Source organism: Lycium ferocissimum, chromosome 3 (assembly GCF_029784015.1).
Source record: "Lycium ferocissimum isolate CSIRO_LF1 chromosome 3, AGI_CSIRO_Lferr_CH_V1, whole genome shotgun sequence".
Lineage (NCBI taxonomy): Eukaryota > Viridiplantae > Streptophyta > Magnoliopsida > Solanales > Solanaceae > Lycium > Lycium ferocissimum.
Window position 1 is genome coordinate 69222271 of NC_081344.1, and position 66901 is coordinate 69289171.

Sequence of the window (66901 nt, forward strand, 5' to 3'; positions counted from 1 at the left end):
GCTGATTATGAAAGGAGATTTAAAAGGGGACTGAGATTTTTATAGTGGACACATATTCCATCTCTTTTGTTAACTTTCTTAAAGGATTCTACACATACATCTATTCGATTCAACCAAAAAGGTATCGGGATTATGATCCCTTACCGTTCGATGGGTGTACGCTCGTTGATTCCATGAATACTTTTAAGGTCAGTATGAATTTAATATTTTTTCGTCTCATGATATGTCGTATAACAAGCAAGATGATTTCAAGGTGATACGAAAATTAAGAGAGGAGAATGCAACGACCTATTTCGGGAATACACTTTAGTAATGATGAAAAATGCCTCATAAAATCCTTAGGCCGTAGAAGAGAAAGGTTGGTCTTTTCCTTCTTTGCTTTGTAATATTTTCAACGGCCTATTTCGGGAATACACTTTAGTAATGATGAAAAATGCATCATAAAATCCTTAGCCAAAGAGAAAGGTTGGTCTTTTCCTTCTTTGCTTTGTAATATTTTTCATAATCAATTCTTGTGTTATCGCCTTCTCGAGTTGACAAGTTACTCATTGGGGTTGTGGAATTTTATAGTCATTGTACAACCCTTTACGAGGCTTCAAGATTGAAATCTATACATTTCTATCAAAAAAATGAAATGAACTTTTGTTTCATTTGTCTGTAGAGGTAAGAATCAGCTAGATATATTGGAAATGAAGAATATTTTTAGGACAGAAAGTCGGCATGGTCTACAATTTAAGACTGAAACCGAGAAAAAGATGAAATGGACATGATAACAATAGAATATTAAGGGGATCTTTCAGCCATATTGATTTTACCTTTTAGTGGCGTCTTAAAAGCACATGTGTTGTTAACCATGGTATAAGTAGCTAATATAGTAGTTTTGAAAGTTACATTCAAGCTTCCCACCTGTTTGATTCTAGGTATACTTTTGTACTTAATTTTCTTCTTTCATGTTACCATATGCTTTAGAGTTGAGCGGTTGAGCAAAAGTCAATGCTTATCATTCTAAAGAGAGACTCTTTATCCTAATCTTGGATAAAATTCAACACTTCTATAGCCTGTTGATCACCTATCACATGTTTATTGATGATCAATTCATAAGATCTGACAAATCATTTGATTATTTGTCAGGAGAATCAATCCAAGATTTTGTTGTGAATGCACCAATATAGTTATAGTAAATCATGATGGTAGAATTTAGTAAAAGATTTTAGTAGATGTTTATCGTTCTTCGTTTTGGGAAATCATGGTGTTTCATCATCGAGTGATGTGTTTTTAGTAGTTTAATGTAATTATACTATTTAGAACATGGTTTTAACTTTTTAAATCCCATAAAGACTATACGAAGACGTACGGTGAGCGATCTCAAGCCTACTCGCTCTAAAGAGCCGCAAAGAGCCTATGCGTAAAGTCCCAAACTTGCAATGTATGTTGCTTATGCGAGCTAATTCGATTTTGTTGTTAATACCGTTTTAACTAAATTTTGTTAATTTCGGAATTTGGAGTATAATTTAGTTTCATCGTTTTGTTTTTCATTCATCTTTCTTCTCTTTAATGGTTTCTTCTTATGCATGTCCCCCCCTCCCCCTTCCTTTTTTTGCAATGGATTAATATTTGCTGATATGTAAGTTCCCCTTCTCTTTTTTCTAATCCTTTGTAGTGAATTTTCCAAAGCATGATTTGGTTCAAGGATTAGATTAGAGTCAAGTGGTTGTTCTTGATAGTCCATATGGGTAAAGGATGCTATGCATATAGATAGGCATTCCTCCAGTCATTACATGGAGCTTTCTAAAGGAATTAAAATTTGAATTTTTACTGCATACACCAGCAGGAAGAGGATCATGAGATAAAAACAATAGGTACGAGCATATGTTTGCCATTTCTGTTGTCCTTGTATATATGATTTAACCATGTGCTTTTGAATTTACTTGTTCATTGCATGTTGATACCACCTCTAGGTTAGTTTGACCTTTTTCCTCTCGATTTTCATAGTCGGATTAAAATTCCGTGCCGTTAAAGGGAAATCATCAATAATGCAAGTCCAAATTAAGAGAAGTAAAACAAAGGTCAGTGTATCTATTTATTACATAAATTTACATGTATGATTTCAATGAGTAAAATGTATTTATTCCCATTTATGTGGGCATGCTTTGATCCTTTATTACTACTCTGTATTACACTAATAATAACACACGGCCTGCTTAACCTATTAGTTAACCAGTTGAACTTTCGCAAGTTAAGAGGCATATTTGTTTAAATCATAATATAATGCCTTATCCTAGGTTTATTCTTATTTTCTACTCTTGCATTAGCTTCTTTAGTTTTGTAACAATGAGGTTCGACACTTTTATTGAATATTACGTAAAGGCTTGCGAATAATAGTATTTCAAAAGGGCCGCACTTTATATATATATATATATATATATCAAGTCGGCAAGTTAGCTATAGTTGTTCAGTTTCCTAGAGTGTTCTATGGTGCAAGTACATTCTTATAATTTGTGTTGCTTTATATTTACTTTGACTAGAGAGAAAAGAGAGTAGGAAAATAGAAAGGAGCAACATGCTACTACTTCATTGCTCAAGATCAGTTCTATCTAAGCTGACATTGAATAAAGCACAACAACAGAAACATCTATAATTGATTACAATGAAGTTGTTTGCAATCCTTTCTTCAACCCCACTCGAATTGCTTAGGATCATTTTTTTTCTCCCCTCTAATTTTGCTACTTCTTTGTCACAGGTGGATGAAGGTTTTAAGATTTTGATTTCGTAAAAATGAGACGCTTCTTCAACTTGGACTGAGGTCCTCCTCAACGTGCTGGACCCCTGAATTGGCTTTTGTATTAGTTGGAACGCCAGAACATGAACAATCTAACTACTCTTCTGTCTTTATGGTACTACTGGAAGCATGTTCAAGACTAAATTGTACAACTTTGTTATGCAAATGAGTGTATATGCTATGAACCAAAATATTTAGTCAGTTTGATGATGCTTCCTTCTTTGGGATAATCTTATTTACAATTAAAACAACTTTGAACCTTTTGGTACACCGATGTCGTGGGTTTCGAGGGTTATAACAGGCGAGACACGAAACAAGGTAATATTAGATTGTGTTTTCTTTTGGGTTTCGAAGGGTCGGCACAATTTGATTTTTCAGAGAAAGTCTTATGAATTCAAGAAGTTCTTTCCTCAAAAGGTTCATTCTGCAATTTGTGGGTGTAATTGTTTAAATTTAATGTCTTTTATTTCATTTAGTCGGAATATAATGGCCGCTCAATTTTGATTGATGATTTTGAAGAAAGTCCACCACTTTAACTGAAGAGGTAATTTATGTATTCTGTTCACGCTGTTGAACCATGAATAGCTCATGCTGTGTGTTTCTCCGAATAGTCATATGCCCTACTGATAGTTTTGTACCTTTGAAAGTATCACCATTTTGTTCCTATCATTGTTGAACTTTTTTTTGTGCTGATGTTATATGCTCCGCTATGATGCTAAATAGTTGTAATTGATATTTCATGCTATATCGTAGGAATAAAAGTTTAAACTTACGATTAAACTTTAATAAATTTTGTGAAACACTTGAAACGATGTCTAACAATAAAAGAAAGGTGGATATCAACACTAGAATTGGAATGCAGAGAAGCTTGTGGGGGACTTATAATACAGATTCTATTGAAATCAGCTATTTCCAGAGAGTCTATACGACTGTAAAAAGCAGATTCTGAGTACCAAAACAGACCATTTAATATCTTCGGAACAATGAACATCATTTATCTGACTGTTTATTTAGTTATTATTTATGATATCCAGGCCTCTTCACTGGACAAGTGATACCATTTTGTCCCGGTAAGCACAATGTAGTGTGTCTTTGTTCCTGGTATCATATACCTCTATAATTTTGATCTATTTGTCTATTGTTATGTAGTATGAGGATGGTGTATAGCTTGATTGCTTGCAAAATTGCCGAGGATTCTGTTTGGGGGGGCAAGAATGGTTCATGTCAAAGGAAACTCTCCTGTTAACAAGGAGTCAATCCACAAGAAATTTTAGACAAACCAAACTCACAGCTTTGGCAACTCAATTTATTTTGTTATTCCATCTTTTACGAGGGATCCAATGCTCACTCATTGCATGCTTACTTCGAAAATGAGAGGAAACAAGGTACCAATTTTTTTGCGTTTCAATGGTCTTTGCGCAAGCAACATTACTTCATTTGTAAAATAGTACCTCAGATGTTCTGTAGAGAATTGTGTAAAAGTGAAGACTGAGTAATTTTACGCACCTCCTAATAAGAAAAATAATAAGCTTGACATTTTATATTCCTTCTACCACATTTTCAAGTCCTTAAACTTTTCGCATGATTGTTCTTCTTTTGTTCCCTAAACTTTAGTTTCTGAACATGTGATGGTGCTGCTTTTAGTTCCCAATGAAGTGCCTTCATGTATAATAGACACTAGGGCTGAACACGAAAAACCGAAAAACTGAACCAAACCGATAACCAAATCGAACCAGAAAAAAAAACCGACATTTATTTGGTTTGATTTGGTTTGGTTTTTAAATTTAAAAACCGACTATATTTGGTTTGGTTTTGGTTTCAAGTCTAAAAAAACCGAAAAAAACCGAACCAAAAAGACTTTATATATTATTTTAAAAATTAAATTTGTATATACCTGTGTATGTATTTTAATTTTTTTATGAAAACATTACAATTTATATTATGTTTTTATACTCTTGGGCCATGCTTTTAAATTAAACTAATTGCTCTACTGTTCTTGGCAATACTACCAATTTGTTTTGTGCTTGCTCTCGTTCTTGGCAATAATACCCATTGCTAAGAATAAGTATGCTCCTGAGTTTAGTTTCAGGAGTGAGTGTTCTTGGCAATACTATTTCACATGAGTTTAAATTTAGATAGTGACTACAATGTATTTTAAAAAACCGACAAAAACCGATATAGTTTGGTTTGGTTTGGTTTGACAATTTGAATAACCGACTCAATTGGTTTGGTTATTTTTAAATAAAAACCGATCCAAACCGAACCGTGAGCACCCCTAATAGACACAATATAGGGAAGAAGATTTATTTTTCTCTCTTTAAAGGTCTAAGCCAGCGATACTAACATTTGCAATACAATTAAATGAAACTTGGATGGCATAATGATAAGCCTGCAAGATACTCTCTATATCCTTCTATATTTTTCTTTTCTATTCCTTTGTAAATGTTATATTGGTTTCAGTTATTTTGAAAAGCCAACAAAGTCGTCAGATGCATGTGGGTTTCTATTTTGCGATCTATATAAAGTGGTAAAACATATTGATTTCTTGATGGAAAATGGGTAATTTCCATTTCTTGGATACAAATAATTAGATCAGACGAACTGGATCTGTTGTGGAGTTATTCTGTAATGAATTTCACTTGATCTACCGTCTGATTCCTTTTCAAAAGGCTTTGAATGGGGTACAATAGTTTCGTGATTTATCAGTATTTTAAAAATATATTAAAAAGAAAAAGAAGAAAGCTTTCTTTTCTGTTGGAAATTGGAAACGGATGTGTCCTTCATAAAACTTCTTGGATTTCTGGGTACTTATATGAGTGAAATATAGCGCAGTTGAAAATGACTATGTAACATGAGCAAATCTTGATTAATTTGACTTGATTGAGGAGTTCCAATCCCCCCGCCCCAATGTGGGATATGAGACATTAGAATTATATGGTGAGAACGTATATAGTGTTCGGTCATTTAGTTTTGGAAGCTTTCTTATTTTTATACATGTACTTATCTCGCTAACTGCATTATTACCGAAGAAGTAATATTGCTTATCTCTGCTCTATTTGTATTGACAGTTAAATAGAAATAGATGATGATGAATGTTGTTTGTGATGATGGAACTGGAATGATGAAGGCACTGTCGGAGCTAGGATGAACGCTAAAGGGATTGAAAATATGATGAAGTAAACCCAAGAAGAAGTCGAATCAACATCTACTATTTCTAACCTTATATATAGTATGATTTTTTGGCGAAGGGCGTTCGGATGAACCCCTTGCTTCCACCTAGCTATGTCCCTGGATGAAGCTCGCCTTCTCATTTGCTTACTTTAACATCCGTGAAAAAATGGATCTATGTTAGTTAACCACTCTTGTTTAATTTTTTTCCCTTGGTAAATAATTTGGCTTCCGCAGTTGTGGGTGAGACCAAATTAAATAATAAAAGCTAACTTTGTCATCTCTTGTGGTGATTGACGAATTTGTTATCATTTGGTATGTCAGTTGGATTTTATTTTAAATGTTAGATTTTTGTGTTAGATTTTTTTTCGTGTTATATTGACTATAATGTGTTGATAACAGCATGACAACTTTAGCCTTTAGTTCACTAGCGTCTTCATCATCTCGATCGTCAGGCTGTTTTTACGTCATACCATTTGTTTAGAGCCAAACATGTTAACAGAAAAAATAATTACTAGATTCACTGGTTTATACTGAATATTGTACTTTATGTCTTTTTATATTATCTTGTTGTCGTAAGAAGGATAAAATATATTTTTGGCTCTCTTCTATCTAGGTTTCAATATCTTTTAATTGATTGGTGTTTACTCTCTATCCAGTCTGCAACTATCGTGCTCTAACAAAACAAACAAACCAGATACGCATGTATATATTTGTTATCAGTGGTTGACAGCTGCAGATGGTGTTGCCGGAACTGAAAAGATGTGCAAACTAGCGCTTGAAGAAGAAGATTTTTCTGAAGACTTTGACAGGCACTCACTTGAGATCAAAGTGAGACTCGATGACAGTACCAGAATTTAAGCTCAGAAACTAATGTAGAATTTTGTTCCTAAATCCAAGAAAAACTATGAAGTGTTAATATGTTATACGCATTTCACCGAAGTTTCCTTTTTTAGTGTTTTAATATTGAATTTCTTTTTATCAATCTTGTGAAGTGCTAATAATACAAACTTACCAAGGATGGTGTCGGGCATAGGCCCGTGCCTTGCACGGGTACCAATCATCTAGTTATATAGTTAAGAAAAAGTTGGTTGTTTGGCATTGTCGGCGAAATAGGTTTCTTCCTATTAACTGACAAATTCATTCTCTATTTGCTATTGGTAGAACTATTAATATTAATCAGTGTTGCAGTTAGATAGTTGCTTTCATCTTTGCTACATTTACTCATTTGAGCTCCCAAACAAAGGACTATGGCCCCATGGATATTATATTTATCTAGTCCTATGCTACTTGGGCACCATCTGGTCCTATAGTTTTATGTGCTAATTAATTGTATAAAAATTTATATGATTAAATTATTTAATAGATAACTTTATTTAATAATATTAGTATGTAGAAAAGTTGTGTTCGCATATGCGCTATGCTTAGCAAATTTATCATTGACAGGGTTCAAGGGCGAATGTAAAATACGAGCAACGAGTTCATCCGAATATAATAATTTTAATTTATACTGTACATGTGTAAAAATATGCACTAAATACAAAAAATAAGTTTTGAATCCGGATATATCAAATTTGTTGTAATCAAATTTTTAGCTCGAACTCAAAGTTTAAAATATGGATTTGCCTCTTCTAATAGGATTTATGTATGATAAATGATACGGTTGGACATTTTCAAATGTGCATGCTTGTGTATATCTTATGGTGTTATGTAAAACTATGATTTTATGTGTGATTGTTACTTTTATCTTTTGGTGTTTAACTGAATGAGTATAAAGTAAGTGCCTTATATTGCTGACATGGTATATAAAATCAAATAGATGAAGACTAGAGCGGACTAGATATTAAAATCTAGGTGAATTATAGGGTGGTTAAGAACGCTATATTTGCGATTTAAATCTTTATACAATCAATACAAATTGCTTCATGAAAAAGTATTTTTGACTTCCTAAGGACTTGGCCAAGAACTATATGTGCGGATATAATTTTTCACGTAATATATTTCATATGGAATGAGAGAAAACTTTAAGGGCTCGTTTAGCCATGAATAGTTTTCAGTCTTTTTTTTTTTCCGAAATTGTATTTGGAATCAAGTTTGGACAGAATTGTTACAATGTTCCAAAAAAATTCGTAATTCGAAAAACTCCAACTACCCGTTTTCACATTTTCACTCTAATCACTCACAAAATTCAAAACAACTTTAATTTGTATTCGTGTTCAAACACAACTCTAATTTTCAAATATCATTTTCAACTTAAAAACTATTTATTTTTAAATTTCATAGTGGTTGTGTTCAGACGCGCACTAAATTTCTTATGGAATGAGAAAAAACTTTAAAAAAAAAAAAAAAACTTTTAAAATTTGTATATGTGAAAATTACATAAAAAAATCATATAAAATTACAATAATTAACAGTTTAAAATATTTTATCATAAAAGAATTTGGTTAGAGAAAAATTTAGTTGACTCTCAAAATTTTAACTGTGCCTAATAAATTCTTGAGACGAGAGAGCAAATATATTACTCTTTTTAAGGGCCCGTTTCGGTATGAAATTTTTTCACTTTTTTCCGGAAAACGTTTTCACTTTATTTGAAAATCAATGTTTGGGCATGGAAATTCCAAATAAAACTTGAAGTTGTAATTGGAATTTGAAAAACACCAAAAAACATATTTTCGCTTTCAATACATTCAAACAAACAAATATTCTTGACAAAAATATAACCAAAAATACCAAATAAAGTGAAAAATGTTTGGTTTTCATGGCCAAACACCTACTAAATTTTAACTCTTTCCTTTTTCTCTCTCTTTCACCTTCTCCACAATTCAAACTTCATTTTCTATTCTCAATCCACCATTTCCCTCAGTTCAACTTTTCTCTCACACAGATCTGACCTGTTTCATCATATCGAATCCCCGATAACCCTACTGCCCCGCTCCAATGAAAGGGGCGCTTGAGTTAGCGTGTACAAAAGACACAAATCTCAAATGGCGAGTGTAGAATATTTATGCATCAAGTTCTAGAAGCTTCTAGAAAAACCCTAACATCTATCGAAGCTACTTCGCTAGTTGATGTTTGCTTACATCTTCTTATAGACAACAATTTTAAGGTGCCAAGTATGCGAATAAGCGCCGCTTTTAGTTTGAAGCTTTTAAAATTCCTATGGAACGAGACGAAACTTAAAAACAAAGGAAAAAGAAAAAACTTCACTGAGCCACAAATATAATATTCCAATTTATATATTTTCTTCCCTCAATATAGCAAACAGCCAATTTTTAATCTGCTCTCATTATAAAAATTGCTTATTAAGGGTCGTTTGGTTAGCGGGATAAAGATAATAATTCAGGATAAAATGTGAGATCATTTGGTTTTAGGTGTTAATTAATCCATTCCACCATTTGTATTAAGGGCTTGATTGGCACGAGGAATAAGAGATAATTAATATCGAGATTAAATTAGCTATGAGTTTATTCCATGTTTGATTGGGATAAAATTGCGGTATAACTAATTTCGGGATTGCTGTGTTATTTTTAAACCCATAGGAAGGTCGGATAACAATTCCGAAATAACTAATTTTAAAATGATTAATCCTGAGTTAACTTATTCCGCAACCAACCGACTCCTAAAAAGGTGAAATTACAATCCTATAGTGGAATAAAATAATCCCATAAAATATTCCAGATATCCTTATTTATCCCATTCGAGTACCAAACAACCCCTAATTATTTTACTTTGTTTAAGTTTTAAACTCTTTCATTTCTTCTCCATAGTTCAAACTTTCACTTTATCTTCTCAATCAACCAACACTTTTTCTCTCAACAGATCTAACCCGTTTCACCAGATCGGAGCCCCCGCTGACCCGCTCCAATGGAGGTGGCGCTTGAACTAGCCCGTGCAAAATGCTATTAAGCCCCACAAATATTATATTCCAATTTATATATTTTCTTCCGTAAATCTAGCGACACCCAATTAATTAATCCCCAACTCTGATTATGCTATTAGTTTTTCTTACTAATGATTTGACTCTATTCAAGTTTTAACTCTCACTTTCTTCTCCACAGTTCAAACTTCACTTTCCTCTCAATCCACCATTTCCAACTTTTCTCTCACACAGATCTAACCAGTTTAACCAAATCGGACCCCCCGATAACTCGATTGACCCGCTCCAATGGAAGCGGTGCTTGAATTAGCTCATGTAGAAGACACGAAATCTCGAATGTCTAGTATAGAACATCTACAACAAGTTTTAAAAGCTTATAGAAAAATCCTAACATCTATCAAAGTTACTTTGCTAGTTGATATTTGTTTAGATCTTTACAGTCGCTTCCACTGATGTTCTCTCCAGTGAGCATTTGGAGTTGCACTATATTTGAGGATTTAATATTCCACTTTCTAAAGTTTCCTATGGAATGAGAAAAAAAATTAATAAAAAAGAAAAAATAACACTCCACGTAGCCACAAGTATTTTACTCCAGTTTATATATTTTCTTTCCTAAATCTAGCGACACTCAATTAATTAATTCGCCAACTCTCATTATAATATTATTAAACTTTCTTATTACTCTCAATTTATGTGACAGAGATAAAATTTTGACATTCAAATTTCTATATTCTGACCTTGAATTTTAAACATATATTTGAAAACTAATAAAAATTACTATAAATCATAATAGTTAATAATTTAAAAGACATAAAAAAAAAATTCTAGTTAGAGGAAAAATTTAGTTGACTCTAGAAATTTTAACGGTGCGACATAAACATTTACTAGTTATTAATTTTTTTTTTCCACCTGGTGTCCGGTACTTGCAATGAAATTTGATTATATCCGAATTTGCACCGCGTAGAACTTTCATTCGGGAAGGACTCCCATCCGAGATCTCTGATTAAGGGAGGAGTAGCGGATCTGCTGCACCTAATTATTGGGTAACAATTATTAAATAATTTAATCTTATTAATAGTAACTTGTGTTTCTTTTTCTCTCTCTCACTTTCACTTTCTTTCTTCCACAGTTCAAATTTCACTTTCTCTTCTCAAAAAATCGACAATTTCCAATTCAACTTTTCTCTCTCAATAGATCTAACCCGTTTCACCAGATTGGACCCTCGGATAACCCAACTTGCCGCTCCGCTCCAATGGAGGCGGCGCTTGAGTTAGCGCGTGCAAAAGACGCAAAATCTCAAATGGCTGGCGTAGAACATCTACATCAAGTTCTAGAAGCTTCTAGAAAAGTCCTAACATCTATCAAAGTTACTTAGCTAGTTGATGTTTGTTTACATCTTTTAAAAGATAATAATTTTAGGGTTTCACAAAGCGCTTTACAGTCACTTTGCTTCCACTGATGTTCTCTCCGGTGAGCATTTGGAGTTGCACTATATTTGAGGATTTAATATTCCACTTTCTAAAATTTCCTATGGAATGAGAAAAAAAAAAAATTAATAAAAAAGAAAAAATAACACTCCACGTAGCCACAAGTATTATACTCCAGTTTATATATTTTCTTTCCTAAATCTAGCAACACCCAATTAATTAATTCGCCAACTCTCATTATTATATTAAAACTTTCTTATTACTCTCAATTTATATGACACAGATAAAATTTCAATATTCAAATTTCTAAATTTTGATCTTAAATTTTAAACTTATATTTGAAAACTAATAAAAATTACTATAAATCACAATAATTAACAATTTAAAAGACATATATATAAAAATAAAATTCTAGTTAAAAGAAAATTTAGTTGACTCTCGAAATCTTAACTGTACGACATAAACACATACTCCCTCCGTCCCAAAAAAATTAACACTTTTCGCTTTTCAAGAGTCAAACTTTTTAATTTTGACTGTGTGTTTAAACATAAAATCTTTAATTTTTTTGAAATAACATTTATATATTTGGAAACTACGTAAAAAGTACTATAAGTCACCATAATTAACAATTTAAAGTATTTAAAAGACATATAAAAAAATTACGATCAAAGAACGATTCGTTTGACTCTCGAAAAGCGAAAAGTGTCAATTTTTTTGAGGTTGAGTACTAGTTATTAATTAATTTTTTTGTTATTTCCCATATGATTTCCGGTACTTGCAATGGAATCTAACTAAATTCGAATTTGTATCGTGTAGAGCTTTCATTCGAAGGACTCCTACCCGAAACGTTTGATCAAGAGAGGATTAGGCGATCCGCCGCACCTAATCCATTGTAACAGTTATTAATTAATTTAATCTTATTAAGAGTAACTAGTGTTTCTTTTTCTCTCTCTCACTTTCACTTTCTTTAGTCCACAGTTCAAACTTCACTTTCTCTTCTCCAAAAAAAGAAAATCCACCATTTCCAATTCAACTTTTCTCTCTCACACAGATCTGACCCGTTTCACCAGATCGGAGCCCCGATAACCCGCTCCAAATGGAGGCGGCGCTTGAGTTAGCGCGTGCAAAAGACACGAAATCTCGAATGGCAGGTGTAGAACATCTCCATCAAGTTCTAGAAGCTTCTAGAAAAACCCTAACATCTATTGAAGTTACTTCGCTAGTTGATGTTTGTTTAGATCTCTTAAAAGATAACAATTTTAGGGTTTCACAAGGTGCTTTACAGTCACTTGCTTCGGCTGCTGTGTTATCTGGTGAGCATTTGAAGTTGCATTTTAATGCGGTTTTGCCAGCTGTCGTTGAACGATTGGGTGACGGGAAACAACCTGTTAGAGATGCTGCTAGGCATTTGTTGCTTACTTTAATGGAGGTAATGCAGTTGTTGTATATTAACTGGAATTGTTGTTAATTGTGTGTGGTTTTGAAAGTGTATATGTAATTGTGTTATATGACAGGGTAATTTTTTTTTTTTTAATGTTTAAAGTAATTTATTAGTAGTAATTGATGCAGGGCGATTTGTGCGTGATTTGTTAGTAGTAATTGATGCAGCTAGGCGATTTGTGCGTAATTTGTTAGTGGTAATTGATGCAGCTAGGCGATTTGTGCGTAATTTGTTAGTGGTAATTGATGCAGCTAGGCGATTTGTGCGTAATTTGTTAGTGGTAATTGATGCAGCTAGGCGATTTGTGCGTAATTTGTTAGTGGTAATTGATGCAGCTAGGAGATTTGTGCGTAATTTGTTAGTGGTAATTGATGCAGCTAGGCGATTTGTGCGTGATTTATTAGTAGTAATTGATGCGGCTAGGCGATTTGTGCGTGATTTATTAGTAGTAATTGATGCGGCTAGGCGATTTGTGCGTGATTTATTAGTAGTAATTGATGCGGCTAGGCGATTTGTGCGTAATTTATTAGTAGTAATTGATGCGGCTAGGCGATTTGTGCGTAATTTATTGGTAGTAATTGATGCGGCTAGGCGATTTGTGCGTAATTTATTGGTAGTAATTGATGCGGCTAGGCGATTTGTGCGTAATTTGTTAGTAGTAATTGATGCAGCTAGGCTATTTGTGCGTAATTTATTAGTAGTAATTGATGGTGCTAGGCGATTTGTGCTTCACTTTGATGGAGGTAATGCATTTGTATGGTTGCGTTTAATGATCGGAATGTAGTCTGTGTGTTAACTTGAATTTGATGTTTTATTGTTCTTATTGAGGTGAAATTTGTTTTTTGGCTGAAAGAAAGGAGTGTATATGCAACTGTGTTATGTTACAGGTTGTTTAAAGTAATTTACTGCTCCTTACGTCCTATTTTATACGAGGGTGTTTGACTGGACATGAAATTTAAGAAATAAAGAAAGCTTCTGAAACTTATGGTCTAAGATAAATCATAGAAATTTGTGTGGCTACAAATCATTCCATTATTAAGGTAAAAAGGTAAATTTAAAGTTGAATTTTTTACTAAATATAGAAAGGCGTGACTGACTAAAAAGGAAAGAGTGTCACAAAATAAGTGTCACCTTAGCAAAAATCACTCCCATTAAGAAATCAATAAATAAAATGTGGAGTTTAATAAACTTACCCCTATTTATCAGATGTTCTTTGAGAATTGAACAATATTAAAGAAGACTACTTTTTAAATGTTAAGGGCATAGTTGGAAACACTTGCCTTGTCTTGAGTTCCTAAGGTGACGCTTATTTTGGGACGGAGGGAGTATATTACAGCGTAGTTTAAATTAATTAATTAATACGCGTAGGATCAAATGCTGAATTTGTACAGGCTTATAAGTATTATATATGGGGATTATGTGCATGCTATATTCGAAATCCGAACTATATCACATAAATTGGGATAGATGGAGTAGTAATTAATAAGGGTGGGATCAAGTGCTGGATGGTTTTGTGTACAGGCTGGTAAGTATTATATAAGAGGGATTAAGTGTATGCTAGGTGATTGTTGCATTTCATGATCAGAAGATAGTCTCTATATTTTTTTTTTTTGATAAAGTAAGTAATTTCATTGCTGGCATCAAGTGGATGCATAGTAGTTACAGAAGTAGAGTAGCAAAAGGAACTTATCATCTCCAGTACATGTCTAGTTAAGAGCTAAGGAGTTGATAAAGTTCATAAAGGTAACAGGGAAATCTATTGGGGACAAGTAAACCCAACTATACAAAAACATAAGACATTTAGCTTTTAAAGATTGGAATGAAGTTGATATTCCATCAAAGCATCTCCTATTCCTTTCATTCCAGATGCTCCAAAAAATAGCAGCAGGTATCATCTTCCAGATTCTCTTGATGGTGCTATCAACTTTCCAGCAACTCCAGCTTTCAAAAACATCCCTGATACTCTGTGGCATGATCCAATTGAGTCCAAAAAGTGTAATAAACATATTCCATAACTCTGTTGCCACTGGACAATGTATGAAAAGGTGGTTGTGTGATTCTGCTACCTTCAAACACATATAGCACCTATTTGCCAGATGAAAATTCCTTCTGGCTAGGTTATCTTGGGTCAAGCATGCTTCATGTAGTGCTGTCCAGCTGAAACAACTAATTTTAGGAGGTAATTTGACTTTCCAAATAAGCTTCCAAGGCCAATGAGCTGTGATTGCATTCTGAGGGCCAAGAAGTTTATATGCAACCTTAACTGAAAATTCCCCCTTCCTCCTATTCCCCCATTTTAGTTGGTCTGGCACCAGGTTGTTGATTGTGGCATTATGAAGTGCTGCTAAAAGGTTGATCAGTTCTTCCATCTCCCAGTCCTGAATGTTCCTTCTTAGGTTGAGGTTCCATGTGTTTCCATCTCTGTGTTGGTGAATTGTAGCATCTGGTTCATTGGCTATCTGAAAAATGTTGGGGTATGCAACCTTAAGAGGGGTGTTGCCCAACCACTTATCTCTCCAAAAACTGATGTGCTGGCCATTCCCTACTACCAGATGTTTGTGCTGAGAGAACACATCCCATAGTTTGCTTATGCTCTTCCAGCAACCAACCCTATAAGGTTCATTTGAGACTTTTGAACACCAGTGGTTCAAGGCTCCATGTTTGGCAATAATGACATCCTTCCATAGGCACTGATCCTCTCGTGTGTATCTCCATAGCCACTTCATTAGTAAACATTTGTTGTGTAGTGCAAGGTCTTTGATGCCCAGGCCTCCCAGATCCTTTGGCAGCAAGACTTTATCCCACTTGACCAAATGAAATTTGTGAGTGGTGTTGTTCCCTTCCCATAGAAAGTTCCTTCTAATTTTGTCCAGCTGTTCCAAAGCCTTACTGGTGATGGGATGGAGTGACATACTATAGGTTGGTATGCTATCAAGCACACTATTGATTAGTGTTAGTCTGCCACCCATTGAAAGGTATTGCATCTGCCAAGAAGCAAGCCTCTTTTCAAACTTCTCTATGACTCCACTCCAAATGCCCTCTGCCTTGAATTTAGCCCCCAGTGGTAAACCCAAGTATGTGGTAGGAAAAGTTCCAGTACTACAACCTAATATGCTTGCCAGTTCTTCAATGTTCAGCACCTCATTAACAGGGTAGATTACACTTTTGAGCATGTTAATGTGAAGCCCTGAGACTGCTTCAAAGATGAGCAATGTGAGATTTAGATACCGGACCTGTTCTTTGTCAGCCTCACAAAAAATCAAAGTGTCATCTGCATAAAGTAGATGTGAAATGTTAACTGCTCTGTTCCTTCCTATAGCAAAACCTCTCAGCCACTGCAATTCCTTAGCTTTATCCAGCATTTTGCTTAGCCCTTCCATAGCTAGAATGAACAGAAAAGGTGATAGGGGATCACCTTGTCTTAGGCCTCTGTGTGGGGAGAAGAAACCTACTGGACTCCTATTGATTAGGACTGAATACTTCACAGTAGAGATGTTGAATTGAATCCATTTTATCCACCTATCACAGTTAATAGTCTCTATATTAACTCGAATTTGATCCTTCTTTTTTGTTCTTATTGAGGTGAAAGTTTAGTTTGTTGGCTAAATCGATGTTAATTATTTTGTATGGCCTTGAAATAAAGGAGTGTATATGTAACTGTGTTATATTACGGGGTAGTTTAAAGTAATTTACTAGTAATTGATAAGGGTGGTTTAGGCCTTAGGATTTACTTCAATGTTGCCGGCTGTGGTTGAACGATTGGGCGATGCGAAACAGCCTTTGAATATGATAACTTCAATGTGTTGGGAAATGATTATTGTTAATTATAAGGATAAATTAGGAACTAAGTGATAAATTATCTCTTGATTTTCCAAACTGGACACGGACAAGTAAAAATGGACGGAGGGAGTAGTAACTAATAAGAGTGAATATTAACTGGAATTTGATCCTTTTATTTGTTCTATTGAGGTGAAAGTTTTTTTTTTTTTTTTTTTTTTGGGCTGAATTGATGTTGATTTGTTTATGGTCTAGAAATAAAGGAGGATCAATGCAATTGTGTTATATTATAGGGTTGTTGAAAGTAATTTACTAGTAGCAATTAATAAGGGTGGGATCAAATGCTGGTCGGTTTAGTGAATATCTGTAATTTGTACAGGCTTATAAGTATTATAGGGGGATTAAGTGTATTCTAGGTGATTGTTGCTTACTTTAATGGAGGCATGCATTTTGCATGGTTGCTTTTCATGATTAGAAGATAGTCTGTAAATTTGATCCTTTTTTCTGTTTTGTTGAGGTGCAAGCTTTATTTTTGGCTGAATTGATGTTAATTTGTATGTGGTCTTGAAATAAAAGAGTGTATAAGCAATCGTGTTATATTACAGGATTTTTAAAAGTACTTTTCTGGTAATTAGTTAGGGTTGGTTCAGATGATGGTTGGAATTTCTGTTTTTAGGTGTACTTTCTTTTGTGAATTGATGTATATTTGTGTAGGTTTATAAGTACTATATAAGGGGATTACGTGTATGTTATTGAAATACGGGGTCCTATTTGCAATTGAGTCCTATCACAGGGTTGCTTAGAGTAATTTGGTCTTTAATTAATAGGGGTTGGTTCAAGTGCTGGCTTGGATTTTTTTTTCTTCTGGTGTTGGAGGAATAAACATTGGTGGTTAGTGCGGTTGTTGAGCTGAAATATGTGAAGAGAAAAGGATAAATTTACTGATTGTATGTTCCCCAAAGAAAAAGAAAGCTAATTGAAAGTCCCAAAGGAACAGTGCAGGGGTCAAGAGTCACAATTCGAGCTGCATTACGACAGTTCAATTTCAGTAGCCTCAAGGCCCAATTGGGTCCGTCCCTAGTTGTTGGGAACTGTGTGCAAAAAATAAAAATAAAAATGTATGACTCGATTTCTTTAGTAGTGAAGAATTTAATTTCAGATGGTTGGGGTAAAAAAGGCCAAATATATGTTGTGTATTCATATTCCTCCCACGTGCACACGCAAACGCACAAAGATGAAAAGAGACAGAGAGAGAGAGAGAGAAACTACAGTTGATTCTTCTATAATTTGGAATGTTAATATCATAGTGATTATCAGGTTTGAGATGAACCACCTTTGTTGATCGTATGACCAACCCAAAATGATCTGTAATGCGAACCAACCCTTTCAAAATTATTGTATATGTTCTCACAATGGAAAAACTAATGCTGTATGTGTAATAAAGTTTTTCCTTCCAACTAGAATATTTCACACAGTATTGTAAATATGGTTCCTTAGTCCTTGGGAACTGTGTGCAAAAAAAAAAAAATTGTATGACTCGATTATTTGTGAAAAATTAATTTCAGATGATCAAGGTAAAAAATGCAAGATATACGTTGTGATTCATATTCCTCACATGCGCGCACAAACACATATAGATAACGAGAGAGAGAGAGAGAGAGAGAGAGAGAGTGCCACAAACTGCAGTTGACTCTTCTATGATTTGGAATTTTAATATCATTGTAGTTACCAGGTTCGAGACGTATCACCTTTGTTGATCGTATGACCAATTCTAAATGATCTGTAGTGCTAACCAACCCCTTCAGAGTTATCGTATATGTTCTCATAATAGAAACACTAATGGTGTATGTATGTGTAAATACAGTTTTTCTTCCAGGTGGCCAGCATACCCTTAATGCTCAGGAATACAACATTACCAGTTTCACCAAAAAAAATAAAAAAGAAAAGAAAAGAAAAAAAGAATACAGTTTTTCTTCCAGCTTGAAGACTTCTCACTTTGAGGGGATTTTTGGACCTCTAGTTCATTCAGCTATTTGTTTATTCAAATATTTCTGTGGAATTGAGAAATTGAAACAATTGTTAGACATTTATTACTCATATGTTGATTACATGAGCATCACAAAAAACATTTAATCTCAATTTTCTAATTTTTTTGGGTATGATGCGGGTAAAAATGCTAGAAAATGATTTGATTGATTATTATAATCTATACAGGTTTCTTCACCAACAATTATAGTTGAGAGGGCAGGGTCTTATGCTTGGATGCACAAAAGCTTTAGAGTTCGAGAAGAATTTGCTCGTACTGTTACCTCGGCAATTGGTCTTTTTGCTTCGACAGAACTACCCCTTCAACGGGCTATTCTTCCTCCGGTATATTAATAGATATGTAGTTTTGAATTTCATTTATTAGCACATATATTGCTAAACCTTTCTTTGCTGCACAGAATGATCTGTAGTTTTTTCTTTCTTTTTGAGAATAAAAAAGTTGTAAACACACCTTTTCCTTGTTGCTATTATCAGATTTTGCAAATGTTGAGTGATCCTAATCATGGAGTGAGGGAAGCAGCCATATCATGTATTGAGGTAGCTAAACTGCTATATTTTTCTCAATTTCTTGTGTTTGGTCAAACTGCTTTTCCTAATTAGTCTTCAGTGCCTCGACAAACCAATTATTTATGTCTTTAACAGACTGCTCTTCCTTTCCCATTTTCTTTTGTTTGATAAATATTCTTCCATGTTTCCACTTTGCAGGTGATGTATTCAGAAGCTGGACCCCAGTTCCGCGATGAACTTCAACGCCATCATCTTCCTTCCATGTTGGTATGCCTTTAACTTTAGATGTCTTCATTCTAGATAATAGATTCTTTTCTCTATTTTCGGACATCCTTTGTGATGAACTGAGTTTTCTTCCAACTTTAGCTTGTGCTTTACTTGGTTAATAGAATGTGATGTAGTAAACAGAAGTTCTGCTCAGTGTTTGTTTTGACTTATTAACTGACTGCAGCTAAAAGACATTAATGCAAGACTTGAGAAGATTGAGCCTAAAAGTCGATCCACAGATGGCATCTCAAGTAATTATTCTGCCGGTGAGGTGAGATCTGCTAGCCTTAGTTCCAAAAAAAGCAGTCCTAAGGCAAAGCGTTCAACAAGAGAGGCGTCTCTCTTTGGAGGTATATACATGCCCCATTATGTCAATTAAACATTTATTTCATGATAATCTTATTTTAGCATCAGTTACCATGGTATTGAGCTAAACGTTCCCGCGATTGCTTGAGTCAGCCTTCATTTTTATTTGTTGCTTACATGTCCTATGTGAGTGTTCTTTTAGTTTAAGGATTATGACTGAAAAGAAGTGGAGGAAGGGGGAGGGAAGGAAAAACATAGTTGTGCAGCAGGTTTGTGTGGGTGGTGAAGGCGGCTTCTTGTTGCTAGGGTCCCCTTTGGTTATATCCTCTTTTAGTTTATATATTATCTAAATTTAGGTCTAAATTGTGTATCCCTTTTTTGTGGATTCCCAAAGGACCCTATGTATTGGATAAGAACAAATGTCTTGGGGGAGAAAGATTGGAATATTCTTATCCTATCAATGGAGTATGCTTTGAATTGGATTGGAAAGAATAATCTAAGTGGCAAACTCTTATTGATCTCAATCTTTTGATTTTCTGTTTTTTTTACTGATGTAAAAGATCTGGCATTACATAGTAAGAGTATGCTAATGAAATGGCTTTGGAAGTATAATATGGAGAATCCCGGGTTGTGAAAAATAGAAAGCAGTGAATAATGCAATGTATGGTGTAACAATGCATAAAGCTGAGGAGATCATCTTATGACACAAGTCTTTGGAAGAGTATTTTGGATTGTGGGATGAAGAATTTTAACTCAAAAATCAAATTTGGGAGTGGGATACATTAAATTGTGGAAAGACAAGCGGAAGGGAGCAGTGGCACTAAAAGATGAATATCCAATCTTGTATGTACTGGCTAATTTTCTAGACTCCTTTATAGAGCAGTGCTGGCAGTACAACTCATGGGCCCTACATTTGAGGAGGAATTTTCAGTATTAGGAATTGAATGATCTAATGTACTTGCTAGCTAAGCTTGCAAGGATTACTGGCAACCTCAGCTGAAAGATAGGTTGGAATGGGAGGATTTTAAAGATGGGTCATTTACTGTGAAGAAATCATATACTCATCTCCGTTCAAACTTCAAACAAGGAATTGATAGACAATTGACTATGGAAACTAATTGGAGAAGTAAACTGCCTAATAAAGTGATTTTGCTTTATCCGGATAACTCTATCCGAAGCATGCCTCACCTAAGACAATCCCAGCAGGGGAAGTATACAAATAATGAATAGGTGTGCTACATGTGCCAGTTGAATTCTGGAAGTGTCAAGGCGCCTATTTCTGCATTGTACAGTAGCATATGATATTTGGAGTATGTTCTTCTCTATATCTGGACTAGTCAGGGTAATGCACACATGAAAACTAGTGTTTGGAGAGTTGGGAAATCCAACAAAAAGGTTTGCTTAATTGTACCTGCTGCGAATTTTGGTGCATCTAGGAATGAAAGGAATTGAAGATGTTCTGATGGGATCTCTACTCCTACTCTACTCAAAGCAAAATGCTTATTGAATTTATTTTGTTGGCTCAACTAAGCCCCTATAACTAGTTGTGATCAATTTTTGGATGGTGTCTGCTGCTTAGTTGTAGACTAGTTTTTGTATATGAGCAGGCCTCTTTCCCTGTAATCATTTGCTTGCATCTTCTGGCTGCTTTTTAATGAATTTTCTCTTCGAAAAAAATATATTATTTGTCTTCGAAAAAAATATATTATTTGTCTATGACCTTAGATAGGAGGGTTTGGAGGACCCAAATTAAGGTAGAAGGCTAGTAGATAGTCTCGTTATCCGTTCTTATTAGTAGTCGCATTATTGCAATATAAATTTTTATGCTCCGATTTCTGTTATTATCTGTTATTTCCTATGCTTTGATTATCCTGTGTTCTCTGCTCCGATTTCTGCTATTATCTGTTATTTCCTGTGTTGTGATTATCCTGTGTTATCTGTGATGCTTGCATTATTTCTTCCATATCGCTTTGAATCTCTTTTCCGAATCTCTTAACTTTATCTTACTTCTTTTTATGCTTTTATTGAGCCGAGGGTCTTTCGGAAACAGCCGTCCTACCTTGGTAGGAGTAAGGTCTCACGTACATCTTACCCTCCCTGCATCCCACGATGTGGGATTTCACTGGGTTGTTGTTGTTGTTGTTGTTGTTGTTGTCTATGAGCAAATTTTGCGAACAATGGTGTAATTTGAGCAAAGAAATGGAACAGAAAGAGAGCCACTATGCAGTCAAATAATTCAAACAAATAGTTTATGGTGTTTGTTAATATGATTTTAATTTGATCTCTGTTCTTCTGCAGCGGATGGTGATATTACAGAAAAGCCTGTCGAGCCAATTAAAGTGTATTCAGAAAAGGAACTGATAAGAGAATTCGAGAATATTGGCTCAACCCTTGTACCAGAGAAAGATTGGTCTATCCGTATTGCCGCTATGCAGAGAGTTGAAGCACTTGTTATTGGAGGTATTTTACTAACATTGGACCTTCAGATAACCTTTCCCTTCCTCTGTTGAATTGGTGTGCAACGCTTCCTTATGTTCTTATAGTGGCATCTTCTTATGTTGTGTCCTTACTGATTAAGACAGTGCAGTTGATAATGCATGTTATGTTTTATTCTGTTCAATTAGGTGCTGCTGATTATCCTTGTTTTCGTGGACTTCTAAAGCAACTTGTTGGCCCTTTGAGCACACAGTTATCTGATCGGAGATCCAGCATAATCAAACAGGTTTGGTTCCATAACACTGGCTACTGCTCCCGCTTCTCTATGTTCTCATATACTTTGCGTGTGTGCCTATGATATACTTCTTTCTGGGAAGTATGTGCTCTATGAGATACTTGTTCTTTTTATTCTATGCCGTGCTACTTTTATTAGCCTGACTTTCATTTACCATGATGAACCTGTCTGAAATGTCTTGGGTTTACCTCCTTATGGATCAGTCAGATACAATGAAAACCTGGTAGAAGTTGATTTTCTATTCCTCTTCCATATCCAAGTCTCTAATATAGCCCCTAATGGCTTATTAAAATTAAAAAAGAACATAGCTTGCTAAATCTGTCATTGCTGTTGCTTCTTTTGTTTTTCAGAAGCAGCTATTATCTAAGTGTACTGTAAAAGCTGTATTCTTAGTTTAATATGTGAGACATCTCCATTATGCAGAGAGCACCTCCAAGTTGATGTAAATGCAGAGGGCACCTAAACTGAACATTAGGCTTATATCATCCTTTCAGTTTGAAACTGGAATTCTTTATAGTAAATTATGATCAAACAAGTCTGAGCAAGGCAGCTGATTCATTTAATCGAGCTCTGTAAAGTCATTGTAGACATGATATTGAAATATTTCTTTTTGCATGTGTTGCTCTATGTGCACCACACTGATTGCGGTCGAGGTCCATCCTTTAGGTTTTCCATTCTTGGAAGTAGTTACACATATACAGAAGCCTTGCAGGAGTTAAAGAGATTCTCCTTGTTCTTTTTTTTTTTGCATTTATCCAGGCTCTAGGGCTACACCTTGACGTGCAAGAATTACACCCCTAAAGCATTTCGTCTACATTTCTCTTATCAGATAAAAAGAGCAGCAGATCTTCAGTGAGATTTGGAAACCAATTTAAATGAAAAATGAAATACTGATCTTCTGAAGTAAAGCGGTGTAGGTTTTGTAGGTTCGTTACCTTTTGGTATACTTCTTGAATACGGCCGATTTTGGCCTTGTGATTAATGAAAACGTTTACTTGATCCAAAGGAAAAAAAAAAGAAGGTAAAGCAGTGTAGACAACTAGGCATTCTACTTTGGTTGTTATTTGAGTAGAAAAGTGGAAAAAGAAGAGGAAGAGCGAGTATTCTGTAAGTTTCTCAAATGGATGTCGGCAATATAGATATGCACCTGCATGTTTTTACCGTGCAAGCAGGGTGCTTGTCTAGCTGCATGTTTTTGCTTATTGGTGATGGTTAGCTTAGCGTTTGCTTTATTCTGGATTGCTTTGCACCAACATTTACTAAATGGATTATGTTCCGAATTCTGACATCCACTATCTTATTTAAATGGTAGGCATGTCATTTACTGAACTTCTTATCTAAGGAGCTTTTGGGAGATTTTGAGGCATGTGCTGAGATGTTCATTCCGGTGAGAACAAGTGATATAGTTATCCATGTGCTTATACTAATATTATTTTACTAGGGAGAAAGGATTACATTTGCTCTAACTTGCGCGAGGTTATGACATCCTCATTGAACTTCAGGTTCTTTTCAAGCTTGTTGTGATAACTGTTCTTGTGATTGCAGAATCTGCTGATAACTGCATAAAGACGGTAATGCTTTATGTGCTGCTTGAATCTGTTTTTTTGCCTGTACTTGCAGTATCTGTCAATCATTTGCTGCTGTTTTTTTTTTTTTTTTTTTTACCGCAGATGTTGCGCAACTGCAAAGTTGGTCGAGCACTTCCTCGTATAGCTGATTCTGCAAAGAAAGACAAAAATGCAGTACTTCGTGCAAGGTTTGATACCACTTCTTCGAATTAACAGATCTTAATTTTGATTTAATTCTCTACAGTGCCTGTTTCTTCTTCTGATTATTTTCGATGACAGATGCTGCGAATACGCACTTCTGATCCTTGAACATTGGCCTGATGCATCTGAGGTACAACGTTCAGCAGAACTCTATGAAGACCTTATAAAATGTTGTGTCGCTGATGCAATGGGTGAGGTATGAATTTTGAACTCTGAGTATCATATTTTGCACACATTTTTGCATTATTATCATGTACACCTTGCCGTTTGCAACTCCCCCCCCCCCCAAAAAAAAAAAAAAATCCCAACCCCCACTTCGATTCAAGATCTCTTGTTGACAATTCATATCACTTGCCTATAACAACAGGTACGGTCAACTGCAAGAACTTTGTATCGAATGTTTGCAAGAACTTGGCCAGAACGTTCTAGGCGTTTATTTATGTCCTTCGATCCTGCTATCCAAAGGGTACTCTCTTTTCTCTTATAAGTTGCTCTCGGCATCCTTCCAAACAGATAATGGGCATCTTCTCCAAAGTAGTCTTTAAGGCCAATGTTGTGGACTAAAGTGGAACTATTTTGCAGATCATAAATGAGGAAGATGGTGGTATTCACAAACGACACTCTTCTCCTTCTGTTCGAGAGAGGAGTTCACACTTCTCACTTACTTCTCAAACACCTGCTTCTTCACATATACCTGGTTATGGAACATCTGCCATAGTTGCCATGGATAAAAGTGCTAATTTGCCTTCAGGGACGTCCCAGTCCTCTGGGCTGCTTTTGCCACAAGCAAAACCTGTGGTAGTGGAACGTAGCCTGGAAAGCGTACTTCATGCCAGCAAACAGAAAGTTTCTGCTATAGAAAACCTGCTCAAAGGTCTAGATGTATCTGAGAAAGGTCGCTCCTCTAGTTTAGATCTAGGTGATTGTTTCCTCTTCCATTATTCTTCTGTATCTTGAAACTTGATGTGTTTAAGTAGTTACCGATTTGATTAAGCAAAGCTTGATGTGTTTAATTAGTTATTGACATCATGAAAGGTCGTCTTCATGCAGTTTTATGATTTACCAAAAAGTACGTTTGAACTATTGCCGTAACTTTTGAGTTTTATTAAACAGCTTAAAATGTTTTATATTGTACCCTAGTGCAGGAGTTGACCCACCCTCATCCCGTGATCCACCATTCCCTCTTGCTGTTCCTGCATCAACAAGTCTTACTAATGCTTTACTGGTTGATGCACCATCTGCTGCGACTAAAGGAAATAATCGCAATGGTGGGTTGGTTTTGTCTGATATCATCACTCAGATCCAGGCCTCAAAGGAATCAGCTAAAGCATCATACCGAAGTAGTGTGGATCATGAGTCTTTTTCGGCACTCAACTCCTACACTGCAAGAAGAGCTCCTGAAAAACTACAGGATAGAGGACTTGTTGAAGAGAACGCTGAGCCAAGGGACATTAGGCGGTTGATGAATTCTCATGTTGACAGACAATACTTAGAGACACCGTATAGAGATGCTGTTAGGGACTCCCACAATAATCATGTGCCCAATTTTCAACGTCCTCTCCTAAGAAAAAATGCAGCAGGAAGAATGTCAGCAAGCAGGAGGAGGAGCTTTGATGACAGTCAACTTCCTCTAGGAGATCTATCTAGTTATGTGGATGGTCCTGCTTCACTAAATGATGCATTGAGTCAGGGTCTCAATTCTACTTCAGATTGGAAAGCCAGGGTTGCTGCATTCAACTATCTCCGATCTTTGCTACAGCAGGGCCCTAGAGGTATTCAGGAAGTAACTCAGAGTTTTGAGAAGGTTATGAAATTGTTTTTCCAGCATCTTGATGATCCCCATCATAAAGTTGCACAGGCAGCACTTTTAACTCTTGCAGATCTCATTCCTGCTTGCAGAAAGCCATTTGAAAGTTACATAGAGAGGATCTTGCCACATGTTTTCTCACGGTTAATTGATCCCAAAGAATTGGTAAGGCAGCCCTGCTCAACTACCCTTGAAATAGTTAGCAAGTCATATGGTATAGACTCCCTTTTGCCAGCTTTGCTCCGTTCATTAGATGAGCAGCGTTCCCCAAAGGCTAAACTCGCTGTCCTTGAGTTTTCAATTGGCTCTTTTAACAATCATCCTTCAAATTCTGAAGGTGCTGCTAACATCGGCATCCTCAAGTTATGGCTTGCTAAGTTGACACCATTGGTCCACGATAAGAATACCAAACTGAAAGATGCGGCTATTTCGTGCATTATATCAATGTACACACACTTTGACTCGATAGCAGTTCTGAATTTTATTCTTAGCTTATCTGTTGAAGAACAAAATTACTTGAGACGGGCTCTTAAGCAGCGCACACCTCGTATAGAAGTGGATTTAATGAATTTCGTGCAGAGCAAGAAAGAACGACACCGATCCAAGTCTTCATATGATCCATCTGATGTTATTGGAACATCATCTGATGATGGATATATTGGCACTTCAAAGAAGAGTAATCAATTTGGAAGATATTCTGGGGGTGCAGTTGATACTGATAGCGTCAGAAAGTGGAGCTCTCTTCAAGACCCAACCTATATGACTAGATCTATTGGCCACTTGTCTGATGGTACTCAGGACTTCTATCATGGTGTGGAAACTGATCCCAACACTGATATTTCTGTTTCAAAAGCCAAGGATTTGAAATTTGGGGCCCTTACGACAAGCGAGAATGATGGACTATGGACTGCTCCATTGGAGAGCAAAGACAACAGCTCAACCATAGAACACATCTCCACTCCTCATATGGACGTCAATGGGCTAGTTGATTCAGACCATCTACAGAATGCTCATGATGCTAGAGCAGATAATGGGTCTTCATCTGACCTGGGGCTTAATCACCTAAAACTTTCTGCTCTCAAGATAACTTCAACTCTAGAAACTGGACCAAACATCCCTCAGATTCTTCATTTGGTGAGTTTTTTTGTGGTCCATCTGTGCCATTCAGGTTGTGCTATATTGCCACAGTTCGCTTCCATTTCAAAGAATCTTTTGAATCATTTTTCAAGTCTGATTTTTTAAGAATTTGAGAATAAAACCTTCAGTAATCTTACCCTACTTTTTCTTCCAATTTTGGGCAGATTTGCAATGGTGATGATGGAAGTCCTTCTGCTAACAAGCGTGATGCACTTCAACAATTGGTCGAAGCTTCTGTTGCTAATGATCAATCCATCTGGAGCAAGGTAAATTGCGACTGAAATCTGTCTGATATTTAGTCAATTAATGTAGATTTTCGGATTCCTAATGTAAGACTTGGAATCATAGTCTAATTTCACTGGTTTTCTGTCAAGTAGCTGATTTGCATTCCAAATAGTTGGAGGTTAATTTGTGGTCCTTTGGAATTAGTTCTTCTAAAAGGATATGGATCTCATGACGTGTCATCTTTTGCTTTGTGCAGTACTTCAATCAGATATTAACTGCTGTGCTTGAGGTGTCAGATGATTCTGAATCATTGACAAGGGAACTTGCCCTGTCTCTGATTCTTGAAATGCTGAAGAATCAGGTATGTAGGCTGTATTTTCAGAGGTCACTTGTGGATTTCCTCTTTGATCCTCCCCTTTATAAATGAAGAGGAATGGTTGTTTTCCATCAGTGTTGTCAAAGGCGCGCTTAAGCCCTGAAGCAAGGCTCAAAACATGTAGAGCGCTTCGCCTCACTTTATGTGCGCTTCAGTGTCATCATCAAGGCCTTAAGACATACTTTTCCTTGCCAATGAGCCTCTCTTGAAGACATGACACTAGATAATTGATATTTCACTTTATCGTAATGTTTTTACAATTTCTTTGTCCATATATTTGTTATACATGCTTATTATTATTAGTCTTGGGCTATATATATATATATATATATTTGTATTTGTATTTTTGCACCATTGCGCCTTTTTTCATTAAAGCCCACGCTTTATTTGCGCTTTGCGCTTAAAGCCCCAGCTGACCTCAGAGCTTTTTTGCGTTTTTCACTTTTGATATACCTTCTCTTTATCCATTGTCAATTTGTTTAATCTTGTGTTGTTCCAGAAAAATGCTATGGAGGACTCAGTTGAGATCATAATTGAAAAGCTGCTACATGTGACCAAGGATGATGTTGCAAAAGTAAACTTCCGCTTGGCTGAAAATATTAAGTATATTGAAACTTTTCATTTCCCTCTTTGCTTATTGTGTTGCGACATCCTTCAGGTTGCGAATGAAGCTGAGAATTGTTTAAATACAATTTTGTCCCAGTACGACCCTTTCAGATGCTTAAGTGTAAGCGCTAGAGTGTGCTGAGTGAATTACCTCTTTCCTTCGATCATGGGCTAGTCGTTCTTGCATTGTCTGATATTTTCTGGTATTGCAGGTTATTGTTCCTTTGCTTGTCACCGAAGACGAGAAGACCCTTGTAACTTGTATTAACTGTTTGACAAAGGTGATTTGCTGATTTTGTTTGTTTCAACTCGTTTAACTAGCTTAATTTGGTGCTTTCTTGGTTACATTAAGTTTGTACGCTTTGTTCCTTTTCTTCCATTTTTCTATGTTGTGCTTAGAGTTGATATTATCCATACACGACTGTCGGTTGGCAAGGGTTATGTGTTGTTGCCTGCATACTGTCTTGTTGATATGCAGTCAAAGGAGAGAACTTTTCATCTTTTTTTTCCTTCTTTGCTATACATAGGCCATTCAACATTTATCTCGTCCCTAGCAGTTATGAATTTGTCCTCCTTGTTTGAAGCAAGGTATCAAATTATACTAAAGTTTTCATCTTGATATTTGGTGCAAGCAGATCTACCTAGATGATACTGAGTCCATAACAGAAATCCTAGGTTCTTGTTAGAATTTCACTTTATGGACTAGTTTCCTGATTTTTGCTATGATGTAAATATGGTTTTCAGTACAACCTATGTACTGATTTAGTCAAATACATACATCTGTTACTTTCTGAAAAAAGAAAAAAAAATAAAAATTTCATCTTGATATGTAACTATTAGTTCCAAGCACGCATGACAACTTATGCAGTACCATTGTAATTTTACAACATTTCTTTACTAGCATGTAGTGAAATTATTGGTGTAAAGAGTTAGTGTCGAAGGTATAATTACACCTTGGGGTCTTATTTTATCATAAGAAGAAGTTATGTTTTTGGCTAATAAATCCAAACTTGGAATGCTATCATTGAATTGGTTTCTGATGTGGACTTGTTATATCTTTGTTCAGCTTGTTGGGAGGCTCTCCCAGGAGGAATTGATGTCTCAGCTGCCTTCATTCTTGCCTTCCCTGTTTGATGCTTTTGGAAACCAGAGTGCTGATGTCCGTAAGGTGAAAATCACTGTTTCCTTGTCTTTCAGCTGTTGTTATTAGAAAACCTTAAAGGGAGTAGTAGAATTAAAGATATTCAGTAACTGTTCATCTGCTTCATCTTTGTTTGAAAGGAAAGTAGGAAGTGATAGTTAGCTTCTGTAGTATGTCGCTATGTGCATATCTTGCTGTTTTCTTCACATTGTGGAGATGACTAGATAGCCTGAAAGGTTACTTCCCTACCTGTCAGTTTGTCCTTAATGTATGATAGGTTGCAGGTTGGTATATAGTAAAAAATAGTTGACCTAGACCAGAATCAGGGATTTTAAACCTAGTAAATAAGAATTGGAACGAAGTATTGCTTGTGAAGCACTTCAACAATATTCTCTTCTGGAAGTCATTTTAATTTTATTTGTCTGTATGTGACAAAAACTTTAGTCAACAAATTGTAGTCTTGTTTCTCTATACATTTGGCAGCTTTTCAGCTCTATTGGTTGTTAAATGTTATTGAACCAGTCCTTACTTGATTCTCTTTCCTGTTTCCTGTTTATGGACTTAAAATGTGGTTGCTATATGTGAGCCAAAGTGCTTCAAGTTTCTAGGGTAACATTCTGTCTGTTATTCGGTTGTATGGTGGTTCATATGTTGGTGAAGAGATAAATGCAACAACGATTAAGACCATGTCTAAGCCAATTAAAGTATTTTCATGTCTATAGTTTTACACCTCTTTAGCTATATCTTGATATACATAATTTTTCTTGGCTGGTAGACTGTTGTATTCTGTTTGGTTGACATATACATCATGCTGGGCAAAGCATTTATGCCATACTTGGAAGGGCTGAACAGCACGCAGTTACGATTGGTGACCATTTATGCAAATCGAATATCGCAGGCCAGAACTGGTACACCGGTAGATGCGAGCCATAGTTAGCTGGTGTAGCTTTTTGGGATTCATTGTAGGTAGATGTGTGTAGTTGTGAATCTTGTAATTTAAAATTTGATGTCTTTTGTATATCTGTGTGAATGTGTACTTTTTTTTTAAATTTTTTTTTGGTGGGCGAGTTTGTATTCTTTTTATTATCTCTTTTTTTTTTTTCCTTTTCTTTTCTTTTCACCTAGTTGGTTGGTAGTTGAAGAGGAGAGGTGTGGGAACAAATGTGATATTGTACACATAACTTTGTGCTCATATTGGAATCTAACAGTTTTTGGATGATTGTTTATAATACATTGTAACTTGAAACAATATAATTTCGAAGATCTTATTTAGTTATTTCATTCATGTAGCTATATTTCTGATGGCACAAATCGGCAGTGTTGGGCACAGTAAATTGAAGGCTTAATAAATAAATAGGCCCTCAAACTTGGTCTCATTTTTTAAGTATGCCTTCTAACTTTGGGTGTGCACAAGTAGGCACCTCAACTTGTCTCCACTTTGTCAGTTGAATACTTCAACTTACAAATAATCATCTAGACACTTCAAAAATTATGTGTCACGTTAGCATTTGTGTTTGTGTGTTCAATTTTTTAGAAGTTGAGGTGGCTATTTGTGCAGTCTCAAAGTTGGAGGGCATACTTAAAAGATGAAAGTTTGAGGGTCTGTTTATGTATTATGCCTAAATTGAACGATTGTGCCATGTCTTATTTATAATAATAATAGTCCTGATGGAATGCTGGCTCTGCTGAAAACAAAAGATGTACCTGGAAACAAGTTACGTAGCAGGAGATATAACATGCAGTATATAGTACACTCGGTGCTGGCAGTACCCAACGACATTCAGGAATTTGGGCTGGTCTTTAATTTTTTGCTCCTCATAACAAATAACTTTTTTTGCGGGACATAAGTTTAATCTCTCGCATCATGTTACCCTCCGAGTTACGCCTCACGCCCTTAAAGAATTACAAGTTACACCTCGCACGCTTAAAAGAATTACAAGTTACACCTCGCACTCTTAAAAGAATTTATTCCCTACTAGGTATAAGTTTGATTGTCAAGGGTATAATATAACGACAGCCCATTTGAAGGGAAAATCATGCAATTTGGTCTTGGGAGTGGCTTGCTAGGCAACGAGTTTTGGGCTATGATTGGTAAAAGCAGTTTTCGCCTTCGAGACAACGACCAGATTAGCCTTCGGACTGTCTTTACACGCCTTTAATGAGAAAGAAGAGATCGGGTCACCCTTTCACCCTCCCCAATGATTTTGTTCCAATGAAATATTGATCTCTCAAGGGTGTCACATGGTGGTCAATAAAAGAGAAATAACTTTGGGAGATCTGGGGTTATATTTCAACTGATGAACATCTAAGGGTGTGATCCAGATAGGAGCGGATCTATTAAGGGCCGAGGGAGTATATGTATATATATCAAAGAAATTATATACATAGCTCGCATGCCACCAAGAGTAACAAAGAAGACCATGGTGCCAATGGCGAAAGGTTCAAATTCCGCCGAGTGGTGGGAGTTCGAATCATGCAGCCAGCGCGGGTGTTTTTTAATTTTTGCTTGCTTGAAAACCTGAAACAATAAATATATATATATGCACACGTACGCCTTCTGAATTTGGCTCGTCGATAATATTTTCGACAAATTTTCCATCGAAAATCCTTTACTAACAACGTGGCACCCGGAACCTCCAAATCCTGAATCCGCCTCTGGATCCAGAGTTAGTGAAGTGAAAAAACCACCCGAACACTGATTTCATAAAAAAGAATTAGCTTTGTAACGAAGCTTTTGAGGCATATAAAGTCTGGGGTTTTTGGTTTTTTTTTTTTTGTTTTGTTGTGGGGGGGGTTAAGCTTGACACTCTAATGCACGGTATCAAAGGTGAAGTCGTTTGTGTAATTTTAAATGCGAACATTTCAGGTACTGAAACGACTTCTTAGGAGTAAAAGTCAAAGTGATATGCAGATAATTTATCCGTATTCAATGTATATACCAAATTATACGAATTTACCACAGCTAAGTGCTAAATTGAGGTGACAAAACTATAGGAAATATGTCATGCAACCACTAATTTAATGTAAATACATAGGTTCAAGAGGTGGGTAACTCTTTTGGATATAGTTTGACGAAAATCCAAACAAAAGAAAGAAACAAATATAAATGTCTAGTGTAGGACATAACTTGTATAGCACGATTAATGACTCTTTATGAGACTGATGTCGTTATGTTGTTTGGTAGTAGCACCCAGATTCCCAACAATTTATGAATGAATAAATATAATAGGGGGTATTGCAACTTGTAACCTCAAAAATATAAACCCATGTGCTGCACTGCCGCTTCAAATTTTCTTGGGTCAAATGCTTCCCCCCTTGCATTACATGCAAAATGGAAATGGGACCTATGAAATAATTGTTTCACACTTGGGGTCCTCCGTAGGACAAAATCATAGTGGTCTAAACGGGGTCCTCCTTAGGACAAAATTATAGTGGTCTAAACGGTCAGATTAGAGTTGGATTCAGAATTTGAAATTTACACCATATTTATAACTCGGTCTAGTTAAGGGTGTGACTCAATGACCAATGAAAAAAGCAGTCCGATGTACTAATCTCCCGTTATGCACGACCCGGAAAGGGCAGACATTACGGTATTTTACGCGACCTTTTACCCCGCGCATTTCTAAGAGGCCACGCGACGAACCTGCGACCTCCCGATCACACTAAACAACTTTACTAGTTACGTCAAGGCTTCCCTTCCCATGATCAATGAAATGAATTGAAACTCATGAGATTATAGGTTCATTTCGCAGCTGAGGATGGGAGACAATCATACTAGGTGATTTCTTCACACTATTCAAGTCTTAATGGATAGAGTTATCCGATATTTGTGATGGTGGGAAATAGTAGATACCTTGTGTAATTAAAGAAGTGTGCATATGCTAGCCGGAACATATAATTACTAAATAAATATATAATAATAATTTTTTGTTACAAACACAATCTAAGCAAATATATTGTACTCGATCCAACCGGTACTTAATATTGTAACTTCACCCTTGATCACGATTCAGACCAAGACTCAGATTTTTGTGATTGAATATCTGCTTAGTAAATAATTGAATTTATAACCTTCTCCAATAAACGTAGGATTAATTTATAGCTAACCATTTTGCTAAAGGAATTAAATAAATAAATATCATTCGTGCACTCTATGGCAAGAAAGATAAATGAACGAAAAAAAGGGTACAGCTTCAAATAAGGTCACTTTCATTGTCAGGTGCATGCATTAAGGTATATATTCGGATATAGCTTCTCTGAAATCAATGATTCTGATTTTGCACAAAATCAAAGCATAGGATACACACCAATTTTAGATTTTTTTTTCTTTTCAATTTTTCATTCAGTCTCCGATATCTTTGGGACCTGATTAATTTGAGTTCGTGTGTAAAAGTTTCTTTATCAAGTGATTTTGTTCTCAAACTCGAATTCGATATCTTTTTTTTTTTTTTAAAAAAAAATTGTTTTATTACATAGGGGGTAGGGGAAAGGGAAATGGGGGAGGGGATTACAACGTAGGGATTCGAACCCTCACCAACGAGATTATTTGATCCAATCAACACTCAGACATTATTATCAGTCTTTAATGTAGTATACAAAAAATTCATTCAGGAACTGTATCAGATTTTCTGATATTGTACTATTTTAATTTTTATTATACATTTTCTACAAACTCACTCAAAATTTAACAACATAAAATATGTTTTTAGATACTTTGCATAAAACTTATCTTATGAAAAATAACTTTCGTCGTATAAACACATGAAAGAAAAATAAAAGGAACGACTTTTGTATTGACCATGTCAATTCCTCTCTTTTAAAGACGTCCTTAAATAGATGCAAAAGCAAGTATGGTTAATTACTTACTCGTTGCCACGTGATGCTTAATTTAATCCCTATTAACAATGAAAGTGACTCTTTTATTTGACTGATTACAGTTTAGCGTTAATTAATACTTTAATAGGATTAGCAAACAAAAAAAAAAACAATTTTTTCATTATTATATATTAATATTTGGAACAATCCATGGCATAATGATATTAAGCACGTGTACAATCACTTGCTTTAAGTTATAAGATTCAACAAATTAACTAAGATTTTCTTTAAAATAATAATAAAGAGATTAGAAAGATATCCCTAACGATGTCCTGATTGGCACTTAGCAGGTTATCTTATTACTAATTAGTTAATTGGTCGTTAATTAGTTATACAGTATTGTCCCAATCATTAGTAACATAAAGAAGTGTAGTTGGAAATGCCACATTTTATCCAAATATGGAGTTATTATTATTTTAATACCCAAAAACGAATAATATATCGAATTATTCAGATGTAGATAGACACCAACATTCTTGTCTCCTTAAGGCCCCACAAAAAAAAATTGCAACAATTCTTGTAGCATTATATGATAAAGCAAATGATTTGGCACTGAAATTTGGATATGCACCTTATCTTATCACGTATACATAAAACAGTTCAGACCAAACTATTATTGGCATAAAAAAAAAAATCACAATAAAAGGCTTAGGGATCGTTGGGCAGGAGGGATAAGATGGACTGGATTATTAATCTAATGAGATTGGAATTAATCTTATGTTTGGTTGGTGGGTTAACCTCTTTGATATCCCATCTAATCCCATCCAATCCAATTTACATGGGATAAAAGGTGGGATAAGTTATCCCACATAAAGGGTGGGATTGTAATCCTATCTTATCCCACCCAATCCCATCTACATGGGATAACTTATCCTCCTACCAAACGACCCTTACAGTCTAATAATATTGGTCAGAAGTTCCCTAGTGTTTGAAACTAAAATGTCCTATCTTTTTTTCGTTTAACTTTTAATATTTAAAATTTGCTGATGCAATTAATAGTGCTAATTTGTACAGTAATAATTTGTAATTTCTTTAATTGATCTAGAACATCTTTTATTTTCTATTTGTACTTGTGTGAAACAGCAGAGTCCGGAGCCTAAAAGGTATAAAAATACACGGTCTTTAGCAAAAGGGGCTGGCAAAAAATTAATATACCAAAACGGGTATATCGTGGATCAGCCCACGATATACCCCAAATTTTTTTTTCCGTGTCTGACAATTCAACGAAAAACAAAAACAAAAAAAAATTATTGTATAACGTGGATCGGTCCCACGTTATACAAGTTATAATTGTATAACGTGGATCGATTCACGTTATACAATTATAACTTGTATAGTGGACTGATCCGAATGAACTCACTCATTCTACCCCAATATTATACAATTAATGCATGTTTGTTTTTTAATATCAGATGGGTGAAGTGGGAGAACAGTCTGATGGTACATAATATTCTTTGATTTCCTTTGCTTTTTTTCCTCCTTTGTATAACGTGGATATTTTTTTCATACTCGGTAAGACGTTGCCTAGATTTAAATCATTTTCGGTTATGTTTTTAATAAAAAAAATTATTGATTTTTTCAATTTTTAAAGCATGATTAACTCAAATAAACATTTTAACACATGCAAATAATTAAATGTGTTATATATGCAAACAGAAATAAAAAATTAAATATAAGTTAAATAAACGTCACACATTAATCGAGTAGTAAATGTTAAATTACATACTAACTATTAAACGGCACAAGACATGTTATATATTCTTGGAAGAGTACATAAGGAAACAACAATCGTACAAGTTAAGGAAAAAACATAAAAACCAACAAGCAACAATAACTACTGATTTCTGTCGGGGCAGCGATTCTTGTTATAACCTGTTTGTTTGCACGTAGGTAAGGGCGGAAATATAGTGTTTGTTTGCACGTACTACACTATATTTCCGCCCTTACCTACGTGCAAACAAACAGGTCATAACAAGAATCGCTGCCCCGACAGAAATCAGTAGTTATTGTTGCTTGTTGGTTTTTATGTTTTTCCTTAACTTGTGTCGATTGTTGTTTCCTTATGTACTTTCCAAGAATATATAACATGTCTTGTGCCGTTTAATAGTTAGTATGTAATTTAACATTTACTACTCAGTTAATGTGTGACGTTTATTTAACTTATATTTTATTTTTTATTTCTGTTCGCATATATAACACATTTAATTATTGCATGTGTTAAAATATTTACTTGAGTTAATCATGCTTTAAAAATTAAAAAAATCAATAAATTTTTTTTATTAAAAACATAATCGAATATGATTTAAATTTAGGCAACGTCTTACCAAGTATGAAAAAAATATCCACGTTATACAAAGGAGGAAAAAAAGCAAAGGAAATCAAAGAATATTATGTACCATCAGACTGTTCTCCCACTTCACCCACCTGATATTAAAAAACAAACATGCATTAATTGTATAATATTAGGGTAGAATGAGTGAGTTCATTCGGATCAGTCCACTATACAAGTTATAATTGTATAACGTGGACTGATCCACGTTATACAATTATAACTTGTATAACGTGGATCAGTCCACGTTATACAATAATTATTATTTTTTTTTTGTTTTTCGTTGAATTGTCAGACACGGAAATTTTTTTTTGGGGTATATCGTGGGCTGATCCACGATATACCCGTTTTGGTATATTAATTTTTTGCCGGCCTTTTGTAAAGACCGTGTATTTTTATACCCTTTTAGGTCCGATCAAAACAAAGATGTCATATGATTAATTTTACTAGGTATATTGTTGTTGTTTTACCCAATTTATGTGTCACAAGAGTTATCTTATCATTTCTATCTAGTCCCAATAAGCTTATTGGCTAGAGATTTTTTGTAAAAACATTAGCTCTGCTAATCTCATAATGAAAATAGTTTCTTAAATTTCGAGAATCAAATCTTTCTGTTTTGACTATGCGTTACGATCTTTAAGTTTTTTTTAAAAATAATTTACATATTTAGAAACTACATAAAAAGTACTATAAGTCACAAAAATAAAGAATTTAAAATATTTGACGCGCATACAAATAAATCACGATTAAATATTTTCTTGCTTGATGCGCGAAATTCAAACTGTATCACATAAGTTGTGGCAAAGAAAATATATAGCATGAGGAAATTGTTGTTTAATTGTAGTGAAGGGGCGGGTGGGAAAATGTGTTTATGTGACGGGAAAAAATATTGTGTCCGACACATGGTACAAAAATCAATTTCGTCTTTTTGCTCCATACTAGTATAATTCTATTTTATTGCTCACATAGTTATTAAGAGAGAGAGAGAGAGAAAAGAGACCTTATCTCTCTTGTCTGCAAAAAGATATTAAACACAAGAAGCCTGTGTGCTCTTTAATGCTATTTCTTCATTACTCTGTTTCTTAATCATTCATCATCACTCCACTCACTCTCCATTTATGAATCCATGTGGAAAGTTCTCATATGAACAAAAAAATGAATTCAAAATTTCAACATATTCATCTAATTTTTTTTATTTTTAATAATTTAGTGTCTGAGTTAGTTTGTGCATATTTGAATTAATTTTATACATACCAATTAATTTTTATGTATCAAGACGTGGACAGATGAAAAAATAATCACTACTATTTTTGCCTTTGTTGAAATTTGAATCTGAAAATTTATAATTCTCAATCTACTTCATTGATCTACTAATAAATCTTATTTAGTTCTTTTAATATATATCTAAAAGTCTAAGCAAAAATTATTATGTGCAGATAAACTCGTAACACTCGTAATCTCAAAACCCAATAATTGAAATTAATTATGAACTTAATGACAAATTCAGAAAACATAATCTTCTTCACTCGTAAACTCAGAACCCAATAATTGAAATCAATTATGAACTTAATGGCAAATTCAGAATGCATAAAATTTAAGTTCTACCTGCCCGCCTCTGAACACAAACAAAAATTACTATATTTTTGAATAAACTCATAACTTCTTCACTTAATCCTCCCTTATGAAAAAGATTTCTCAAAACTCCTATTTGAGCTAACCACTATGAGACCCATATGTTACTCCTCCGCTTTAAATTTATTTACCTTATTACTTTTTTTTTTTGTGGTTTAATAAAAAAATAGCTCTTTTTTTTTGGCAATTTTTTAATTCTAATTTTTCACATGATATATTTAAGATCACAAGACAAAAAAATATTTTGATACATTTTACATATTTTTAATTTAAAATCACAAGATTTAATTATTATTTTTTAATTACTCTCTTAAACTCGTGTCATTTTAGAACCAGACAAGTAAATTGAAACAAAGAAAGTATAATGATGAACTTCGTGTTTTATAATAATATAAATAAATTAATAGGCTACCTAAGTCGCCAGCAAGTCAATGTTGAAACATAAGTATTAAATCAAGTCAAGGACTACTAAAACAGTTCTCACACAGAGCAACTCAGAACTGGAAAAAAGAAAAATTAATCTCAACTGAATTACTCATGCGAATTGATGAGTTCTTCTGTTAATGAAATTGAATTATTGCACAGTAGGAATCATTGCGTTGTTTCTTGATTTCGAAATGGATGATGATTATCCTAATATTCCTACCACTTCTGGTATTACTATTATCACCCCATCAAAAAAGTCCACAACGTAAGTTTTACTCTAATTTTGAGTTGTTTAATTTGTATATGTGCGTTTTGAGTTGATTTTTAGAACTTTTTATTCAAGTAGGACCTTTTTTTTTTTTTTTGCGCTCATCGCAATGTAAGTTTTACGCTAATTTTTTGTTTGACATAGATTTTGAGATTTTGAAGTTGTGATTTTCATAACTTGAAGTTGTGTTTGGACATGCATTTCACTTGAAAATAATTTAAAGTTTTATGACTCTAACTGAAATTTCTCCCAAAAATAAATCGGTCTGAGTCAATTTTTGGAACTTAGAAAATATTTTGGAGATCAAATTTCATGGCCAAAACAGATATTTGAAGATAAATTTTAAAAATCGGATTCAAATCTAGTGCCAAACGCTAGCGAAGAACTTGTGATTCAAGTAGGAGTTTTTGTCTTTTTGCTTATCACAATGTGAGTGTTACGCTAATTTTGCTTTTTAATTTGTATATGTGAGTTGATTTTGTAGAATCTGCGTTCAAGCAGTAGTATTACTCTTTTTTTTTTTTTTTTTTTGGCTTATTACAGAGCAGAAGAAGAACTGATGGAGCTAATATGGCAAAATGGTCAAGTAATTATGCAAAGCCAAAATCAAAGATGTATGAAGAAATCTAACCTTTCTTCCGAGCAACAATCAGCCATTGAAGAAACAGTAACAGCTTCAGCTCCACTATTTATACAAGAGGATGAAATGATGAACTCTTGGCTTCAATATCCACTTGACGATTCTCTATCCTACGCTGATTGTTTATCCTGCGCCGATTTTCTTTATCCTACGCCGGAAGAAATTCGTAATTCGACGGTGGAGATTAGTCCGATTGCATCGTCTTCGCAGCCGGTTATGTCTCAATTGAGATGTAGTGACGGTGGACATTTTTCACGATTGCCTGAAGCAATTTCTTCACGAAACGGTACTATTCATAACTTTATGAATCTCTAAATGCGCTCTATAGTCTCCATCATTTCCCTACTACCTCAGCACCTTACTTATAGTTGTACGAAACATATTTTTACTATAACTTGAAAAACCTGTTTATAATCATCTTCACGGACGATTATACCTCAATTGAGATGTACAGATAGTGAATTACCACATCGGTTATAGAATTTCGGACATTTTTCACGATGCCTGAAGCAATTTCACGAAACGGTATTTGAAGGAGAATATTATGTTAACATAATACATTTATAAACACTTAAATTTGGCTTTTACTAGCAAAAACACTCTAATTTTGAAAATACACCTGAACTCGTCTCACCGTTTTAGTTGAACACTCTAACTTACAAAATAATCATCTATCTAGACACCTCTAAAATTTATGTACCACGTCATCATCAGGTGTCAGCTAGATATAGTGGGGTGAAATGTCTAGATGTAAATTTTTAAAGTTGGAGCGATTAATTGCCAAATGAGCTCAAGTTAACGTGTCTAATAACTAACAACATTTTAAGCAAAATAGCTAACAAAGATTCCTATTTCCAATAGTACGAAGCTTATTTTAATTATAATTAACTGGAAAATTTATTCATATATATATAAATTTGTTCATAAATTACTAGACGTGAATTAAAATATTAAATCTTAATCAATTTTAATTTTCTATAATTTTGAATTATTTTTTCCAACAGATGCATCAAGTTGTGGTCACTCAGTTAAGGCATCAACTGTTGTGGAATCAAACGAGACACCGATAGCAGCAGTACCGGAATGTACAGTTTCACGCGTATCAGATAATGTAACACCACCAGTTTCGGCCGTGAATGGCGGAAGAAAGGAAATGATGACGTCAGCGGCAACAAGAGGCGGTAGAGAAATGACGACAGCATGTGAGCTGGCAATGACGTCATCTACAAGTGGCTCAGGGGGTAGTTTAAGCGTAAGTGCAGGATCGCTACGTCCGCCGCAGAAGGCGGTGGAGGATAGGAAACGGAAAGGGAGAGAATCGGATGATAATGAAGATCAAAGTGAGGTGAGTAAGCAGTTTAAGCTTAATTCTGCTTGGTTTCGTTTTTTTCTATTTTCTAAAATATTACTCATACTTCCTAAGCGGAAAAAATAATGAGAATACATGCATACATGTGTTTTTTTTTTTTCTTCCTTTCGAGCCGAGGTCTTTGTCGAAAACAACTTCTCTATTTTTGCTTCCCTACGCCACAAAAGTAGATGTAAATTTTACCCTCCTTAGAATCCATTCGTGGAATACATTTGAGTGTGATGTATCTAAAAACTAATAATGCATGTGAATAGGGCAGTTAGAAGGTTATGCATTTGGCCAGAGACGGTACTTTTAATGCAAATTTATATTTTTATTAAAAAATTATTAAATATAAATAACTCAATTAGTAATATTTGTAGGGATATTGTTATCGTAAAATGTATGATTATTTGGAAAAATAAAAAAAAAATTAGTAATATCTGATATTGTTATCGCAAAATGTATGATTGTTTGGACATATATTTTTTTTGGGCTATTTCCAAACAGTTATTTGGTAGTTGGTTAGAGTTATACAGGTATTAATATTACAGGGATTAGTTATGAGAGAATCTAAGTAGTTCATCCTGATAAAAAGGAGTGTCTACTTAGCCTATATTTTTTTAGTTCAAAAACTTTACTTTTTTAGATTTGCCCTTATTAATTGTTAAGTGGTCGAATTCCAATATCTATTTAATTAGGGGCATTTTAGTCAAATTACATATTTTTATATAAGAGTTGGTATCTTCTTAAGGGGTGTGCAAATGGCTAAGTGAATACTTTTTTTTATCCATAGGGAGTATTATTTTATGCAGGAATTAATTATGTATCATTTAGTTATTCCACCCTCTATCCTACATAAACTAATATATATAGATGCCCTCATAACTTATCTGATATTTTTTAAACTGCAAATCAACAACAAACAATAATAACATATCCAGTGTAATATCACAAGTAGGGTTTGGATTTTGTAAATAGCAAATCAAACACCATATTTTTTAAGTTCATATCTGCATAACTCACCTCCAAAGCTGCTAACCAAACATGATAAGTATTATTTACGCATGATTTAATATCTGCATAATTCACTTTCAAACTAGCTATCAAACATGATAAGTATTATCTACGCATGATTTAATATCTGCATAACTTACTTCTAAATCAGCTACCAAAACTTAGTTATAGTTCTCCGTTGATCTTTCACTCCAAATATGGAAAAACTTCAAGGAATCATTTTTCAAGTAAAAAAGATATTTTCACGAAATTTAAATATTTTTAAGTGATTATGTCCGCAAAGGATTTTAATTTTCAAATACTTTTTGTTTTTCAAATGTCACTTGATTCAAATCCAAACACCTGAATAAGATTTAAATTCCAAATCTCCTTCTGCTGATACAATAATGTTGCACGTTTTATACGGATTACATCCATTCGAATCACACTGAACAAGGAAGAAAAAGATTACTACTACAAAATCACTGTACACATCTGACGTGTTTGGGAATCTGAACATTTCCATGCACTTAGTATTTGGAGAATTCATGGCCACAAGAAAGCCACCTCACCCTGCTTGTAATAGCAACTAATGCCAAGTGGCATATATGGATCCTAGAACATGGCAGTTATGAAATGTGTGTCATTGTGCACCACAAATTACTTACACGGATTCTCATGGTGTTGATAAATCAAGTAAGTGGCTTGTAGCTTGTACTCACAAAGTCCAAATTCTCCTGCTCATCCCAATTTTTTGGGTGTCTGTTCACTTTTTCCCGTTACAAATTGGAAGTAACGGAAAAGATTATACTCTCCGTCTTAAATTATTTATCCTTTTTTTATTTTATAATACCCTTAAAAATATTTGACTGACTTTATTTTAATTATATCTAAGTTATAATCTTTCTTCATCATTAAATGCTTATTCCATTTATGTGTCATTTTTAATTATTATTTTGTCACAGGGAAAAAGAAACTTGAGAAATCTATTTATGTTTCTACAGAGGAGAAAGACAAATTGGAAAAAAAAATAATTAATAGTGTCTTAAATTAATAACAAATTACTTGAGACAACTATTTTGAATAAGTACACAAATAATTTGAGATGAAAGGAGTTCACTGCTATCATTAAATACTCTCGCCAGTGACATTTTATTATTTTATCTTTGACGTAGTAATATTGAGATTGTATAGAATGTGAAGACAAAGTAATTTCACATTTAATCCTATGACTGTTCTCCCCATCTTACCAATTACAAAACAACCTCTTAAAAGTGTTGTTGAAGGTTGAAATTCAGTCGTAAAACATATCATGACATTTAGATGTATATATGTAAGTGCATCTCATTCCGGGTAAATAGAAAATTTAAAACTAAAGAGTTCTGATATATATATATATATATATATATAAAACAAGGTTTCATTTTGTTTCAAACAAAATGGAAAAGAACGAGTAAGAAATAACTTAGATATTTGCATTATCAATTTGCTTTTACTATTTATTTAAATTTTCTTTCATTTAATATGTCTCAAAGCTTCATTTTTCTTTGTTTAGACTCTACCAGTTAAAAATAATTGAAATTAAAATTTAATCCTATTGTTTTTCCTTTCCTCTTTGTTTTTCAAATTTCATCACAACTTCCTTCTTTGTTTCTGTTTAATATATAAATTAAAACATCACAATTTTTCTTCTCTCCGTTAAACTGTCATATAAAAAAATTATCTTTATTAAAATGGAATTAATTATTATTTTAAAATTACATAGTTTCTAAATACCGATATATATAAATCATATTAATGAATTTTTAATGTTTTTATTTCTTAATTCACATAAAAATGATAGTTCATTTATTTTACGGAAAAGGCTCAAATATGCCACATTGTATTTTAGTTTGGCTTTTTTATCCTCATCCATGTCATTTTTCACCATATTAATTAAAGGTCCACTTAATTAAACACCAATTAAACTAAAAAAATTATCTTTATTAATTAATGGAATTAATTATTATTTTAAAATTACATAGTTTATAAATACTGATATATATAAATCATATTAATGAATTTTCAATGTTTTTATTATAAATTAATTTTAAATAAAAATGAAAGTTCATTTATTTTATTTTAATGGTTTATCATTCTTTTTTAATGGACTAAATATAAAGGAGACATCTATGGTATGGATTATGGAAGGACTAATTAATTGTGAAACTTTGACTGGTTACCAATATAGTTAATGGAGAAGATTCTAAGCAATTAATGTGCTTCTAGAGCAATATAATTTCCTCTCAAACAATCAACCGAACCTTGTTAGTGACCACACTCGCTGTAGAAAAACACAAAAGGTGCCAAAATATTTTTACTAGCACCCGATATTTACACTCATGAAAGACAGTTTCTTAGGTATAGACTTATCTCACTTAACCATAATTGAGCGATATACATTATTGTTTATTTGTTTTGGTTCTGCCACTCTAATGATTAAATTATTTGGCTTGGTATCGAACATCAATTTACAAGTAAATATTTTCTATAGGTGCCTCTGTGGTTAAGCAGCAATTTGCACACAATAGGTGCCTGTGAAGTTAAGCAGCAAACATGCACAATGCTGCTGGAGGACACAACCAGGATTTATCATAAAGTGTAATGCATTAAATTTTAGTCCCATATACACTTGCCACCCAATGACTGCCCACATAATTCTTCATATTTGACTTTGCTCCAATCATGCATCTTTCACGTTTTACGTCATTTACACTTTGTAGTTAGTATTTGTTGGTTTCAACATTTTAACATTCTTGCTTGAAGAAACTCATCTTTGCTAGTCATCAGAAAACTTGTTGGTTTCCAAGACCTTGGTAATATTTAACCTAACTGATATTGTAGCACTGAACCTTGATCCCTTTAATGTGGTGATTTCGGTTCAAGCGCCACCCCTTAGAAAGAATCTCGTTATACCTGCAAGGAGCTCAATATGATTGACCAACTACTTGGACAAGAAATTGTAATACTATTTTCATACATTTTTAAATTCTAGGGGTTCAAGCTTCAAATTTTTTAGCATTGAACCATTATACTTCTAAAGTTATGATCATGACTACTATTTATTGTAATTTTAGAAATTTTTACAAGTTTATATTTTAATTGAACTAGTTATAGTGCTCATACATTTGATGAAGTATTTGTTTGTAAATGTTAAGAAAATGAACCTTGGGGTGAGAATTGTCCAAGACCATAGAAGGAGACAAACAACCCCATTTTAGGACAGTTAACAATAAATATAAGAAAATCTACATTTCAGGGAATGCAAAGATCAAGGCAATGGGGTTTTTCTTTGAAGAATTTAGGATGGATACCATAATTTACGCAGAACAAATCCTAAAGACTGATGATTTGATAGTGAAAGAACCAAGAAAAGTTAAATGTATCACAAATAGGTCCTACTGATATAAACATAGGATTGTTGGGAGGTTTTGTCCTGCAATTCCAAAGAGAAGATATAATATAGTATGTTTTTATGTGGCAACCTTCAATATGGTATCATGGTAGCAACACTGGAGCCTAATGTCATCTTGTGCCTGAAATCAGACTCTTGTGCTATTGTTTTCTTCAAGCAATTCCTTCTTTTTTTTTTTTTTTAACCATCCGGCATCCGAAATTTTGCCCGGCTATTTTGGATTGGCACCAGATAGGGCCCGCTAAAGCGGGACCACTCCATACCAGGATCTTTTCTATTCTAGTTTAACTTGTAGCTTTAAATATTCATAGACAGAATCTTGTCATGAAGTGTTATCCCTTAACAGATCTAAGAGAGTATTTATTTCCTTTTATCTAGTGGTGGGTCTTTGGAATGCAGATTGTGCAAGTCATAGTTCTCTTTTCTTAATTCCTATTTGCTGACCCTAGTTTAAGCCGTCTTCGGTGTCATCATGAAGGTTTACTTCGGTTTTTGAGTTTATTTGTTCGTCTGCCTGACAATCATGATTTTTTAGACTAGCAATTATCAGGAATTTAGTAAAATTTGAGTTCCTCAGATTCTAGTCCCATTTGTTGCTCCAATTGATAGAGAGCAGGTCTTTGATACAATAAAGTCATTGTGCTTTTTCACTCTTGATTAGATTCCCGAGAGTATCAAAACTGAAATTGATTAAAATGAGTTAAGTTTAGTAACATTGGAGTTGCAATGGTGTTAAGGTACAAATGAGCTAGTAGGAGTAACGAAAAATACCGCAAACATGTAATAAAATAGCATAATGAATGTACAAATAAAATAACTAGTGGCTATGGTAGGAAAATGACTTTTGAAACTGCAGGAGATAGTGGCACTAGCTGGCTATTGTTTTTTCCGTCCCTTCAAAAATTGTGCATGTTCTTAAAAGTTTGAGAGATTGATGCAAACTTTTCTGGAATAATATCGTCTAGCTTGACTTTCCTGATGCCTATTATTGATGGTAAGAGACATGAAATAGCTGCAGGTTGATACTGGATTCTTTCCTTTTGTTGATTTTGATGTCTACAAGACAGTTATGGAAACTATTCTCCTGAGTTACCACATTAAACAAAACTGCATTATTTAGTTTTACATAGCGGCCCAGATGTTATCATTTGTAGTTCCTTTTTTCTTTTCTGATAGATAGTTAAATTTTAATCATGCTAGTAAGTTCACCTTAGGCCTAATGTTTGCTAGGAGTCTTTAGTCTTGTTAGAAATTTACATGCCATTAAAAAATGTAGAGAACCTCTAGAGTTAGTGAAACTAAGTAGGCATTTGGCCGTAGATTCCAAATATTTTTCACTTTATTTGAAATTTATGAAGATGGAGTTGTGTTTGGTTATACTTCTTGCAAAGAATATTTGGAATAATGTTCATGTTTGAATGTAAATTTTCTAAAAAAAAAAAAAAAAAAAAAAAAACATGAAATTTGATTTATATCCCGCAATTTCCAAAAACTAGCAACACCACCCAAATTGATGAAACAAACAACCAAATCTGCTCTAAAAAGATAATATCACATAGTGGATAGTCACATAATGTCATAGCTTGCATTCATAGAATTACAAAAACATGGGTTGGTGGTTACTGGTAGTTACGCTATTTGGTGGCTGATATAAAGATGTATCTGGGGCAAAATTTGAAAATCAGAAATTTTCCAACTGTAAACTGAGTTAGAGCACTTTTCAAATTGGGAATCCAACTCCAAGTTGAATTTGGAAAAAAATGGACAACTTCATAAGCAAACAGGGATTTTGAGAAATTATTCCACAAAAGTGAGTGAATAATTCTCATGGACAAACAGGCCCTAATTCTTTTTTATAATATTGGATTGTTTGAATGGGGTGACATGCGATCCTTTAACTTGCTTGGGGTTGAGGTGAAGTAGTTGTTCTTGTTGTTGTAAGAGCTGATTCAGATATTTCTCTTATTATGTTCTTAACTTTTGCCTCTCTAATATACTAGGATGTTGAATTTGAGTCTGCTGATGCAAAGAAGCAAGCCAGCAGTTCTACATCCACAAAGAGATCTCGTGCAGCAGAGGTCCATAATCTTTCTGAAAGGGTATATACTATTCCAGGTCTCGGTCTGAAGGTTTTGATGGTTTTAAGTGTTTTGATTGTGTGTCTGTTTATTAAATGTTTGAGTGCTTCAATAATTCAGAGACGTCGAGATAGAATAAATGAGAAAATGAAGGCTCTCCAAGAACTCATACCACGCTGCAACAAGGTTTTAACATCATCTTTGGATTCTCCATTTTGTTCTGTTCATCATAGAAAGTCTATTTTTGATTTCACACTTAGGTTTCTCTTTTAATCAACTTTCAGTCAGACAAAGCTTCAATGCTGGATGAAGCAATTGAGTACCTTAAATCATTGCAATTGCAAGTGCAGGTATATTTGTTAACATTCTTTTTTGTCCTATCGGCACCTTGAAAATCAAGTCCTTTTCCTTGTTTCAAAAATGTCCTTAGTTACCTCCTAACATCGTCAGTCCATTTGTTCAGTCTCTTAATCACTAAAAACATAAATTGTTTTTTGCCGAAAACGGAACTTTTTGTAGTCCACTAAAATATTGAATACTTCAACACCAGAATGTTGGATAGCTTATACACATCAAGGAGCTCACTTCATTGTCTCATGTGTCTTAAATATGAAAACTAGTGAAAATTCAAAACATTTGATTTGCTGTTCAAGACTGTTTTAGTCTATTTTTTCAAATACTGCACTATTTTCTACATCTACAAGTTATTAATCTACTTAGAGTATGAATAGAAGCGGAGCCAGAATTTAGAGTTTATGAGTTCTGGACTTGCCACTAAATCCATAGTCGTCATAGTTATTAGGTTTGCAACTAAATATTTATACACATTTGATGGAATTCCTAATACAAATACAAGATCCAAACAAAAGTTATTGGGTCCGTCAAAACCCATAACTAATGCTCTCTCTCCGCCCCTGAGTATGAATATCATCATTATCTAGTATTCTCACTATTAAGTTTCATACTTCAAGTTGTTTGTTTGTTTATTTATTGTGCTTTTCTGTCTATTAGATTGTTTGTTTGTTTATTGTGCTATTTTATCTCAGTTATTGTACAAAATAAGAAATTTCTATAAAAAGTAGGTTTTCCAAAGCACAGTATAACAAAGTCAAAAAGGTAACTACCTAGATGTAGGAATACGACAACAACAACATATCGATCCTAAGCTAGTATGGGTCGGCTATATGAATCATGCATATCCATTTTGCTCTGTTGAGCCCATTTTACAGATGTGAATAGTTCAAGTTCGGTATCTGGATATTTGATATTCCCTATATTATAAGGAATGTAAATTACTCTGAAATACTGCAACTTTTGTCTGTATTCCACTTTTACTTTCCCAAAGAAAAAATATACATTTTCTTGTCATTTTCGTCAACACCAGCTTTTGTAGAACGAATATATTTGATATATGCTTCCAGAATGTCCTGAGAAGGCAGATTATTAGTTTTTCTATAGAAATTTATTGAGATTAAGTAGCATATGCGACATGGGATTTTGAGATCAAACCCAAAACATTTCAAAGTCAATTTGAGATTTGAGTTATCTTCCAGCCACTACTAACCATGCACTGGTAAGTATTTAACGCTATTGCCATTTGAACAATGATATTGTTTTGGTATAAAATATAAAATAGTATAGTGAGTTTCGGTAAGTTGTTAGTTAATACTCTCCGTGTCGCAATTTATGTGGCACTTTTCGCCTTCGAGATTCAAATTATGTGAACTTTGACCAACATTTTAAACTGTAATTTTTCATCATATTGACATGAGAAGAGTTACAACTTATAATATTTTGTGTATAGTTTCCGAATATCTAAATTTGAATTTAAAAATATTGAGTTGATCTAATCAATTTAGCTTCAAAGATTAGTCAAATTGACTCTCCAAAAACGAAAGTTGCCACATAAATTGGAATGGAGGGAGTACCTGTTTTCATTGAGATGAGCTCTTTACTTATTGGTATGTTCCTGTTCATTTCTTCTTCTCATATTGATGGTTGACCGCCTGAAAATATTTCCATCGTAGAAGTTAAATAGTCCATTTCTAAGGAGAGTTTTCCCGTTAATCTTCTTTGGTGCTAAAGCGGTTTTTATCAGAATCCAGAGTTCTTTAACATTCTAGTATGTTTGAGGTCATAAGAAGTTAGTCAGTTGCAGAACTATTTGTCCAATCACATTTCATTAAAAGGGCATCAAGAAGGATTACTAAATAAGATAATAGCTGGACCTGAATTAATAGTTAAGGACCAATACTGGAACCAGCAATTAAGTTTGTCTCTTGCAGACTAAGACCTTGAAAAGTTCTCCTCTTCATGGATCATTTGATTTTTACTGCCTTCAACCTCTTCTGATGTTTAAGCTGCAATTATTTCCTCGTTAAACTCTCTTTCAGATAGTTGTTGGTCCCAAGCTGGTTATGATATGTCCAACACTGAAGAAAGTTGAAGAAATTCAATCAAGTACTTCCTTTGTTATGAGACCCAATTCTTTTGTAGTTTGTCTGAAAAAGAATGACACTTTTCTATATGTGAAAAATCTTTAACTTTAATCTTTCCGCTTTACCCTAAATTAATGACATTCTCTTATAGCCATAGAAATGTCATGGTATGTGTAAGACAACAAGTTTTAAGGGTATTTTTATATGTGCCAAAATGTTTCTTTCTTAAACAACGTGCTCAGTCCAACACCACTATCTAAAATGAAATACTTGGAGTATTTTTTATTTCAGATTTTTTTTTCACTTATTCTTGATCCTGCATTGGGATGTAGTAATAATGTTAACCAAAATCCTGATTATAAGTTGACATGTGCATTTCAGTTCTTACGGCCTGTTCAAATCGATTATTCTTTATGTAGCGAATTGGTCGATTCCATCGATTATAATTGAAAAGAAGACTCACAAGAGGTTTCTGAAACCAGAAGAGGTCTTTTTTTTTTTTTTTTTTTTGGTTAAGCAGTTGTAATTTAAAATTTTCTGGATTCCCCGTGTTATTATTATTCATATAAGAATCCTCATGAACATAAATTGGACTATTACTAATATTAATATTGTAATAGCCTGTCTCTATAAGGTGAAAGTGGAATTTATCCTCAATTAAGCTTCTTGAAAAAAGTTAATTGGTCAGTATAGGCTACAGTCTGATCATAGCTGCTTTACTGCAGATGATGTCCATGGGATGCAGCATGGTCCCTATGATGTATCGTGGGATCCCGCAATTCATGCCAACAATGGGAATGAATATGGGTATGGAAATGGGCATCAACCGGCCAGTTGTGCCATATCCGTCTCTAATGCCAGGTCCAGCAATGCAGAATGCAGCTGCAGCAGCACAAATGGCTCCTAGATATCCTCTTCCGGCATATCATTTGCCACCATTTCCTGTACCTGATCCATCCAGAATCCCATCCCCGAACCACCCAGATAATCAAATGCCAAACTCACTTGCTCGACACAGTATTGATCAGCCAAGAGTTCCGAATTTTAGTGATCCATATCAACAATATTTTGGTCTCCAGCAGGCACAACTGATGTTAGCCCAGGCAAGTCCTAGTTCTTCTCACTCTTTGTAATTATTTATCGTCTTTTATACTTTTTTGCTTTAGTTATCCAAAGGAAACCCACTCTTCTTCCTTGCGTTCGATTAGGGTTCCTTGCCATCTATTCTCTCAAGTACCTTGTCACTTCCTCTGCTTGCTTTTATATAGTTGATTGCTTAAGTAAAAAAGTTTATTCCTGCTACACTTTCTTTTTGTCTTGTCTCTATTAATTGAGGGAAACGGTACTAGCACTGAATGCCAAGTCACCTATCCAGGATGTGGGTGAGTCACTCCTACGGATCCCCTTTGTTCAACTGAACAGTTGTCATATCTTCTTCATCTGAAACTGTGTAGTTTCATGAGTCTAAATGATTTTGGAATTCAGTAGCAGCTCCTGCAACCAATGAAATTGCACCATCTGACATCTCAAGCTCGTGGTTGTACGTTAACCTCAGCAAGTTGACACCCACCTAATCGTGAGATACAGATGAAACCCGCTAAGACTAATCCAAATTCGTGCATATTTATTTCATTGTCATGATAACTATGTTCTTGTAGAAATTATCACGTAGAATTTCATCTTGCAACATAGACTAAACTTTAAACTGTGGTCAACCGCCCAAAACAGCTTGTTTCATCACCTTAATTTATTGCGTATTCTTCCATGAAATCATTTGACAATACACAGTATTGAAATGCAGAATCAGGGAGTGGAACAGCCCAGCAGCAGTAAACCAAACAGTTGCAAAGAAGGAAGTCCAGGGAATCATCTATCTGGTAAGCATACGATTCAGGTGGTCAACTTTTTACATATTACATTATTGTAGTTCTTGTACCAAAGCTGAAGATGAAGGAAAAGAGTTCTCAACACTATTTGAGGATGGTAAAATAAGTGCATCTTTGTTAGAATTATGCTTTTGGACTGCAATAACTTTATTTTACTGCTTTAGTTTTTGAATAAATCTTAGTTACTTGTTAGCGAGCTATTCTTATTTTGTGAGTAGTAATTAGTTAGTTGAAGTTCTGATTTTTGTGGAGATATTCTAGGCTAGCATTATGATCTATTTTTTACTGAATTTTGTTACTGCATAGCTTGTATATTTCTCTTGGCCTTTCTATGATAGTATTCCTCTAAGTTTCTTTTGTTAAAAACCAACAATCCTGCACTTCTACTTGTTATGCTTTAATATGTCTCAGAGCAACAAGAAGATAGCAAGCATGAAATTTTAAACTTAATGTTTTTTAACTCTCTTTGCACAAGTTCCACAGGAAGATGCTAAAATATATTTTCTCTTCTACTTAGACTATGAATTTATGATTATTAGTGCCACATTTCAGATACTGGCATGAACTTGGGATCTTTTTCAATTTCTGTGTGTTTGCAGGTTGATTACAAGGTGGATCAACCACGAGAGCTTCTCACGACCAAATTTTGTAGTGTAAGAGAAACAAGTGCACAGTCTGCACTGGCTGATTAATACAGTATAACATCACTAATTTGTAATTATTACGGTAGAACTAGTGTTGATTTATATATTATAGCTCTTTAAAATCCTTTCCTGAATTCGCATATGGATATATCTGAGGCGAGTATTTAATGAAAGAAGTGATATTCAGTGTGAAGCAGGTTTGTAAGCTTTTCCTGACTTCTGATCCCTTGCTACATGTGCTTCAGCTGGTGTCGAGTATCCATAACTGGAAAGGATTTGTGGCTGTAAGTTTTACAGTTTGTCATTCGCTTATTATTAACTTGTGAAAATATACCTAAAGTGAGGTCTATTCTTGCCAGTAAGCATCCAGCTCTCGATCCAAAGCTACTGCTTCAAGAACTAACTGAGCTCAGGAAGTTAGATTAAGACACATTTAGCAGTCGTCAATGTATTTAACATTCTTTTTGGGTGAGGTGGGGCTTGGGGAGGCAACGGTTGACCATCTTCTTCAGCTAAAAACTGGCTAGGAATCACAGTCAGCCAAACGAGTTGTCCATGCCGCTTGGTTGAAAGTTAGTTAATTTACCTAACCATTCATTGTCTAGTAACCGAACCCATAAATTGCAGCAAAAAATATTACTGAGTTTGTCAATAATCAATCTCTAGTGACACAAATAAATTACAAAAACAAAAAAATGCTACTAGTATTACACCTCAATCCCAAATTAGTCGGGTCTAATAATCTATATCCATTCAGTTCTATCTAGACCCGTTTAAATTAAAAAAGAATCCAAACCCAGAATTAGATAGTGAAAACTAAGTTGTACATATATACAAAATTAAACGAAATTTAGCAGAGGAAGTGAGAAAAATTTACTAGGGTAAAAAGCAAAATGAGAGATGTAATTAAAAGATCAAATAAAGAAGAATCAATGAAGAAAACTGGAAACCTTCATTCATAATTATCACAGTCCATTACATAATGGTTTACTTAAAGCAAAATATTAACCTATTTTAACATCAACAAACACTAATTAAAAAACCTTACAGTAAAACACAAACCCTAAAAATTAAGAGCTAGTGAATTTGGTAACAGCTTTAGTGCCTTCAGAAACAGCATGTTTAGCCAATTCACCAGGCAACACAAGTCTCACAGCTGTCTGAATTTCCCTTGAAGTAATAGTAGGTTTCTTATTATACCTAGCCAATCTTGAAGATTCTTGTGCAAGCTTCTCAAATATATCATTAATAAAACTATTCATTATACCCATAGCTTTGCTTGATATACCAATATCAGGATGTACTTGCTTTAACACCTTGAAGATGTAAATCTTGTAGGTTTCAACAGATTTCTTGGATCTTTTCTTCTTCTTATCTCCGGCTGCTGCACCTCCGTCCTTAGGCAGCTTTTTTCCGGCCTTTGGTTTCTTCTCTGCCGGAGTTTTTTCGGCTGCTGGTTTCTTCTCGGCAGGTTTTTTCTCAGCTTTTGGTGCCATTGTTGTTAGGTAATAGTATAAAGAGAGCAAGAAAATAGATAAATGCTTTGATGAAAATGGAAAGGTGTAGAGAAAATATGAAGTTAGTTTAGCTTATATAGGGATTTAGGTGTGAGTTGTGATTGGTCGATGTGGAGTGACGCGGATCGTAAAGGATAGCGGTTGATCTCAATATTTTAATCAACGGCGCTTAGGGACAGTTTTGCGATCCGGGTGATTTTTCTTGTATATTGTATGCCTACCTAACAAATAATTGCAAGGTTTGTCCTTCAATAGTGCTGGTCTTCAATATTTTTGGCCTTCAAATGGGCTGGTCTTTAAAAAAAAATTCAAAATCGAACTTATGGCTAAAAGGCATAATGAAAAAGCCTCCGGTTTATGAATGTGCACGCTTTGGATCTTTTGGGGGGGGGTGTGTGGGGGTGAAGAGAATAAATCACATCGTTGACGGACGAGATCCTGGGCTCCTTATAAGGCTTGGTAATCCTCCTCCCTTTGAGCTAGTTTTGCGGTGTCAGTTAGGCCAAATGCCTAATTTGACATGGTATCGAAGTTGAAGCCGGAGCCAAACCCAGACTCATACCCGATCCGATGTGGGCTCCGAAAAAAGAGGGGGGCAAAAATGCCCTCCTTCCTTTGAGCTAGCTTTACGCATAATAATATCCACAAGTTATGGTTAACTTATGACTCTTTAGGCATAAGTTTGATTTTGAAGGACAAAAATTAAAGTCCAGCACAAAGAGGGGGAAAAGTGCAAATGAACCCTACCTATTATTGCAAACTCTTTTGAGTACGTATTATGATGAATTATCTAAAGCAATAATCTTTTTCTCTTTGTTTAACTCTAATTAAACAACACTATTAACTAGACAATACTTTGTTTTCCCTTGTTTTTGTTGATGTATTAACTAGATAATACGTCTCGAGAGTCAAACTACATGGACTTTGACCAACATTTTAAGATGTGTTTTTTCATCATATTAGTATGAGAAGAATTGCAACTTATAGTATTTTCGTGTAAAAAATTTTAATTTTAAAATATTGAATTAATCTAATTCAATTTAGCTTGACGAGTAGTCAAATTGATTCCCGAGAAGCAAAACATGACAAGTAAAAGTGAACAGAGAGAGTACGTGGCATGTAATCCAATACTCACTAGATAAAGCTGGGAAAAATTAGGATTTGAACTTTATGAGTTGACGAACTTTGTAACAATTTCAAGTGTTAATAATTGATTCTAAATTTAAAAGGAACATTCGCAGGAATGCCCTTATTTTGGGTTTTCTTTAATTTTTGCCCATAAAGGTGGTCTTTAGATTTTTGAGAACCCATGATTTCGGGTTCGAACCTCCGCATAAAAAATTAAAGTGTTAACAATTGATTTTACATGATTCGGAAAAACTCGCTGTAAAGAAAATTTCGCCTTGCGAATCCAAACCTCTGTCTTGCGGAATTCTTTTTTTTTACTGAGCTGGGGTTCGAACCCAGAACCTCGGAGTATTAAGCGAAGGACAAAAATTAAAGACCACCCCAGAAGAAGGGCAATCCGCCCAAAAAAATGAATTGAAAATTTGTACATATTTAGTAATTTTCATTATATAGATACAAGATTTAAGACAAAACTACTGAATTTGACCAAACTCGCAAGTTATCTTCCGACTCCAACCATGTAGACTAGTAGTTCAAAGAACGTATGTGAGAGGCAAGGGCACACCCCAACTAGCTCTAAGGCTTGATGCAAGTGATTTGGGCGTCAAATTTAGCTTATAAAATTATAATCCGGCCAACCGTCCAAACTTGGGTGTGTTAACTAGGCATATTTTCATTGACGAGTCGTTTAAGGCATAGTCCAACGGGCGCCAATCTAAAAAATTGGGTCGATTTGAGATGCATCTAATGTCTAAATTGATTCATAAGATAACTTATCAAAACATGGAGAAATAAGTTCCTTCTAGTTTATTTTGTTTGAAATGGTCATCATAAATAAAGAAAAAAAAAAGCATTGGTTTAATTTGTTGATTAAACAAATTACAAAATAACATATAAACGAATGAGAGCTTTTTTCCAGATGGACGGGTCAATTTTTTTTTAACAAAAAGTCTGCTATATTTATGATACAAATACAAAAAAAAAAAAAAAAAAAAAAAACAGAAGCAGAAGTCTTCAAGTAAAATGTAAGATTCTAGCAAAATCTTCGCAGTAGATACCCCCAACAACGTAGCGATAGCTTCTGAACGACGAAAAAGATCTTCCTTTTGTTACAACACTACTCATTGTAGAGAAATCATGCATTTTGTTGAAGTCTTCATTGACTAATTATGGACAAAATCTGCAGTCACATTGATTGATATTAGGCAGTGCCAAAGAAAAGGCTGAATCATAAGATTTATTATGGTTAAAGTAGGATATTACATGCCTATACTGAGCAGAGAAAGTAGGAATGTATCATATACCTTTTCACTGATTATGCGAAATTCTTCCTTTTCCATTGCCTTGTCAAGTTCCTGACGGACGATAATAGAAAATTGAAGCAGCATTAACATACCTTTGGTTTTGGAAAAACAAACGTACCTATTCGAGGGAGAGTGTCTTTTGTTTCAAAAAAAAAAAAAATTCCACAATACACTTGAACAATCATTTATAAGATTCAATGATTTCTAACAACGGATTCATCTCTTCCGCTATCTGCATTTGGTAATGTTCACACTTGGAAATAAAAGGAACAATGAATAAGAAAGAATGGTCGTGTATCAACATCCAGTCAATGGTAGAAGAGAATGGTAGAAGAGAAGGTTCTATCAGAACAATTATTTATGTCAGTTCTTTTGTGTTGTCATCTTGACTAAATTAGACATATTATCCTTTGACTTCACTTCCTACCATAAATTTATTAGAGTTGCACATAATAGGATATTAAGTAGGGCTATGGAACTTACAGTCTCTGCATCCAAAGAAGAATCCAGGTCATATATGAGTTTTTGAAGCTCTTTGTTCCTTATAGCTTCGAGAATTTCAGCGGAGGAAGCTGCAACGAAGCTAGAAAATGTCATGGGGGAAAAGAATGATTCAAGAAACAAAATACTGGTTTGGCACATAACTAAGAAGTTTATTCAATGCTACAAAAAGTGCAATTTCCAGTATAATAAATCAGTACTTTGTTCGGAGGATGGGCATAAAAGTGCCAATCAATGGCTGTAAACTCACTATTGAGCTGAAGTATTTGCATTCCTCAGAACTAAACTACATAACAGGTACAATAGAAAGCAAAATTAGTGTTGGTAGCTTAGCTTCTTATTAAGATGAGGTTCTTAGCAAGTCATGCCTTCTACCTTAAGCGAAAACAATGTGTCAAACATAGATGCTGCCTCACCACGGCATTTCATACATCCTGATTTCGCCTCTGGTCTAAATCTTCAAGGCGTATACTGCTTCATTGCAGGAAATCAAATCATTTTCTTATTTAGACTTGCTTCATTATAACAAATCATATCATTTCAAAATCATTTCCTGCAATGAAGCAAGTCAAGTCTTGAAGATTTATAGCCTATTTGGCCAACTTTCTAGAAAGCCAAGCCCATGGGTGTTTTTTTTTTTTTTTTTCAAAAGGTGCTTAGTTTAGAAAGTTGAGACTTTTTGCCCAGTTTTTAGGGAGAAAATAAGTGCTTTTGAGTAGTAGCAGACGCTGAAAAAAGTAACTTCTTCTCACAAGCACTTTTGGGACCCTGGCCAAGTAAAATACTGCTCTCATATTGGCAAAAGTGTTTTTCAAATTGATTAACCAAACACAAACTGTTGTACTTTTCTAAAAGCACGTCTAACAAAAAGCACTTTTCAGAATATGCGTTTGGTCAAACATGCTATTAGATTCGTGCATGGAATCATATCATAATCACGCTGGAAGCGAAATGAAGCCTGAGTCAGTCCTGTTCTCAAACTACAACATTGTAGAAGCTTTTTGTTCTCAGTCTTATGTATAACTCTTTAAGGAAGGGAATAAGATCGTTATGCTCTTGGAGCTGAAATATGAGTGTTTCTCACAAATATAACAGAAACATGAACAGTGTGCCCAGACGTCATATCATCCGCTCACTATGTTACAGAAATCGTGCAGCGAATGAAGATGTTCAGGTACTTTCCTGAGTAGCATAATTATTTTGTCATTACACAATTTTGTGATACATACCTATAGACTCTAGTTGCGACTGATTCAGCGCCTCGCTTGGCTCATCAACATAGATTGGCTTCTCCACATGAGGTGCTAGAGCAGAAGCTGAAAGAGATAAGGTGAGGCATGTTAGCCGTTTGGCTATGAGAGAATCATTCACTTTTTCCAGAATAATTTTTCACTTTATTTCAAAATCAGCGTTTGGTTATAAAATTTCCAAATCCAACTTGGAGTTGGATTCCAAGTTTGGAAAAGTGCTGCAAACCTATTTATCAACACCATCTTCATAAATTTCAAATAAAGTGTCTTCTTCTCTCCTTTGCGCAAAGTATAACCAAACACAACTCCATCTTCAACTCCAACTTCATAAATTCCAAATAAAGTGAAAAATATTTGGAATCTATGGCCAAACGCCTACTAATACGCATATTACACATCAAACTTAAATTAAAACAACAAATAGTGCCTGAATTCATCACTGTTCACATACACAAGTTGGAATCGAAGTGTAAATTGCTTACATAAGTCAGTTTTAAATGTATAGCAATTGGCAAGAGGGATGGTGATGATAGCTTGCCTTTCACGCAAATACAAATATTTAGTGCTGTTTGGAGGAAAAACCAGAGAAAACAACAAAACAGTGCCTGAGTCTCGCTAGCTCATATACCCAAAGGCGGAACCAAAATTTTAACTTTACGGGTTCTGAAATGACGACTTCAAGTGCAAATAACTGGGTTCTAATTTAATAAGTGTACATAATTAATTGAATTTCTCAATACATATACACTATTTGAGCAAATGCTATTGGGTTCAGACGAACCCGTAGCTGAACTTCTACCTCCGTCCCTGAAAATATCACATTTACATTACGTCCAAAACCAACAATTGCAAACCCCCTGAAGGATCCACGAAGCTAGTAGGCACCCTACTCTTTCAGCCACTTATTCTTGCCTTAGGGTAGGCTGCCTACATTATACCCCCTTGGGTGCATCCCTTTCCTGAAACCTACATGAATACGGGATGCTTGATGCACCGGGCTGACTTTTTTTTGGGTTTCTTCAGAAACTCATTCGACAAGAAGAAGGCTTGTCGGGTATCAAAGTTATCACCACAAATGCAAATAGCTATTAAACGTAATGCACCATCACCAGCAAAAAAGGATAGTTAAATGACAACCAAAGAGAAAATGACAAAAATGGTCGCATATCTTTGGTAGTAGGTTCAAAATAGTCCCTTAAGTATCAGCTGAATGGTTTTGGTCCTTTAAGTTGCCAAAGTGAGCACTTTTGATCTCTGGCAAATATTTACCAAACTCTGATTGTTAAATTTAACTGGAACTGTGAAAAAGAGCTTCAACCATGACTTTATGAAATATGGACAAAGACAATAAACTTCAACTACAGTTAACAGGAAAAAATATGCATGTCATTAAATATGCATATCATGCACATTCTTATTATGATTATGCAAAGCTATAGGTATTAAAAAAAGTTCAACTTTTTATCTGAGAAGTCATCCTTACCAAGCTTTTCTTCAGGTTCCGGTTCCGGTTTCCCACATGGAATTTCTGCATAACACACAAATAACCTTATGAAAAAGACCAATTTTTATTAGTACAAAATACAGAAACCACAAATATTACCCATAAGAATAGTTAGATTCCAAAGAATGTACCTTTATGCTTCTTGAAACAGACTAAAGAACAACTGCAAGATCAAAACCACCAAAACAAGAAAAACAAAATTATGGGTTTCTCAATAATCAATCTTTAGAAAAGAAACCATAAATTACAACCCCCAAAAAAAAAAATCGCTACAAGTCGAGTCCACTATATGAGTAATATATATCCATTCAGCTCTATTTGGACAGGTTTAAATTAAAAAAAGACTCAAAACCCAGAGTTAAAATATGTAAAGTGGAAACTAATTCATATATATAGAAACACACTATTCAAAGAAAATAACAAAGGAAGTGAGGGAAATTTACTAGGGTATGAAGCAATTGGGACACTTGTATTTTGACTGTGCTTCATCACATACTTTGCATTTTTGAGGTCCCATCTTTTTTCCTTCGAGATTTTTGTTCTTCTTATCTTAAATCCTTCGAACAAAAATCAATAAACTAATTTTGGTCTGTAAAAGAACTGTCCCCAGTTGAGAGCAGAAAAGGAGGACGAGAAATTTGGGGTTTCTTATATATGGAGGTTAAATTGCAAGATTGGTCCCCTGAATTTGGGTTTAGATTCAATCAGGTCCTAACAATTTGATCAAATAGTTGCGACTTTGGAATTTATTCGAGCAAAATGACATAATTGGTAGCTTATGTTTGATGGTAGGTTCAAAGTAGTCTCTTAAATATATTCTTGAGCAGTTTTGATCCTCTAAGTTAGTTAACAGTGAACATTTTTGATGTACGTTAAAAATATTTTAGTAGCAAACTCTGTCTTAGAGCAGGCAATTTCAACCCATATTTAGAAAATTAGCCCAGTTAACTCATATTTTGGTGAGTTGAGTCACTCATATTTTAGTTGAGTAATATGATTTCAAGTCTCTTTTTAACTTATAAAAAGATGGGAAAATATGGGTAAAATATAAATATTCATATATAAAATCACTAGACCCAATAACAACTCATTTTCCTCAAAATAAGAGAAAATGTTTTCCTTAAAAATTTGAGCGAAAATATTTTTCGAATCGATGAAAAACATACCAACGCACCCCCAATCCCAATCCACCGAACCGCCCAACATACACCTACCCCCACCCACACCCACCGCCCTCGCTCCCTACCACCCCTACCCACCTCTACGCCACCCTTTACTCTCCCTCTTAACGTACCCTCACCCCCCGCACCCACCAATATCGCCCACCCCACTACCACCACCCTCCCCCCCCCCCCCCCCCCCCCCCCCCAAAATTTTCTATTTCATATATTTTATTTTATTTTTGTAAAATTTTATAAAAAAAATGAGAAATTTTATTCTTACCTCCCATACCTCGAACCTTACACCACCACCACGCCGCCTCCCCCTCGCATTTTCTATTTCATATATTCTCTTGTACTTTCGTAAAACAAAAATATGAAAAATGAGAAAAAAAATTCTTACCTTACCCCATCAACACCCCGCCTGCCACCCGCTTCCCTTCCTCTACATTTTTTATTTCATATGTTTTATCTTGCTTTTATTAAAAGTGAGAAATTTTTTCTTACCCCACCACCCTACCCCCCCCCCCGAGGCAAAAGCTCATTTTCTATTTCATATATATTATTTCATTTTTATATAAGTTTTATAAAAAATGAGAATTTTTTTTTCTTATCCCCCATTCCGACCCTAACCCTACCACCACCCTGCCTGCTCCCCAGCCACCAAATTTTCGATTTCATATATTTTATCTTATTTTAATAAAAAAAATTTATTAAAAAGTGGGAAATTATTTTTTACCCCACACCACCCCACCCCCCGAATTTCTATTTCATAATATTTTATTATAAATATATCAAAGGTTAATTCAATTTGACAAAAGAAAAAATTATAAACATTACACCTAAAAATAATATTACACTTATATGACATAGGCTAACTCATAACCAATCTAACCATTTATCACTCAATCCATATTTTACCCACGTGAAATGTGGGCGGGTTGAAACACAACCCGTTTATTTTCAACCTGCCCAAATTCAACCAAACCCACCATTTGCCACCCCTAATCTGTCTATTAGATTTGAGAAAAATGTGGATAAAAGAAAAAGATTTAACCAAAAACACCATGAAGTCCTATCAAATTCTAAAAACTATACTAGACACCAAAAGTGAGATCTATTCTTGCACTGTTTCGTGTTAAAACTTACAACGAATAACTCTTTGCAAGAATAAGGTTCATCGCTCCATACTTGTAAGTGAAGACTGAGAACTTACGAGGTCGGTGCTAAAAGATTGAGTTAAGTCAAGTTATTGTGCTATATATCAGTTGTCATCCCCACCTAGAAATCACATTAGTACTCCCAGCAATGTTAGAAGAGGCAAATCACAAAATATTACATCTATCATTTCACTTGTTTTTGTAATTTGTTAAATATCACTAGCATTAAACATGTATAGCACATAGTTGGATTTGAGTAGAGCTAGGAGTAGGGATAGGATCGGAGCATATATATACACGTTTTGTGTGTGTAATCCCTTTAACTTCTCCATATATTTACTTTCTTATATTTGAAGTAATAACTTTGCCGCTGGTACTACTCAATTGCCCATCAAAGCATCTATGTTGTATATGAGCTTTTGAATCTCTACATTCCTTATTGCCTAACGAATTTCATGGGAAGATGTTGCAAGGAAGCTAGAAATGTCATGGGGGAAAGGAAAAAAAGTTGGTTGCACATAAAAGAGTTGTTTACTCCATGAAGAAAAAATGGATTCTGCTTCAGCTTGAATAATAACTAGAGTCAAATTTCTCTATAAAATCGTAATCCAGATAATCTAAAAGAACTAGTCTTGAAGTTCTTAGTTGCTTTTTGTATGCAAGTCTTTGAATGTTTGAATTTGCTATTCTCAAGTCTCAAAGCATTTTTAACGAGGCAATAGATTAGTTAGTACTATTATTTAAGCTTCAACTTCCTCCTTTGCCAGACTATCTTCAAATGTTTTCTCTAATCAAGCAAACAAGGGAGCCAGAGAATTCGAACCCCTGTCGTAAAAAAATTACACTGTAAATATATATATATAAGGTCAAAAAATCATTTTTATGTATATCTAGGTAGATGTCGAATCACTTTAGCTTCTTCGTATGTTTACTTCTTTATATTTTGAATTTTGTTATTAAAAGATCCGGCTCCACGCACCATTGCATTAAGCTATAGCATCTTGTTGCTGGATTATGAAAACATCAAAGTGGAAGAAGTTAATGATACTGCTTCTCCATTTTCAACTTCTTTTTTATTGATCTCGATTCATGTTTGAAAGGTTACAACTTCCTGGTGTTAGGTGACAGTAAAATACCCATGATCTGTCCTCTATGAGTTAGTTATTTCTCCCGAGGCTTCAGTTTATTTGTAACAGTGCAGTGCGTGAAAGAAGGCTCATGCCACGAATTTGAACGAATTGAAAAGTAAATATGTAATTCACCAAGTTTTATATAACTTGAGGCAAAAACTACGAACAATATATCAATTGCTTCTAGTATAACATTCACTGACGCTCACAGAATATAATGTTAATTAACTCATTCAAATTGTCTAATCAATCAATCAATATATAATATAAAGCTAGGTATAGACAATCCTATGTGGCACCTCTCTATGGCCTCTATTGATATTTATCTTTTTTCTCCTTTTTTTGCCTTTCTCACCTATATTTAATTCATTTTATTGTAACAAAAAAAAATCTGAATTGTTACTCCCCAGCCTTTCCCATTCCGTGTAATAACAAGCTTAATAAGAGAGTCAATTTTTATTAGGCCTTTTATTACTACTGCAGTCCGTTAGCCTTCCCAAAAGAAACCCAGCAAGCATATTTTAAGAAAAACACTAACGTCGGTAATCTCCACTAATGCTATGTTAATGCTAATAATTACCAGTATAGTTAATATGCAATTAATTAAACTTTAGAAATGAAACTTCCATATATGAAGTGGTATAACTTAGGTGAAATGATCCATTTTCCCATCATTCTTTCAACTTCCCTTACGAAAGCCAAAATAACAACAAATTTTGTAAATGCAATAATTTATTTTAGTGTATTTTTCATACCAACTATCTGCTGCCTCCATTTTAAGTTTCTAAAACCTTTCATTTACAAAGCCTTTTTTTTTTTTTTTGTACTAAATGAAGAAAATTAATAGTGATCTGGCAAACCATATACGTTATGATACAGTGAAGAAATGAGTATGATGGAGCAGAAATATTAAGAAAGGAGTTGTAGGAAGATAACAATAGCTATGAAGGGACCATCCAGGATAAGAACCCTAACGTCTTTAATCTCTATTCTCTTGTATTCTCAATTTCTCACTTTTCCGTCTTTTTTCTATGGTTGATTTGTAACACATATTTTTAATATTTTGTTTGTAGTTTTTATTCGAGAGAAAATAATAGTAATCTTGCAAACTATATATATTATGATATGGTGAAGAAATGAGTATGATGGAGCAACCAATAGTCAGTGATATGAAGAAAGGAGTTGTAGGAAGATAACAATAGCTATGAAGGGACCAGAAGCAGCCAAGGATTCAGGATAAGAACCTTAACTCCTTAATCTCCATTATCTTGTATTATCAATTTCTCACTTTTTCGTCTTTTTTGCTATGGTTGATTTGTAACACATATTTTTAATATTTTTGTTTGTAGTTTTTATTCGAGAGAAAATAATAGTAATCTTGCAAACTATATATATTATGATATGGTGAAGAAATGAGTATGATGGAGCAACCAAATAGTAAGTGCTATGAAGAAAGGAGTTATAGGAAGATAACAATAGCTATGAAGGCAACAGAAGATCGAGGATAAGAACCTTAATATCTTTAATCTCCATTCTCTTGTATTCTCAATTTTAGAATTTTTCGTCTTTTTTTTTTCTATGGCTGATTTGTAATATTCGATAGAAATGAAACAATGTTTAGCCTTAGAATGTGGTGCAAACCTGATTTTGAAACATTATCTTATTCATATTTGCTACAACTTCTAAAAATCAAGATAGTAGGTCAAAACATTCTAAATTTTATCTCATGAAATAACTTTAAGTATCACAAGTGTAAGCGTTTTATGGTTTTAAGAATGATTTACATATCAATTGTTGTTAGGGTAATTTATTTTCAATGGTGTTTTAATATTCTAATATGCATTTATTAAATTTCATTTTTGTTTTCCAATTTAACTTTCTACATACCTAAGGCCAGCTAGCATTCATATTGAGTATTTATCATTTTTTTTAAAATAAATTAGAGAATTTTTTATGCCTTTAAAATAAATTGGTTGTCCAATTGAATAGTTTTGATTGACAAAGGGAAAAGATCGGCTTCCTATTATTTTTAATATAAAACTAGGCATTTTTGTCAGTATGGAATATATTGTGCTCTTCGCCATAAATTTTGTCTTTAAGATAGATGTGAGAGAAATCTGAGTAAAATTTAGCTCAAGTAACAAATTAAAGTAGGTTCATTTCTTCCCCTTCCTCTACCCCCTATGTAAATTTTTTTTTAAAAAGTAGGTTCATTTTTACTTCTTTTTTTTTTTTTTTTTTTTTAATTTAAAAGTGAAAGGAATGTATATTGAAGTCTAATTTATAATTCAAAGTGAAAAAAAGAGAGAATGTGTGTGTTCGAGCCGAAATCTATGGGCAATACGATAATAATTTTATCGCGGTTGCGATGATCATTAGTCGACACTGTGCATTTTTAATAAAATCATAACTTTGTTAACTAAGTTAAAACGATGAACCGTTGAGAAGTGACTCAAAAAGGAAAGGAAAGGAAATTAAACCAAAAAAAAAAAGAAAAGAAGAAGGATCAAACATTCATAATCTGAAAGCCACTAGAGTTAGAACTTAGAAGTGATTTCTGGATAATGTGAGAATCATCAAGGTGTTAATAACACATTAACACGTATGATCTTTCAAATTTCACTTTATTAATGTCAACGAATGACTTTATAGTTGAAATTAGAAAGGTCACAAAGGTTGAGTTAATAAATGGTTGAGTTATTAACCTGTCCAAGGGCCACCAGAGTTGAAATTGGCTTGGTCATGATGGGCTAAACAAAGAGGTCATAGCAACATGTTCAACATTCACCAAGTTTTAATTTCTATCTTTGTTTTCTTAATATTTGTTTCATTAATTAGTAAATAAAATTAATAACTTATTTTTTTATGTCTATATATAACATACCAAACAAAATAAAATTTACAATTTACTCTGACAGTGTTTCTCATGGATCAATTTGGGCTGCATATGGGATGGTCTTTAATCTTTGCCCTTCAAATGGGCTGGTCTATAATTTTTTCCCTTCAAAATTGAACTTAGCCTAGCGAGGCATAAATTCTTTAACGGCGCGGTCCATGCGAAGCATAATTTGTGGGATGTTAGGATGCGAAAATATAAATTTATGCCCCGCAAAAAAAAGTTGTTTGCCTTGAGGGGCAAAAATTAAGGACCAAACCAATTTAGGGGCAAAAAATGCAAATGACCCCTGCATATTTAGTTCAAATCAGCCCAACTTCTAAGTAGGCTGACTGGGGGGTTAAAATGAGTGAGTCACTAACCCGCCCAGACTTGGGCGAGTTGGGGTCATATGTTTATGGGCTAGTTTTTTCACACCTAATATGCATACCTACACACACACACACACACACACACACACAAAAAAAAAAAAAATTATGTATGGCATGGGCGGAGTTATGGGACGCAAGGTAGTTTATCCAAACCCTTCGTTGAAAAATTACACTATATATATATACTAGGTTGAAATTATTCTTTATGTATATATATAGTAATAGATGTCGCATCTTTTTGAATTCATTGTGTGTTTACTTCTGTGGCTATGTGTATTATTAGAAGCCGGGCCCCAACCCCACCAAAGTCGTAGTAACAAATATATATTTCTATTGAGTAATTGAATACTAAAACAGTAGCAGGTGAAGAAGACCTAGGAGGAGGACTTCTACTGGTTTACTCCCTCCATTTCAATTTATATGAAGGTGTTTGATTAGGCATAGAGTTTAAGAATAAAAGGAAGACTTTTGAAATTTGTGGTAAAACATAAGCCATAAATATTTGTGTGGCTATGAATCAACTCATTAAGGATAAAATAGAAAGTTTAAAATGAAATTGTTACTAAATAAGGTGTCATT

General features: G+C 34.3%; 4 protein-coding genes and 2 long non-coding RNA genes across 8 annotated transcripts; 3 read left to right on the plus strand and 3 right to left on the minus strand.

The window, feature by feature from the left end:
* The first annotated feature begins 2015 nt into the window (after window positions 1–2015).
* Window positions 2016–2989, plus strand: LOC132051221 (uncharacterized). The gene is made up of 2 exons (XR_009413627.1): window positions 2016–2066; window positions 2741–2989. It is a non-coding gene; the product is annotated as an uncharacterized LOC132051221 (long non-coding RNA).
* Window positions 2990–12340: 9351 nt separating this feature from the next.
* LOC132050575 (CLIP-associated protein-like) lies at window positions 12341–30665 on the plus strand. Of its 2 annotated transcripts, none has more exons than XM_059441926.1 (21): window positions 12341–12680; window positions 18684–18839; window positions 18990–19052; window positions 19221–19289; window positions 19474–19639; window positions 21894–22055; window positions 22220–22317; window positions 23639–23713; window positions 23829–23897; window positions 23997–24082; window positions 24174–24291; window positions 24463–24561; window positions 24678–25014; window positions 25241–27036; window positions 27204–27305; window positions 27521–27625; window positions 28140–28214; window positions 28299–28367; window positions 28459–28527; window positions 29313–29414; window positions 30163–30665. In XM_059441926.1, exons 1-21 carry the CDS (start codon window positions 12348–12350, stop codon window positions 30322–30324), a joined length of 4311 nt encoding a protein of 1436 aa, XP_059297909.1. In that variant the 5' UTR covers window positions 12341–12347; the 3' UTR covers window positions 30325–30665. The 2 variants fall into 2 exon arrangements, with proteins under 2 accessions (XP_059297909.1, XP_059297910.1); XM_059441927.1 differs by having other exon boundaries at window positions 24678–24990.
* Window positions 30437–32130, minus strand: LOC132050576 (uncharacterized). Its single transcript, XR_009413454.1, has 2 exons — window positions 31334–32130; window positions 30437–31302 (listed from the first exon to the last, which is right to left on the minus strand). It is a non-coding gene; the product is annotated as an uncharacterized LOC132050576 (long non-coding RNA).
* A 6644-nt stretch (window positions 32131–38774) lies between these two features.
* On the plus strand, window positions 38775–52594 carry LOC132050577 (transcription factor PIF1-like). The gene is made up of 10 exons (XM_059441929.1): window positions 38775–38914; window positions 39461–39766; window positions 39818–39843; window positions 40562–40902; window positions 47356–47454; window positions 47554–47619; window positions 47718–47783; window positions 50597–50974; window positions 51673–51748; window positions 52357–52594. Exons 1-10 carry the CDS (start codon window positions 38787–38789, stop codon window positions 52359–52361), a joined length of 1491 nt encoding a protein of 496 aa, XP_059297912.1. The 5' UTR covers window positions 38775–38786; the 3' UTR covers window positions 52362–52594.
* Window positions 52595–53456: 862 nt separating this feature from the next.
* On the minus strand, window positions 53457–53969 carry LOC132050578 (histone H2B). Its single transcript, XM_059441930.1, has one exon. The coding sequence runs from the start codon at window positions 53895–53897 to the stop codon at window positions 53472–53474; it is 426 nt and encodes a 141-aa protein (XP_059297913.1). The 5' UTR covers window positions 53898–53969; the 3' UTR covers window positions 53457–53471.
* Window positions 53970–55920: 1951 nt separating this feature from the next.
* On the minus strand, window positions 55921–60185 carry LOC132050579 (uncharacterized). 2 transcript variants are annotated; one of them, XM_059441932.1, is made up of 8 exons: window positions 60049–60185; window positions 59737–59768; window positions 59585–59629; window positions 58081–58167; window positions 56834–56922; window positions 56351–56401; window positions 56161–56226; window positions 55921–55939 (listed from the first exon to the last, which is right to left on the minus strand). In XM_059441932.1, exons 1-7 carry the CDS (start codon window positions 60120–60122, stop codon window positions 56203–56205), a joined length of 402 nt encoding a protein of 133 aa, XP_059297915.1. In that variant the 5' UTR covers window positions 60123–60185; the 3' UTR covers window positions 55921–55939; window positions 56161–56202. The 2 variants fall into 2 exon arrangements, with proteins under 2 accessions (XP_059297915.1, XP_059297914.1); XM_059441931.1 differs by lacking the exon at window positions 55921–55939 and having other exon boundaries at window positions 55949–56226.
* Window positions 60186–66901: the final 6716 nt, after the last annotated feature.

What these genes read in the sequence shown, in the direction of transcription:
- LOC132050575 (XM_059441926.1), top strand. Translation starts at nt 12,348, where the DNA reads ATGGAGGCGGCGCTTGAGTTAGCGCGTGCAAAAGACACGAAATCTCGA. An exon ending in TCGCTGATGCAATGGGTGAG is followed by an intron (nt 24,292 to 24,462) that starts GTATGAATTTTG and finishes CTATAACAACAG; the next exon opens with GTACGGTCAACTGCAAGAAC. An exon ending in GTATTAACTGTTTGACAAAG is followed by an intron (nt 28,528 to 29,312) that starts GTGATTTGCTGA and finishes ATCTTTGTTCAG; the next exon opens with CTTGTTGGGAGGCTCTCCCA.
- LOC132050577 (XM_059441929.1), top strand. Translation starts at nt 38,787, where the DNA reads ATGAAATTGAATTATTGCACAGTAGGAATCATTGCGTTGTTTCTTGAT. An exon ending in ATAATGAAGATCAAAGTGAG is followed by an intron (nt 40,903 to 47,355) that starts GTGAGTAAGCAG and finishes CTAATATACTAG; the next exon opens with GATGTTGAATTTGAGTCTGC. An exon ending in TCATACCACGCTGCAACAAG is followed by an intron (nt 47,620 to 47,717) that starts GTTTTAACATCA and finishes ATCAACTTTCAG; the next exon opens with TCAGACAAAGCTTCAATGCT.
- LOC132050578 (XM_059441930.1), bottom strand. Translation starts at nt 53,897, where the DNA reads ATGGCACCAAAAGCTGAGAAAAAACCTGCCGAGAAGAAACCAGCAGCC.
- LOC132050579 (XM_059441932.1), bottom strand. Translation starts at nt 60,122, where the DNA reads ATGGGACCTCAAAAATGCAAAGTATGTGATGAAGCACAGTCAAAATAC. An exon ending in GGAACCTGAAGAAAAGCTTG is followed by an intron (nt 58,168 to 59,584) that starts GTAAGGATGACT and finishes TATCTCTTTCAG; the next exon opens with CTTCTGCTCTAGCACCTCAT. An exon ending in CTTCTTTGGATGCAGAGACT is followed by an intron (nt 56,402 to 56,833) that starts GTAAGTTCCATA and finishes ATCGTCCGTCAG; the next exon opens with GAACTTGACAAGGCAATGGA.